The following is a 63,017-nucleotide window of genomic DNA, read 5'->3' as shown; positions in this document are numbered from 1 at the left end:
AACACAAATAGCTCTGATTCTCCTGCACCAATAAGAACAAAGCAGATTATCCCAATAAATTATTCTGTAATACTCTCTTTCTTAGTAGATTCAAATCCTTCAGAGGAACATTTCCCCCATCCTGCTTCTCTAAACGGGTAGAGTGTACATGGTCTCTAAATCTAGAATTCCTAGCTTCAGTAATGGTTGGTGTTCTCCAGGACAGTACTCTCACAGAGAGAGCAGAGCTGGGATGAGTAGGTCTGTGATGGGTCCCTAACGTTACATACCTGGATCTGGCTGGTCACAGGGCAAATTCCCAATTTTTTGGAGGCAACCCCACTTAGAGAGTTTAATTGATTCTAACACTTGTCCTGCCCAAGGGACTCAGCTACTACTGGTAGATCATTTCAAAATCTGGATAAATTTCTTCTGGGTCTTGGGCTATATATGTGGGGTACTGTCTTTGCCCTAAAGTTGGCAGCTGCATGAGAATTCAGTGTACTAGTAAGTGGGCTGGTCCCCTGACTACATTCTCCAGCTCTGTCTTCTTTATCCTCGGAGTGGTTGTCCTTTACCTTACCACCATGGCTCTTCCAGATCCTTCTCGGCCTTTGAGAACACCCAGGTGTTGTGGGTTCTCTTCATGGATGTTGCCTACCATGAAATGGCCATCTTTTCTACATGGAAGGTGAAAAGAGAGCACTTATTCTTTGTGCCTGTCTTTGAAAGGTACCCCCTCCAGGGCTGAGGAGTACACTTTCTAGTCTTCTTCCTGCTTTCTTCCTCCCCAGCTAACCAAGTCACTCTGTATTTGCTCTAGGCAATCCTTAGTGTAAATTAAGGGTTGAATTTATTGACATGGTGAAATCACTTGGGAATTGGGATTTAATGTGATGGTTTAAGTGTTTAGGAGAGGCAATAATAGTTGTTTCTAAAATTCCTCTTTTCTACTGTGAATTTTAAAATGTAACTTTGATTTAGTGATTTTTTTTCCAATGGCATATTACAAATACTGTTATTTCATAGGTCATCTTTATTTGTGTGGTACATTTTATCATTAGAGTAAAAAGCCATAGTTGTCCCATTTGTGTCTCTGCATGCCCTCATGCCCCTGATGTTTTAAAAATGAAACAAAAAATAAAATAAAAATAAAAGTAGGCTTACCATAAAATAAAACAAAGCCCAATAATAATTATCATTGCATTCTAACATACATGATGATAGTTTTGGTGGTGATTGCAGATAGAATTAAAAGCTACCTCAAATTATTATGGACATTGTACCCTTTTATTAGTCTCTAATAATGCCAGAAAAAAATTCTAGTTCTTGAGAAGTTGTCTGAATGAGTGGTTTTCACAATTTCTTTTTGTCCAGAATCCACATGAAGAAATAATACTTTAAAAATGAGTATATGTTTGTATGTTCATTGACACTTAACACAAATGAAACAAAAATCTCAGAAAATCATGCTTGCCTTAGCGTGTGATAGCCTCCTATATTTTCTATTTGATTTCGTTCTGTTGCATTGAAAGAATAGATGGTATTGATCTACATTGATTTTACTGATTGATGATCATGACTCATAGTTAAAAAATATTTTAACTGCTAAAGATAGAGTGAGACCAATCTTAATCCATTTTAAAAGAGAAAATTATTCTTTAAGCCCTATGAGTTGGTGGAGTTTATTTAAGACTTGGCTTTGATATGATATTACTTTCACTTTCAGAAACCTCTTCTTGTCCAAACACATTATAACAACATATCATAAAGTAGGTTCTAAGTTCTTATAAGTACAATGCCTTGGTAAATGTCATCCTTTACCTTTTTATAGGTAGAGAAAGTGTCTCTAATTATAGAGGTTACAGTTTGCTGTGTTAAATGGAATTTGTGAAAGTATCATGTATCATAATTCCTAATTCAAACTCTTTCTCATGCATACGTCCTACAATATTTTCTTACATACCTTCTGCCTCTCCCTGTTAGGCTAAGATCTTAGTTTAGTTTGCATAGTTAGTGTCTCAGGGACTGACCAACTGACTTTGCTTGGAATGTCTTCTTTACCTATTTTATTCAATGTGCTATATAATATGTGCAAATAATATGTACAGCTCAGACTTCACAGGTCAGTGAGACTCCAATTCTGGCTGAGGCACTCAGTTTCAATCAGTTATGTAGGAAAACTAATAACAATGAATAGCAACAGTTAATTGAAGTGGTGAGCAGGGGAATTCAGTGGGCACTTTTCTTTTGAGTCATGTTAGTAGGTGAATATTACGCTGTTTTTCATGTAAATATATTCTAAGCCAGGTGGGAACTTTGTGACTTACAACTAGAAAGCTAAATTGTAAATAGAAAGCCCTTGGTAATAACACTTAGGGAGAAACTCGATATTAATAAAAATATTGCACATTTCAAAGAAAAGATTATTCCCAATTATGAACACGTTTATTGAAATCTGTGACATAAAGATTTTTAATTTACACAAGGACTTACTACATTTGTGAGGAAACTAAAACAAGGCACTTTCCAGCAAATGTTGTGAATGGAGGACAAAATACCTTCTGAAAATATTTCTAAGATTAGATGAGTTATTCTGGGTTCATTAATCCTTTTTGGTAATTTTGCAACCTACAGTGATAATATCAAACATTGTAAGAAAATACAAGATAGAAATATAAATTTCTTGAGCATTTGATGTTTTTGTGATTTATGTATGAGACATTACACAGCTTAAGAATACACACACTTTGTATGAGACTATCTCATAAGGGAAAGGCTTTTTAACAAGGATTGTTTTATATTTATATCAGCTATAAAAGTGAATCAGCTACAAAAATACACACACCATGTGTAAGGCTCTAGGGCAGATATAGTGGGAGAAACAAAGAAGTAAAAAAGATGAGTGTAGCACTAAAGAAATCTATAATGTAGGTGACATAAGAGGTACACTATACAGTAAAGATAATAATTCCCAGCAGTGCAGAATAAAAGACAAATGAGGGATATGGATGACAAGTGCTAAAGAAGTCCAAAGAGACAAACCATTGTAGGTTACAGATTTATTATTCATGCCCTACTTTATTTCAGATAAAGGAGGTGTCTTGACTATAGTGGATTGGGGGGTGGGGCTGGAATAAGGAGAGCTTGATAAAGAAGATAAACCTGTAGCAGGGGTCTTAAAGGATGAAGAAAGAGGACAACTAAGGTAGAAGGTGTTTCAGGTGGTAAGGAAAGAGTGGAATGGGCACCAGAAGGGAGATGCATAGGACATGGCTAGGAAAAAGTAAGTGGAAAAATTTGTTTCATGTAGAAAAACAGGAAATAAAGGGAACATATTTGTGGATGGATTCTGGAGCTCTTTGAATGTTAGGCTAGGAGCTAAGACTTCATGGGTACAAATGAGCTGCTTGGGATTTTTGGCAGGGATGTAATAAGGTGAAATAGGATTTTAGGAAGATTAACCTGTGGTGCTGGATATGAGAGTGTGAGCATAGGAAAGATTGTATATAAATAAAAATGAGGGAGGATATAGTGGTATTCCAGAGGTAAGGGGAAATGGCCTGAGATGTGAATAAAGTTATTTGATGGGGTCAAAGAAGCCCCGTTTGATTTGAAAAAAAAAAAAAGGCAGTAGGAATGCAAAATAAACTGATGTGGAATATAATTCAAAGGAAGTTCTTAGTGAATGAAAGGATATGAGAATGAGGGAGTCAGTGAAGTATGACTCTGTGTTGAAACTTAAATTATAATGTACAAATAAAGATGAATATTTGTGGAAAAGGCCACACAAGTTATTTTTAGAGTATGTGTATAAGGGCCTTGGGTTCAAACAATATTTTAGAGTATATGACTTAAGTGAAGTTTCTCCACAAGGATATATTTTATTTTTTTCCTTTCTTTTACTTTCTGCTGTTTTGTTTACTTAGTTGTTTTTGATCTGGGATTTATGTATGAATCAAAAAGTTTATTGTATATGTATATAGCAACATGACTAATGAGTATTCTCTCATGCCACTGAGACAAATTCTAGAACACTAACTTGTGAGAGAGGATTGCATCTGAGTAAAGACAAGTTACTGATTAGGGAGTGAAAGTCAGAAGTGTGAGAAATACAGAGAAGTGATATTTCATACAGTTTATAGTCTTGCATAATCTATTTTGAAGCAGTGTACAATGGCATAAAGATTGGAAGCAGACTAAACGTGTAGAGAGTCTAGTTATGACTATACAATTATTTAATAAAATGTCAAAGGAGAGCTACAAACTGGAAATAGCCCAGATATTCATCAGTAGGAGAATAGAAAACAGTATTAGATTCATACATATAATGGACTACTGCTCAGCAATGAACTACTGATTCAAGCAACAATGTGGATGAATAGGAAACACGTTGTGTTGCGTGAAAGAGGCCGTACACAAAAGAGTATACTGTATGAGTCCACTTATATGAAGTTCTAGAAGAGGCAAAGTTGACTGTGGGGAAAAATCAGAATTCCTGTTACCTCTGGGAGGTGGGGTGAGGGAATAATTAGGAAAGGGCATGAGGGAACTTTCAGAGGGTGACAGTGTTCTATATCTTCATAGAGGTTTTGGGTTAATGGGTGTGTGCAATTCTCAAAAGTCATTAAATGGTATGCTTAGGATGTGTCCGTTTCACCGTATGTCATTTTTGCCTAAAAATGTAAATAAATATTGAATCTTGGTTAATGATAAGCATGCTGAAGTGTTTAGGGCTGACAAGTACTGATACCTGCAGTTTACTTTAAAATGTACCAGAAATGATGGATGGATAGATAAATACTAGATAGCTAATTATATAGATTTGTAATGAAACAAGTAGAGTAAAATATTGACTCTAAGTATATGGGTATGCACTGTATAATTCTTTCAACTGTATGTTCGAAAATGTTCGCAACAAAATACTGGGGAGAATTTAAGGAACTTTGAACACATTAGGCCTTTGGATGACTAGTATGATTTACCAATAGGGTAAGCAGTAAAACACAGTGGTTAAGATGCTGAGGCCCTGAATCAGAACTTTGAGTTTGAATCTTATTAGTTGAGTCTTTTATTAGTTTTGAGAACTTGGGAAATAGTAAGAGGTTTTTCCCTACGATCATAGTTTTATGAAGATTAAATGGGTTAACGTATATAAAATAATCAAGATGTTTGTCATATAATAAGCTTTTGATAAAAATTATTTTAAAAAGTCTAAAGAACATACAAAAAAAACACTGAAATTAAAACCATAATTTCATCGTCCTATACGAGTCAATTTTGAGAAAATATTTTGTAGCAAATGTTACATACATATGTCTATACTCACCAAAGAAAAGGATGAAAGTTAAATATTTTTAAATATTTAAATATTTTCTTTTACTTAAAAAAGAGATGGGGCTCTTGAAAGAGAAAACAAAGAAACATTTTTTCCCTTATAGAATTCATAGCTTCACTGTAATTGAACATATGTCTTGCACACCATTGCCAAGATCCTGAGTGAGGAGGCAGGAAAACAACACTGAGTCAGGGTTACTACCCACAAGGAGTTTACGATTTACTATTTAATGTTTCAGTGATGCTTACAGCCTAAACACTGAACCAAGAAAATAGGCTCAAATGTGCTTTGAAATGCTTACTTACATTACATTTTAAATAGTAGAACCTAGACAAGAGATAGATGAGTCTCTGTAATAGCACTGGCCAATAGAACTTTTCAGTGATGATGAAAATATTCTGTGTCTGTGCTGTCCAATAATGGCAGCCACTGGTCACATGTGGCTACTGAGCACTCGACACGTGACTAGTGCAAATGAGGAACTACATTTTTAATTTAATTTAAATTTAGGTACATGTGGCTAGTGACAACCATCTTGGACAGTGCATCTCCAGACTGTGTTTCTTAAACTATCCAAGGAAAAGGACCAGTTATTTTAAATTTCAAATCTGTTATGAGTTCATATTTTTGTAAAATGCAATAAAAATTACTACAAAGATGAAATGAGAAAAAAAAACCACAAAGACGTAAAATACCACCTCGTTTTTTTAATACTAGATTCCACAGACATAAAATTACTCTGTCGAAATTGCTGTAAAAGTTTGTAAATACTCTCAACTTCTCTACTGTGTATCATCGTGTACCAATCAATGACAAATAGTTTTCAGACTGTTGATGGTCATGGCCCACACTTACAGCTAGATGTAAGTCTCTTTTTGCCTAGTGTGCCTAAGAATAATTTCCTAAAACCAACTCTTTGTTCAAATTACTGGTACAGTTAATTTTTTTACATATTTAAGTAGGATTCAATAATGTGGTTACCGATGTGACAGTTAACATTCTTTACAACGAGTCTTGTCCAGGACAGCTGTATATTGACAGTGCAATGAGGTCAACTTCAGAGTGGACTGAGAAGGCTTATTTGATTCAGTGAAGCCATTTTTGTAGGTGGAAAAATCCTTCCTTCTGTAAAGTTCAGCCTGACGTTTACAGCAGCCAAATTTGCTCAGCAACAGAAAGAAATCCCTTCGGAATGCCTTTGTGAAAATTGCATACAGAAATGGATTGGCACAAGAATTGACAGGGTAAAAAAGAACCAGTAAAACTTTAGAGTTGGTTACTGTAATAAGGGGTACTTTGAAGGCAGCTGAGATGGCAAAGAAAGAGATAGGCGCCATGCAGGTGAAATCGGTGAAGATGAGGATGGCCATTTTCTTAGCAATCTTTGTGTCTTTGTTGGTAGCCATCAGCCGTGGATTTTGAACTGCAAAATAAATTTTAATGTAGCAAGCACAAATGATGACGAAGGCCATGACGTTGAGTATCAGAATGGTTAATATGTAGACTTGTGAGAGACTGGTTTCCACATCCATGGGGAGGCAAATGCTGACCTTCATGTAATTGCTGACACCCACAAGGGGCAACATGGCAATTAGAGTAGAAAAGACCCATCCTCCAAGCATAATTGGAATGGCGTGTCTTAATCGTAGCTTCTGGTCCAGCTGAATAGCATAGGTGATGGTGTGCCATCTTTCTAGTGTAATGACTGTGAGGGTATAGACAGAAAGTTCACTTGCAAATACAGTGAAAAAGCCAGCAGCGCTACACCCACTTCCCGTCTGCCAGTCTATGGCATGATTATAATACTGCCCTTTGGTTTGGGAATCAACTGAGGCAATGAGCAGCAGATAGAGCCCCATGCAAAAGTCTGCAAAGGAGAGATTACACATAAGAAAACGGGGCACTGTCAGTTTATAACGACTGGTCAGGAGAACAAAGAGGACAGTCATGTTTCCCATGATGGCTAGGATATTAATCAACCAAATCAGGACCCTAAGGAAGTCATAGCCCATAATATCTTCACAAGGATTAAAAGCATCTGGTTCCGGAGCACATCGGAGTGTCTTGGGTGAGCAGAAACCATAGTCATAATCCCAGCCACTCAGTTCGCTCTCAGCAAAGATGGCAGAATAACTGTAAGAAGAATAGTTAGGCTCAATGTAAAGAGATTTTCCATGATTCTAATTAGTTTTTTAAAAATTCAACCATCCTTAGTGTTTTTTTAAAGCCTAGGAAACTAAAGGAAACAAAGCCACAACAGTCTCAATCTTAACGTTTATTTGTTAAATTAGCTGAGAACTCTGAATTGATGTAGGAGTTTTTTAAGAAGGGAATACAAAATCATTTAGACTCTTTTATATATGGATTTTATACACTGATGCAAAGACTTAATGAAGCTGTTTACAGAGCATGATTTTCTTTGGAAACAAATTTAGAGACACAATATATGCTTGTTAAATCAAAAAGAATTCTTTCTTGGCATTTTCTTAGCTATTTATCTCATTTAGTTGCCAACCAAAATGCTATCAAGCTGTCTGTGGTCGGACACAAGTGGGATTGGAAGGCTCACGCTGAAGATAGTCGGCTGCTGGTGGACTTGCTTGCACTTAAGTCCCTGCTAGCCAAATAGCCCCGTTGAGAAACAGAAACCAAGGATAGATGACTAGAAACAGAAGCAGAGGAAGAATGTCGTGTGGACAATAAGAAGAAATGGTGAAAACTGATACTCCTTAGGGATATAAATCAAATTCAGAGAGCAGACTGAAGAGGGACTCTGTCCCTGGTGAAGGACAATTCCAACCCCACTGCTACTGTGTGAGTTCAGGTTTTCACCCTCTCTTAGGTCCAGTTACGTTTGATTTCTTCCTGTCATCCTTCCTCCAATTTTAGCCATCTTCCAGTCCATTGGTACATTCCTCCTGGAACAGCCTTTCATAAGCACAAATCTGTGAGTTCAAACTTTCCCTAGGTTCTCGCTGGCTATGGGATAAAATCCAGACTCGTGATGACCTCCACGTCTCTCCCCGATCTGGGTTCTGCCTCCTTTAATGGTCTCGTCTCCAGGAAGCAGTAGTGCTCCACAATTCAGAACATGGGCCCTGGAGGAAGGCCACCTGGGTTCTAGTCTTTACAGGCTGTGTAAACCAGGAGAGTTACTTAACAGCTTCGTGTCTCAAGTTCTTCATTTGCCAAATAGGGATAATTATACCATCCTTGGTAGGGTTGTGCAAGGATTAAATGCATCCACACATGTAGAATGTTTAGAATAATGTCTGATGTGTATTAAGTGCTCAGTGAATGTTAGGGGTTCTTATAATTATCTTGCAAATCCCCTGTGCGACCTTTCTTTCGGTCACATGACATGACTTGTGGTTCTCAGAGTAAGTTCTAATGTTTCATCCCTCAGTCCTAGTACGTATGCATTATTTCTTTTTTCTTTCCTCATCTCGCTGGTGAATTCCTCCTCATCTTTAAAGATACGCTCCTCTGTGACCGTCTTTCTTGATTCAACCATTCCAAGAAGTTTATTACTCCTTCCCTGTGCCATGGCTGCACTTAAGTACTAATGTAATTATCAAACCATATTGCCGTTGTGCGTGTATATCTTAAATAGTTTATTAGCTCCTTGAAGGCAGGGGCTAGGTTTTATTTCTTTCTGAAATCTCAGTGCCTTTGGCTCAGTACTTTGGCTCAGAGTGATCATTCAATAAATGTTTGTGGGATGAATAAACCAGAGTGATTCTGGCTCTGAGAGGAACTGAGGGGATATAGGGACAGGGACTGTATATAGTATGTTTGTAGGCCCAATGCATTCTCTCTTTGCCCACCGTTTGCTACTATAATCCTGGGAGCTGGAGAATGGGGCATAATTTTTTCTTCTGCAGGGCCATTATAAATAAGGATTTCACCTGAAGGTTCCTAACACGTTAAATGAGTATTTTTCTCCACTCTCAACACTTAGCTTCTCATGCACTCTCTAAGGAAGTGTGTATCTAATTCAGTGAGTGGATGAAATGATGTATTTGAGCAATACAATTACTGAAGCGAAAGAACACAGATTAAAAAAAAAGAAGAAAAAGATATCTATGACCTGGGACTCCAAAAAGGTGCTAGAATATCATAGAAACCCATTTGGAACTAGAGAAGCACTATTGCTATGTGCAGAAGACTGCAAAGGAACCTCACCTGTTTTATTTAATAATAAAATATTTAATAATGTAAGTAGCACATTTGTTTGTCTTCATCTCATGCACATCAATATAATTACCTATTTTTTAATTTTTTAAAGAGCTATGGTGGTTATAAAGAACGATTAAAGAAGATAGGTTATTTCTTAGCATTAGAAAGGTCCTTAAGGACTATCTCAGTGAACCCCTCATTTTATTGGTAAGGAAACCACGATTAAAGGAGGTAATGACCTGCCTGAGATTCCTCAGCACTAGGCTCTAGTGGCAGCAGTAGGTTGTCATACCCATCGTCCGAGGTCCTTTCCTCTATTTCACCATCTCTCAATCGGTGTTTTTCGAAGTGTGGTCCTTAAGGCACTTCCAGCGGAATCCCCAGGGTGTTTGCAAAATGTAGATGCCTGGCTTTACTTCAAATCCTGAATCAAACTGTCTAGGGACAGAGCCCAGGAATCTACATTTTAAGCAAGGTCCCTGGATGATTCCAAAATAATAGCCTTTATTAAACCAGGTGAAAACTTTCCAACAATCACTGCCTTCATTTCCCTTATTCCTTTCCCCTTATCAAAACCAATTCAGCTGCTAAAAGCACTAATTCAAAAGCTTCTGAAAATTCTGCCATGATTTCGGAATAAATTGTGTCAAACATATTAAGAGGTCAAACATATTTCCTCTCCCACTCTCCTGGTCCTTTGCCTTTTCTTTCTATGCGCTGTTGGGCATATGTCTAGCAGTTTCCTACTTGGTTATTTGTCTTCAGACCAGATATCCACATGCTGCTACTTACCTTTGTGTCCTGGGATGGCTCCTGAGGGCAGCAGCATGCTTAGTGACAAAACCCAGCACAGAACTGTCGTTAGTACTGACGGCTTATGCAGGGAATGTGAATGGACATACAGGCTTAGCAATACTGAGTCAGGAGGAGGGGAAGCAGTAGCACCCCTACTTCAGTCACAATGAACAAAGAAAGGAGAAAATACCAGCACTTAAGAGAGTCATAGCAGTACAGGACACCATGATATCTTGGGGAGAGCAGGCTAGGCGGAGGGGCTGGCTCTAGAATTTCTCAACTCTAGGGATTTAGGAATAGCAGTCTGTTGGGAAGCGGAGGAAGGGGATTTATCATAAATGTTTTTACAGGAAGCACACTCTTCTTACTTAGATTGTGTATTAATTTCAGGTAGTTTGGGGGATGCTGAAGATGAGGGGACTTGTTTGAAGGTAGTGTTAGCCTAACAATCATGAGATTGTATGCTCATTTGGGAAGGCTTATGGTGAGGGCTAGTGAGGATCATTGAGAGTGAGCTACAGTCTCCACGCCCCCAAATCACCCCTTGGTGCTACCGTTGTATCCAGAAGTGGTTTCCTGATGATGACAGAAAAGCCATATGGTTGCAAAAGAGTTATGTGGATGGTGACTGATGGAGAGAATATCAAAAGAGAAGAGTGGGAAGGGTGAGGAAAGGGGACACTGGAGACTAGATGGTGAAAGACCTAATTAAAAGAAAAAGAAAAGAAGGATTCAGAGCATAATATTTATAATGTACCCTAGATCCTGTCACATTCTTCAACAACTCCCTTCACTGTCATAGCACTAAAAGCCAAATGATATGTCTGCTGTCCCTTACCGATGAGGACAAAAGTCTCGGAAAAGATAAGTGCTGTCCAGGGATACCCAGTGTTACAGGAACACCACAGCCAAGGATTCATATCTAGCTCTGAGGAGCAAAGAAGCTCAGGGCCCTTTCATCATACTTCCCTACTGCTGGCCTCTGTGTAACTTGTAGACTGATGTGTGGGGTGGGGGGAAGAGAAAAGAAAAAAGATGTAGAAGAGGGAATGGAGATTGGCAAGGTATCTTAGAAGGGCACTGGCTTTGCAGCCTGAAGGACACATGGGGGGAATAATGAAACTTCGAAATCACAGGAAATGTGGCATGGGGACCCTGGGGTTATACTTTGAGGCACGCTCTTTTACATTTGAAGGTGTGGGAAATGCCAAGGCAGCCAGGAAAAATGTTTAAAAAATCAGTAGAATGGAAACATTGCTCCCATCCAGTGTATGTTAGTGATAGCGGTAAGGCGCAGTAATTTTATGTTCCAGAGCAGAGTGGTCAAGGTGGTGGTAAGTCTCTTTGAAGGAAGTAGCTCCTTCTAGAAGTTGTGTCTACCATCCATCAGTTAATCTTTGTAGACTGCTGACCATGTGACTAGTGAAAATTCCTGCAAACGAAGCTGTCATTCAAACAAGCGCTTAGTGACATCAAAATACTTGTAAATAGAATTTTAATTTCTGAGGAGAATTTAATTGTAGAATGAACATGTAGGTACTTTTTAAGAGAGTTTTTTTTTTTTATCCAGTTGAACGAGATACCTGATCAACTGGATGCCACTTACACGGAAATTTCCCATTTTAAAGCTATTAAAAATGCTTTGCAAATATCCCCCTAACCAAGACTTTTATCAAAAGAAAATTGTGGGCACTGATAATAATAATAAGGGGCACACAGAATGAGATATGGCTTCCTGAGTTTCTTTGCATGCAAATACTTACAGTGTTTCATTATTTGGTTTCCTTGCTGTGCTTTCACATTGTTTGGAAAAGTTTTCAAAAATGGAAAAGGAAAAATTCTGCCTGAAGGAGAAGAGGTGGGAAAAAAAAGCAGTTGAGCTTTTGGTCTTTAAATCTGATCATGTCTATTTATACTTTATTCATCCAAATTCTTTACCTATTGCACCAGCTTCGTGTTCTGCACCATTGTCCTAACTGAAACACTTCCTGGGGAGAGAGTAAAGACTTCTGAATTGTCATTAGAGTACTTCCAGCTTAGAAAAATGCTTCTGAATGCTAAGTGTTTTGTGTGGGCTCTAGAGATGAGAAGACTTAAATTTGTCACATTGAATCACGGAGTTTTCAATGCTCATTAAAATCTACCTTTGTGATATGTTATGGTTTGCTCCTCTCCACTCTCCTCACCACATTGACCTTGACGAACAAATAACCCTTCCGAGTTCATGGCTTTGAATTGTAACTGGGGATTTCTTTTGTAAGGATTTGAAGATACTGGACCTGACATCATTATGTGAATTTTCTGCTTTTTTTAGTTATGTGCAGGAGTATATGTGGGTGATCCTTATTCCTTCATCTTTCCGTTTAAGAAGTGTAGCCAATAGAAAGGGGGATGAGGGGAATGGCAAAGAATTAAAAGAAGGCCTGTACTTCCATTTCCTAAAGTGAAACCAAAGGGAGGAACAAGGGAAAAGTGGATGAAGAAATAGAAAAAAAGACAGTAGGCTGTGAGAACATCAACCTTTCCTAAGGAGGAAGGAGAAATGAGACAATCCAAACTAGACATTTCTATATATTATTCTTCCCCAGTGTTAACAAGACAATTCTTTATAGGAAAAACTTTGTTTAAAAGCAGGAAGGTGGAGAATATATCAGAACTATTTGACCTGCTGGACTCACTTTAAAAAATTAATCAGCTTGTTTTGGGTGAGGATTATAAATTCTCAAATTTGGATCAAATTGTGTGTGTGAGACAGAGAGAGCAAGAGAGCGAGAGAGCGAGAGCGAGAGAGCGAGAGAGCGAGAGAGCGAGAGAGCGAGAGAGAGAGAGAGAGAGAGAGAGAGAGACAGAGAGAGAGAGAGAGAGAGAGAGACGCTGGCTCTAATCTGACACGTAGAGAATCTGTGTGAACAAGTCTGCAGTTAACATGGAATGTGGTTGTTCTTGGCCTTCAGATAATAGCACTGGGTTCCATCTACTCTATTTTTTAAAAATTTTAATCACAAATACCAAGGAGGTTTTTGGGGCCACGTGCCCAGGCAGCTGTTAGCATTATCCAGACTCAGCAGCTGCAGGGCGAGCGGTGACTCAGAGTTTGCACTAATATTCCGCTGGCCCCGCTTCAGGCTCTCCATCCTCATTAGCAGCCAAGGTTTCGAGCTTTTGGTCTAGGGAAGGAGTCAGTCAGACCTTGTAATCCCAACCTCTCTGTGACTGCATTCCCATTACACTTTGATACTGGCCCACGGTTGTCTAATCCCATCCTCCCCTTTTTACCTCGTCTTTCATCTAATGGAATAAAAACCCCTGAACTAAAGTTTTTACATGTCAGTAATTCCAGGGGGGATGTGACTGTTTTGCCACAAAAGTGGTGTTCAGAATCAGCTTCATCATAAACCAGTGTCTGTATTGTGTTTCTAGTTGGTCTCTCACCAGCTTTGCTTACTTCCGACCCATCCTCCATCCTGCGGCCAGAGTGATATTTTACAAAAGCAACTCTGGGTGCTTTTGCTTTGAATTCTTCACTGGTTTCCCATCCTCTAAACAACTTGGCCTGGCACTCAGAGCCCATCGTGGACCACCTCTCCCTGGTTTCCTCTCCTCACTCATCTTCCTCCACGTACCCAGAAGTCTTCTTGTGCTAGTTTTTCTGAATGACTTTTATCCGACTGTCTCTTGCCTTTGTGCCTTCACAGGAACTATTTTGTATTTTTGGCATGCTTCCCCCCACACCTGTCTAGCCAACTCCTACTTGTTCTTCAAGGCTCAGCAGAAGTCACTTCCTCAGAAAGCCTTCCATAAGCCTTTCTGTCATTTAGAAACTCTTCCTCTATGCTCCCAGAGCTCTCCGGCTCTCAGCTCTAGAATAACATTGCTGTATTGTACATAAGCATTGGCTCTCTTGTATGTTAGTCCCACACAGCTGTTCACGTCTCTATGAGGCTTGGGATGAGCCCTTATTCATCTATATGTATCTGCAGACTTTTGCACAGTGTTTGGAACATGGCAAATGCTCAATTAATGTTCTTTGAAGCTCAGTTAATGGTTCATGGCTCTCTAACTACAGTGAGTGGTTTGTCTTCTGGTTACCTCCAAAGGTTCAGATACAAAAAAACATCAAGTGTTGGTGAGGATGTGGAGAAAAGGGAACGCTTGTGCACTGTAGGTGGGATTGTAAATTGGTGCAGCCACTATAGGAAACAGTGCGGAGATTCCTATAAAAATTAAAAATAGAACCACCTTATGATCCAGCAATTCCACTTTTGGAATTGCAACGTTATTTACAATAGTCAAGATATAGAAGCAACCTATATGTCCATTGATAGATGAATAGATAAAGAAGACGTGACACACACACACACACACACACACACACACAATGGAATCTTACTCAGCGATAAAAAGAATGAAATCTTGCCCATTGTGACAACATGGATGGACCTAGAGGACATTATGCTAAGTGAAATAAGTCAGACAGAGAAAGACAAATACCATATAATCTCACTTATATGTGGAATGTAAAAAAACAAATGAACAAACAAAACAAAACAGAAACACACCCATATATAGAGAGAACAAGCTGATGGTTGCTGGAGGGGAGAGAGTGGAGAGATGGGCAAAAAAGGTGAAGGGGAAGAAGAGGTACAAATTTCCAGTTATAAAATAAACAAGCCACAAGAAAGTCGTGTGCAGCACAGGGACTATAGGCCATAATATCATAATAACTTTGCAAGTTGACAGATGGTTATGAGACTTAGCATGGTGATCACATCGTAAGATATATAAATGTCGAATCACTATGTTGTACACCTGAAACTAATATCATATGTCAACTTTAATGATAAAAAATAAGTCTCAGATAGAACTACACATACCTATACAAGGCATAAAGTAGGTGTCCAATAATACATGCTGGTTGATTAATTACAAATAAGTTGATTCCAAACAATGACTGCAACATTCTAGTATCACTCTCTCAATGCCTCATCTAGTTAATTGATTGAGAATATCTTTTTAGGCTGCATAGTATCCCTTTAGGACAATGTTTTTCCAATGGGTAGTAGGTCATGAAAACAATAGAGTATATCAAGACTAGCATTAAAAACAAAGAAACAAACAAACATGAAATAGAGTAAAATAGACAAGAAAATATCAGTGTATCGCATGTAAAAAGTTAAGTAGTACTTTTATTTCAGTTACATGTGTGATGTGTACTGAGTTGCAATGTAAAAATGGTGTTTCTTACTATGCATCTCAGTCAAAAAAAAAAAAAAACACCACTTGGAAAACAGTGCTTTAAGGAAAGAATGAAATCCTGCACACTCTGCCATTCCGTTCTGGATTAAAGTGAATCAGTTGAATCAGTAAATTGCCCCTCACTGGACACAATCTAGCCAGGAGCTTTTGCCCTTCTTGTTTCCACACTAAGTTAATCCTTAAGGATCTAGGATTCTGTTCTGAAACGTAAGGTGGTCTTCTACAGGAAGAGAAATAGCTAAAACAAAACCAAAAACCTTCTGTAGTGCTTTGTGTCTGTTTTTTATTTTTTAATTAAATATTCAGACGTTAGGTAAAATTTACCCTCTTGAAGTCACTTCCTTTACTGCATAAAAATTATGCTTTCTGATAAGAATTAGAACTAACTGATCTTCAAGATGCCAGTTTTGTACTCCATTTTGCAGCTGCTATCATAGTCTAATTTAAGGCTATGATTCAATTAGCCTAGAATAGGGTATGAAGGTCTTCTAGCTGCAGGCTGAATTGACTCTTTGGAATTGGCTTTCAGAAGGAAACAGGATGGTTCATTTTCTTGTCTATCTGGGGGTGACCCTGTGGGTAAGGAGTTGGTCTAGAAGGAGGGGACAGGAGGGGCAGGGAACCGTGGACCAGTTTACTATTTGATATCTGGGGTTTCTGCCACAGCTTGGCAGGCTTACCTTTTGTTTTTTACTTACTCTTTTGCTGGCAAGTTTCTGAAAGCACAGCAGTGGCTGGGATAAGTCAATGTGGCATCCAGGAGATTGGTAAATTGTTCTCTCGATGGCAATTTTTTTAGAGAATAGGATGATGTGGCTATCAGTGTCTGAATGGACTCCAGCCCATAGCTAGGCAGAGCCTGCAGTTTGGTGGAAGAAATATCCCTGAAAAATAAAAGGGACAAAGGCTTTTTATTTAGTTATTTGGTACATTTGATTTATAGAATGAAAACCTCCTCTAAACAACAGTCTCCTTCTAGATTCTGGGGAATCTTTTCTCTATCTTGCCTTTCCTCTAATTTTCCATTTCATGCTCATTAAGATCTAAATTCAAAAAAGCTATGCTGTGTTTTCTCCCTCGTACGGATCCCATTATTCTTTTCAAGGTTGAGTATAACTCCTTGTACCTGCCATACATTCATTAGCATTCCTCTCTCTCTCCTCTCCTGATTCCTTTCTCCCTCGCTTTCCCTCCCTCTACCGCTTTCCACTTAGCAGAAGTGAAATAACTGCCTGCTTTGTGAGACAGCAGGCACACGCCGTGACATCAGTTTTAGTGCTCTACCCCAGGAGGAAATACTCAGGGCTTCAGGTGAGGCTTGGTCTTTGATTGATCAAGCCCCGCGGGGTAGGTTTTCATGCAGCACAGGCTGGTCACGCTCTTAAGAGCTGCAGTGTGCTGTTGGCCATCGTGTCCCCGGGAAGCAGAATGCACGTTCTCTAAAGGCAAACTGCATTCATCAGTCCGAAAAGCAAACTCGGCTATGCCAGCAGAGCTGTGTTGCAAATTCAGGGTTTGGAAACAAGGGTTCCTGAACTCCTTGGTGTTTCTCGACTTGAGGCAATGTCCGAGAAAACTCCAAGCAAGTTAGATGTGAGGAAGAAGAGCAGTCAGTGGGAATTTAAAAATTCTGCCCATTTTCAAAGTGGCTGCGGCTGGTGCCCCATGAAACACTTCCAGCAGCGCAGCCCACCCCTCCGCCCCCCAGCAAACTGCCCCAATATTTAGTGCTCAGCACATGGGAGGGGAGCAATAGGTGGTTGATAGACGGATAAACTGGACAACTTTTCCCACATGTCCTTACACTGAACTCCCATAACTGAGGGACCTTGGCTCCCCTTCTGGCACCCTCGGAGAGCCTGATACACAGCAACTCAGCCCTGCCCAGCCAAGTGCCAGGGCAAGTCAGACCTCTGGCCTCGAATGCCATGAGTGAATGCCAGGTGGGCAGCCAACCCCCTCTGCCAGCACACGAGGCAGCCGTCCATATTTAGGGTTATAGGTAGAACCGTGTCTCCCCAGATTCATATGTTGAAGTTCCAAACCCCAGTGCCTCAGAATGTGACCTCATATGGAAATAGGGTCTTTCCAGGCGTGATCTAAGATGAGCTCATTCGGTGTCCTTATAAAAAGAGGGATAATTGGATGGACACACACACACACACACACACACACACACACACACGCACGCACACATAATGTTATGTGGAGATTGGAGCTATATTGCCACAATAAGAATGAACTACCAGGAACAAGAAGAAAGGCCTGAAACAGCTCTTTTCCTCACCGTTCTCAGAAGGAACCAACCCTGCTGACACCTTGCTTTAGACTTCTAGGCTCCTAAACTGAGAGACAGTAAATTTCTATTGTTTGAGGCCCCTTGCCCCCAGTTTGTGGAGCTTTGTTATGGCAGCGCTTTCACATGCGGAGGCCGATGTCCCTCAAACCAGGCTGGGGACCACGTGGCTGGACACCCTATGCTGGCCTGTTGGGGCGCGCTGGGTGGTGGGGGCAGCACTGCTGTACTCACAAGATGCTAGGCCCCGCGGCCCCGCAGAAGGCTCCATGGTGCATCTTCTCCAGGCGGGCATTTTCCTTTAGCTCCCTGTGGGGAAGCACAGCGTCCTCAGGAGAGTGTGCACCTCCTGTGTCACCAGCCACCGCTGTGTACACACACGTTTGGACTAGTCCAGGGGTGTCCAAACTTTTTTCAACGGTTTTCACCAAGGGCCACATGCGGTAAAATACACAAACAGCCGGGCCACTCACTCGAGGTGAAGCACGTATTGCCTCACCTGGTTTATTTAAGTTTATTTATTATTAAACTAAATATATTTTTGGAATTTGCTGCGGGCCAATTAACAGTGGATTGCGGGCCACAGTTGGCCTGCAGGCCGCAATTTGGACACCCCTGGACTAGTCTTTGCATGATGCTCAGGGTCAGAGGGCCCGGGGGTGTGTGCTGTAGGCAAAGTGGGAAGAGAACATGCTAGTGCTCCGTGACATTGTGAAGTTGCTGGAGTGTGTGCGTGGCCCCACCTTTCCTCTGTGATTTCCCCCCTACTTCTTGGAGCCCTTTGTCCTACAGCTTAAAGTACTCACCCCTCCTGTCCGGGAGTTATGGAAATTTACTATCAGACAGCTGGGCCAGGATGAAACTGCGGCTCCAGTGTTCAAGGCTGAAGGGGGGAAGAGCAGCCCGCCCTGCATCAAGGCTCTCAGCTGTCCTGACCTTGGAGGTCTCAGGGTCTGTTTCTAGTGATAGCCTAAGGTTCGCAAATGCTCCACTTAGAAAGAAAATGTAGGGTCCATTCAAAGTTACCCCTCTCCTCATGTTAATTGCACTCCTTTTCAGATATACGTTTCTCGTTTCTCAGTGGGTGAGAAAGGGGAGGAAGTAAAGCCCATGTACACAACTGTCCCATACCCTGGGTGCCCCGTAGGTCTGTGCTAAGTATGTGATTATCGCCAGGTATGGGGGTTGTGGAAACAAAAGGGCTGAGCGCTGCTGCTCTTAAGGCCATGACAGAAGCCCAAAGCTCTAGGCAGTGGCTACCTGTGGGCTTCTGCTCCCTTTAGCTCAGAGCAGCGTAGGGTGAGCTGCTCAGGAACAGCTCAGCCACCCTGCAGAGCAGCCCCCTGTCTGGGCCCTGACTCTGGTGTTTCCAAGCACAGGCCTTTCTCTGGATGGACAAGGAACTGGGAGAGGGCTCAGGCTTGCCTGCCTTCTTTTCAGCACGTTCTTCCTATAAGAGAAGGGGGGTGGGTGACTCAAAGAACATTCTGGAAACCCTGGACAGTAGGCACCGTATACATCCATTGTTGGTGTGATGATTTTGAGCATGGGGACAAGTTTCTTCTGCACCACGGTTAGTGTTACCTGGCAAAAGAGACGCACCAACACCCACGCCCTCTCCCCAGAAGGATGCCTGGGTAATTACCTGACTCATCTCATAGCATTACAGCTTCTTCAGTGTTTTTCAGCCTGTATCCATATCACGCCTGCTGTTTAAAAACTGCAAAAGCTCCTGCATCTCCTTCCCTGGGTGGCTGTTTTCCACGTGCTTCTACAGAGCATTTTCCTTGGAATCCCTCAGCCCTTTCATCAGAAAGCACCCGTCACACTCACATCCTCCACCCCCCGGGTGCATTTCCACTTTCAAAGAGATGAGCTTGTCAGAGTCAATCGCTGTTTAAAATCTAAATCTAAAGAAATTTTCCTTCCCGAGCCTCCATGGCTCTTCTCCCTGATTTGGTTTGTTTTAATTATGTTCAGTTATGGTCATCAATTATGGCAACTGAGCTCTGTGAGCAAATAATCCTCATGTTAGCCAGGTCAAATTAACTTTTCAAATTCTTGACAGCATTTTGCATGTTTTGTTAACACTCAGGTCTTTCTGTAGCCTGATACCCCTGCCTTATGTAACTTGGTCACACATAAATCAAATTTGTCGACCACGTTTTCTCAGGAGTCACTTTTGGGAACTCTCCCAAGTGACATGGTCCTCCGGGTGTGAGAAGCACAGGCAGCACGATGACAGAGCCCCAAACTGCACCCCAAACTTTCCTAACTGTGGTGCTATGGGAATGATCGGGACTCTCGGACCCCTAGAGGTGTCTGAGGACAACATTTTGGTGCTGCTTCTCTGCACTTGTCCTGCCTTGGTAAGGAGTGTGTTTGAGAACTTTGCAGTGCTTTGGTGTCATTGTTCTGAATAGCTCTGGACAGACCTATTTTACGAGGAAGGTATCAAGACGTTGGGTTGAATGTAGAGTTTGGAAATTTGGCTTGACATTTCTGAAAACCTCCTTCTCCTTCCCTGCTTAAATCCTTCAGAGGGTCTCCTTGCCCTTTGAAGAAAATTCAGACTTCTTTCCTTGGCCCCTCAGTCCTGTGTGATTCATTCCTGCTCTACCTCCAAGATTATCTTGCACCCGTCTTCCCCTGGCTGAGGACCCTACAGCCACCCTGGCCACCTCTCAATTCCTGGAGCTTTTCTTTTCTTTCCCAACTCAGGACCTTTGCACATGCTGCTCCTTCTTTTTGTGACACACTTCCCCTCACTATTGTCATGGTGAGCTCCTTGTCATCTTTTCAGTTCAGCCTAAGCAGCCTATTTTCTGGGAGGCTATTCCGAGCACCTGACCTAATGTCAGTCACCCCCCTGTGCCCCTGCAGATCTCAGTGATGGGTTGTTCCCTTCACATATCACTACCTGTAGGTACATATCACTACCTGCAAGAAATTTATTTACTTATTTGCCTTTTTGTCTGTCTCTTCACTAGAACAGAAATTGAAGAGGGCAGGGACTGTTTCTACTCTACCCATTTAATATAGTGCCTAATATATCAGTGATGCTTAATAAATATTTATTGAATGAATAAATGAATGAAATTGATTTGTGGTCTTGGTTTCCTCTTTCTTGCAATAATGAGGTGTGGGGATGTAGAATTTTGACCAACTGGACTTTGCGAAGTCCCTGCCCATTTGGCATCTCTGAAGCAGCTGAGACGCGGCTGACCAAGGTCTCCCTCCCCTCCACCCCTGGAAGTCCTATTTTTCCCTGATGTCCCAAGGATGTCCACTGCTGGGTTTCCTTCTACTTCCCTTTGCTTTTGCTCTGGCTTCTAGTTCTCATTTCTTGTTTCTCCCCGATTTTATATCCAGTCCTCTTATTTTTCCTCCTTGTCCAGGTGACCCCAGTCACAGAGGACTTCAGCTGCTCCCTCTGTTCGGTCTCTAGCTCTGAGTTGCCCTTTCCAGTTCTTTGTCCTGCCTGCTAACAGATGACCTTCTTTAAGCACCCCCTTACACTAGGCGTCCCATCCAAGAACTTTCAACAGCGTTTCATTTTCCGTAGAAAAGAGTCCAGATTCTTTACTCTGGCATCTAAGGCCCTTACTGCTTTGTCCCTAACCCACAACTACAAGTTCCTAGAAGGTACTATTTGTTGGTCTATGAACACATCTTATGTTTCCTCCACTGGGCCATTTGTTCTTCGTGTTGTCCTCTGCCCAGAATGCATTTTCCTTCTGTCTTTGCCTAAATTGGGCCTTGCTTGAAGTCTACCTCTCTTACAAAAAGCTTTCTCTGATTTCCTTCTCTCCTTTTGAATTCCCAGAGGACTTTCCCTCTCACAGGGCAGGCGTCATGCTTTGTCTTCCTAGTTACTACTTAGTGTACAGTTTCTGTACCATTTGGAGATGCTTTTCCTAGGCTGTAAACAAGCTCCTGTGGGGCAAACACCAGGGATTGTTCACGTTCATTTCCCCCCAGAATACAGTGTGATCCTTCAACCACAGTGGATGTTTGGGAAACACTAGTTGACTGGACGATGGAATGAAGCACCTGAGAGTACCGTGCTGGGAGAGGATATGCCTCTGATTTCAATTTGGCCGAAACAGATTCGGTTGGTGAGAGTACACCCTTCATTAAATTCAAGTCAACGAGAAAATGAGGGAAAATTTACTCCATGACAGGGAGCACAACTTTTAAAAAGCTACCATTTCTTGAGTACTTCGTAGGTGCCAGACCCATGCTAACAGCATAAAAAATGTAATTGTATTTAATTATTACTTACTCATTCACAATTCATTAACTACATAATGTCATAAAAATAAATGAGCACCTACTCAGTGCCAATCACTGAGGACACAAAAAAGACCTTTTCGTTTTGGTGGGGGTGTCCTCAAATCAAGCCTATCACTGGCTCCATTTTATGACTGAGAACACTGTTGCTTAGAAAGGTTAAATCACTTCCTCAAGGTAGCTGAGCAATCGTGGGATTGGAGATAGAGTCCCAGTCAGTGACTCTTAGATCTGCTCTCTTAGCCACAAAGCTGTATAGCATGGTGTCAGTATAATGGGGTCTTACGTTAATATCTATAGTTAAAATAAATCATATGTTGTACATATACATTTATGCCACTCAACTTCAGACTGGCATCATTAGCATCTCCTGGGAGCTTGTTAAAATTACAAATTCTCGGTCCCTGCCCTAGTCCCACGAAATCAAAAACTCTGGGGGTGGGGACCGGGAATCTGTTTTAACCATCTCCATGTTATGCTTCTATACATGACCTATGTATTATTAAAACCCTTTCATTTGTTTGTGTTCCTTAATTTTGGCTTTAGCTGAGCTTCTCACGTGCTCTTAGTTTTTATTATACACAACTGTAGTGTGATCATTACTTCACCTTGTATCTGTTATGGTTCAAACAGCCCTTGCTCCGGATGCTTTGTGAATGAACCACTCTTCTAGAAAAGGAGCCATAGAAAGAGAGGTTGAGAATAATGAAGGAAACAGTCAAGATGCTCCCCTTGAATTAAAGGCTATTGATGCTGGGACTGGGATAGGCTGTTGTGAAAATGCAAGGCTTCTCTCCCCTGTGGAAAGGGAGCAACCTACCCACCCCACCCCCACCCCAGCAGTAGGGAGAGGGGCCTGTGAGTGGGTCTGTTGTGGCTGCTTAACTGCTAAATGGTGTTGCTCGATTTCTCGGCAGTGGGGGCAAGGGGAGGAATTTCTTTGCTGGAATCCTCTGCCTCTAACACACCCTCACCCTGAGCAAGGGGGCTAGCGAGGGAGGCTGTGAGATGGACGAGCCTAAAGTAGGGTGTTGAATATTTCAGCAAACTGTCAACTTTAATGTATCCAGGCTGCATCTCTCTTTGAAATCAGGGTGCTCTGGGGTTTCCAGCCAGCCAGTTGCCTAGTAACATGCATGAAACACTGAGGACTAGCCACTTGAAAGTTTATTTTTGTCCTGAGTTAGTTGCTGAAGATTGAATGTGATCTGGTAGCCAGAGTAATATTTCATTTTTATTCATGAGCTGGGGAAATAAGCATACTTACAGGGAAATCAGTGTCGTCCCGTTGAACGCATGACTTTGTATGTCTTCAAATCCATTTCCATATAATTTGCTGAAGAGGGAAGAGAGAAGATTTAGGAATGAAAGAAACACAGTTTGGAATTACACGTTCTTCCTCCTATGACGTTTATTACTAAGATAGTTACTGGCATTCACAATATCTAGTTCCGTTTCTCCAACATTTTAGATTCTATGGGCCTGGTAAAATGAGGCTATTCTTTTTGCTCCAGTTTGCCCCCACCTCCACCATTACCACCACCACCAATTTTAAGTGTTTATTAAGGACCCGATACTTGAGCGGCCATTCTACATATATTCTATGCTTTAACCTTTGTCATCATTTCCATTATCCTGATAAGAAACCGAAGCCTCAGTGCTGTTGTGTAGCTTGCTGAAGGTCAAAGAAAGCAGTGGCAGAACTGGGACTTGAGGCCAGAGCTGTCTGATTAACACTCAGATCTTGCTCTGGTTCTACAGGCCTGTGGGAGCATGAGGGCTTTCTGGGTTGCTGAAAGCTGAGGACAGAGCAAGGCGCCCGTATTGAGTTAGCTCTTTTTTTTCTTGGATGAATATATGCTTTTGGTGATGCCATATTTGGCTCCACAACCAAGAAGATTTCAAAATCTGTAAACAGTTTTTTAAGACCCATTAGTGGATAGTGAAATCAATTTAGTTGGGTGCAGTGAGCATTAAAACAAAATGAAATAGAAGTGATTAGAACGGAATGAAAAATATGAGAGTATGTTGGATGTAATTAGGGTAGTACTGTTTATGACAGTTTGTTTCACAATTTTTGTATGTTATATACATATAAGTATAAGCATGTATATATATATATATATATATATATATATATATATATATATATATACACGCACAGGTGACAAAAAATGTATGCTGTTTTAAGAAAGGAAAAAACTGTATTAAAATTGTAATGCTCAATATATACTGATAACAAAAGATGAATACAAGTCGTGTATTTACATTTCTTTGGCATTGTGGGGACAGAGCCAGGAGTGCAGTTTCCAGGCTCTCGGCCTCATGTGGAAAGGTGCTCACTCGTGTAGTAAATGGCCATCAACTGTGGCTAGTTGGCTGTCAGCTTTAACCAGTGAGCCATTGGCCAATAATATAACTGCCGTGGCTACGCTAGCAGAAAATGGGGGCTAGCAAGAAGATGGTGGCTGAGCTAGCAAGCAACGGAGTGTGGCGGAGTGTATATTGCGGATTCTGTGGCTCCTGCTTCCTGTGTCTCCAACCAGCCACCAACGAGACTATAGTGATATGACTCCCCTATCTATGGCTCCGTGGGTGTTCCTTTTTGGCCTCGCCATATCCTGCGTTCTTATGTGGGGAGCAGGACCAGAGGCCCCGCAGGCTTCCCCACATGACAGGCATCCTCTGTATTTATATCTGCCTAGAATAAGACATAAGAGGCTCCTTAGTTGCTGGGAAATGTTAGAGTCAGAAAGATACTTGTTGAGATTCAAATGGCACCTCTTCATTTTGCAAAGAAAGAAATAGGGTAAGAGAGGAAAGTGACTTGTCTAAAGCCCACAGTAGGCAAAAATGTGACCAGAATACACGACCGTGGCTACTTCTAGCACATCAATTTTGCTGGTTGTTTTCACTTTTCTTCCCTGAGATTTCCACACGGCCCCCTTTCCCTCCTCCTGCAGGGCTGTGTTTTGATGTATTTAAACTACTCTCCTCCCCGCTCCCAGCATCCCAGCATTCCCCCTCCCCCTTCTCTGATTTGTTTTTCCTCTGTTGCTTTATCACTGTCTGACCCATGATTGTATTATACTTGTTCATTGTCTATCTTCCCCGGCACAATGTAAGCTTCATGGGAGCGAGGATTTTAAACTGTTCTGTTTATTGCAGAATGCTTTGCATCTAGAACAGTGACTGGCATCTGGGATGATGACAATAAATATGTGTTAAATGAATTAGATGAATAAGTGAATCTATGGAGATGAATTTCTTACTATAAATCATAGTCAAACGAGTTTGAAAGCCATAGTCTTAAATAGAAATATTTGTATAAGTTCTTCATTAACAATGATGTAAGATTCAAGTAAAGAAGGGCTGTGGTAAAATATAAAATTCAACTCCTGTATCTGGCAAGACCGTAGCTTCCCTTTACAGGGTTGCTGGCAGCGGAATGGCCATGTCAGGAAGAGACTGGTGGGTGTGACTTGAGAAACACTTCAGACGCATTCTCCACCTGTTCCTGCTTCACACAGCTGTTGTCTGAAAGGTTTCCCTAGTCTTCGTTAAATAAAGCAAGGATGGAATGTCATCCTGTGGTGTATGTGTATGTGTGTAGTGTGTATGTGTGTAACATGTTTGTATGTATGGTGTATGTGTGCACGTGGTTTCCTTCCATCAATTCAAGCACACCTGAGACAAAGCAGCCTATAAATACATAGAAGTGGGACTCAAGTTGAAGCCTGCTATTCGAACACTGAGATTCACAAAATACTGAGATTACAAAATCATTCATAAATTCTTATTAGATTGAGTTCAGAAAGAGCAGGGGAGCATCTTTGATTCATTCCATAAAACCCCAGGTGTCTTCGAATGCCCGCTGCCCTGCTCGGTCATTAGGCTGGTGCAGCAGCAGCCTTGCCCCTCAGCAGGAGGATGAGCCTTCCTTGACTTGCCCTGATTTCCTGTGCTTTCTTCTAGAACTCTTCTGAGTTTAAAGTTTCACACACTAGCTCTTAACTGTCTTCTGTAATGGACGATTGGGTGCCATTTTGTAAGACCTGTTGTCTTACATAATTTTACACAAGCTTCTTGCCTCCTTAGCACTCAATCCCACTGGGATTTAAAAAATTTTTACACATAGAACATTATTCTTTGGCAGTATCTTGTCATGGGTGGGGGTAGCAAATTCCTTTATAGCAATGTCTTTTAGATGAAGGAATCATACCTGTCTTTTCTCTGAACCTCTTTGAAATTGGATTTCTTGAAGCGTAGGCCAGTGTTTGTCAAAGCATTTGCCACCATCTACTGAATCAGAATCACCTGGAGCTGCTTGCCAAAACCATAGACTCAGACCTGCTGACCAGGTACACTGCTGACCTATGGAGTCAGACTGATAGTAAGGTCTAGGAACAGACTCTTTGATAACAAGCTTGCTCAGGGAGCCTTGGAAGTGCCACTTTGGGACCCTCTGCCCTAGGGGGATGCAGCTCTCCTCATTTCCACAGTGCAAATCTGATGGTCTGTTGGTCAGAATTGAGTCCAGAGACTAGTCCCCTCATTGCTTTCTAAGTGATGAAGCTACTTGTGTAGGTGATCAAGAAAGAGTAGCCCCTGCTCTGATTTTGGTGGAGCAAATCTGCAGCAGTTGTCTGGATGCCATTCCCCATCACTACTAGGTGCTGCCCTGATCCTAGTTTTGATACATGTTAGGATTTTGTACTTTTTGGTAGGGCTTACAGTACCAGTGCTCTAAGTGCCACCTTGTAGTGAAGTCTGCAAGCCCCGAGCCCAGCTGCCTGGGCTTGAATCCCAAACTGCTACTTATGAACTGACGTACTTTGGGCAAATTACTTAAACCTCTTCGTGTCTCAATTTCCTAATCTGAAAACTGGGACGATAATAATAACATTGACCTCAAAGGCTGTTGTGAGGATGAAAACAGTAAACATAATGTTAAACACTTAGAAATATTAATAGGTTCTGGGACATAGTAAATGCTTAATTTGTTGTTCCTATTATTCTTATTCTATTTGGCAGTGGCCTTTAGCTCTCTGACCAGAACAGAGAGAAACAATCTCTCTTCCCATGCTCTGGACAGAATTTCTATGAAATGCAGCCACCTGTTTAAACGAACTTTACTGGGGTTATCAGGGCCTTTCTATTTCTGGGTGGAGCAGGTCGGTTCTGTGACCTGAGCTGCCTCAAATGTAGTCACTCACCAAAAGCCCTCAGCCACCCTCGGTCTCTATTGGTATCACTGACATTTGTGCATTTGGACTTTTTTTTTTTTTTTGATAGCCTGGGTCCTTCTTGTGCCACCTTCCCAAGGAACATGGCTCACTGTTTCTTTTTCAGCTGCTGCTCTTCATCTCTGTTCGTACCAGACTCACACAATAGAATGCACTGTATTGTTTAGATTAAAAGAGTAGCATCCTTACTCCGGAGAAATTACAAATGCAAGTGGGAGACCTCATGTTGTCAGGCGTGCACAATGCGTTTTGCCCTTTAAAATATCTGGAGAGTCACTTCAAATAACTTTTTTCCAAAACACCATGGTGTCAGAATTAAATAAGAAGGGCTTCTTTTGCTTTGAGGATGTTGTCACAGGTACAGAAAAGTATTTCCCTCTCCTCTTCTCTATTACAATAGTTGCACCTTATTTTAAAGCATTGTCTATGTTCTCTATTCAAATACCAGTCATTGTGATTCAGACAGAGAGAATGGCACCTTTTTATTCCAAATAAGATTCAGGCTTTAGAACTTAACCACGGATGATACTCTAATTCTGAATGCTGCCTTATAACAAACTCCAAATATTCCTGGGGCTCTAAAAGCATTTCTTGGGTTATATTAACATTCTGCCATAGTTCCCTCTTGGATCATGTAGCCACCTACTTTTTGGATGATTTCAAAGAAGAAAGCTTAATTTATGTGAACAGATCCTCAGGGTCTCAGAAAATGGCCCCCATTGCTGAAGGGCAAAGCATACTATTTTAGAATATATACCCTGTGGTGGTATGTCTATAAGCAAATTTTTAACAAACAGCTATACAAACACCATCCTAAAGAAGAGGGATCCTAAATTCACTACTGTCTTCTCCGTGTGTTACTTTGCTGCAGTCCTTTTATATCTGAATAATTCCTCCGTATAAAGACACCTCTCTAGTGGATGCCCTGGCAGTGGTTGTGTGGACAACTGTCGCTGGTCACTATCCTATGCTGCCTTCACTCTAGTTGTGGATGTTCATTAGGATTCCCCCATTTCTGTGGGGCTCAAGTCTCTAAGGCAAGGGGTCCCTCTCTCTGATTTGGGTATACCTCCTGCTTTTCTGCAGCACTGGAGTTTTTATGTCAACTTATATGACTTGACCATATGTAATAATAAAAAGGTGACAGGCATCCAAGAGAATGATGACAGCAATGGATTATAATATGTTGAATACAATTTTTGACTATTACATGTTCCATAGTAATCCTTAACAAGAGAAAGGGTGTGAGAGAGGGGAAAAGAATAAAAAAGGAAACTTTGTTACAGAAGAGTGCTGGCTGATAAATGTAGAGGAATGGTAGACCATAAAATTACCATTTTGTAAATCCCATTGTAACAACAATAATCATCAGATGCCAAAAGCATTGGATGAAAGGTTGTTGGCCAAGTGATAGTCACACAAATGCAAATTATCCCACCATGATTTACTTATTAACGACAAAGGGAAGTATGCATCCTTATGAAGAAGAGGTCTATTAGTTACTATCTTAACTGACTGGCCAAGGAGTGGGACAGCGTGACACGATGAGCCTCCTGGTTTGATGCCGTGGGAGAGACACAACATCTCCTTTGCAGTGTTCCTGCAGAAATGTTGACCGGAATCTAGTCATGCCAATACAGTCAGACGAATCCAGACAACTGGTCTAGGTTCCTCAAAGTAACCAGTGTCATACAGAACAGAGGAACGTGGGGGTCAGTTCTTGGGGGAGGAGGTTGGGAGGAATAGGGACATAACAAAAATGCATAAACTTTGGATTCTGAATTTTAAAAAAATCTGTAAAAGACATTTTCATTTGAATATAAACTGTAGGTTGGATTATATCCTTAAATTCATGTTGATTTTCTTAGTTGTAATCGTGTTGTAGTTATGTAGAATGTTTTGGGGAGATACATGCTGAAATATTTAGGTATGAAGCGTCAGGTCTATAAACTTCTTTTGGATGATTTGCAAAAAGGGAAATGTGTTGTATATACTTACATAGAGTATATAAGAGTATATAAGTGTATATAAGATAGAGTAGGTGTGACGAGCTGTTAACAATAGGTGAATCTAGGTAAGGTATATAGGGGAGTTCACAGTACTGTCCTTTCTATTTGTCAGTGGAAAGACAAATGAAAAGTGACTGCAATTACCAGTTAAAATTTTCAAAATAAAAATCTTTAAAATGAGATGATGGGATACAGTGTTTTCAGGATGGTCTAAGACAACTGGCTTGGTGAATGTTAGCTTTTAATTGTGGCAGTGCAGTGTAGATGATATAAGGTGATTGCATTTGCACAAGGAGGTATTAATAATCCCATCGGATACAGAGACAGGCACGTTGAGGTGACGTGACTTGACTAAGGCTGGTTACATGCAGAACCAGCACTAGAATTCAGGTTCTCTATTGCAATGCCCTGCAGTCTCTCGACTGTGGCTTATCACAGGTGCAGCCTGGAATCTTGTCATCCTTTGCCAGGCATCCTTTCTTTGACAGGTCTTAGAAAGTTATTCCTTCTCCTTGTGGAATTCAGATATGAATCAATGTTGTGTTCTTTCAGAGACTGGTATGACCAGTCATCGAGGATATTTTAAAGGTGGTGCAGCCAAATCCTGCTTACCTACGGGGGACGTTTCAAGGTGGCCACTTGAGGAGATTTAATGAAAATCCAAACTGCTATAAAGGGACATAAGAGTATAATGTACAGTTTTAGCATTAGCCCCACTGAGCTTCTCCAGCATCAAGTAAAGTGTTTTGTTTTCATTAAATGAGCTCACAGTTGGTACAGATTTGGGTAGGGGGAGGGCAGAAAAGCTTCAACAAAAAGCAAAATCTCAACAACAACTAATGAAGAGAGAAGTCTTGCTTTCATTATTTTCTAATTAGGGAGTTGAACTTTATAGCTGAGAAAATAAGGCTTTCCTCTTTAAGTATAATACCCTTTCTCCAGCGGGGTGCTCCACAGGATCCTTCACTTACAGAAGGGCCCATTCAGCTGAGAACAAGAGCCAAGCAAATGACTAATCTCTCCCCTTCCAGATGAAGGCTTGAGAGGGAGGAGGGGGATGGAAACACAATGCCTCGGAGGGCTCTCTGGGAGAGATGGATCCTCAGTCCTCATTAACTTCAGAGGTGGGGCAATTGGGCCCTGCTAGTAGGCACTATTAGCCTTAAAATCATAACTAACAAATTAATGGTCCCAAAATGAAAATACCATGAAGCTCTTGTGTTGCACATGTTGAAATGTGATGTGGGAAAAGGCATCTTTGGTTGTTCCTTGAGTTTGGTAGAGTAGCCCAGTCTTGTGAGCTTGTGGAACCCTTTGGATTATGCCTACAGTCCTTGTTGTTCTTCCCAATCTTCGGCCCTTTCATTCCTATTCTACTCTACACCATTACTGTACATTTACTTGGGAGGAGTACAAGATTATTACCTGGGAGGAGTACCGGATTATTTTTAGATTTAGGGAGTCTTGGATATTTGTGCTCTTTCAATAAAGACTACTCTGTTGGGTGGTTTCTTCTTAATATATTTTTCAGTGTTACTGCAAAGCCTTTAACCCCTTGTCCTAGCACTCAAGACCCTCTGCAATCCAGTGTCCCCTCCGCTCCTTTTTATCTAACTGTAATGTTTGTCTAAACCTATTTCCCAACCCTTGAGCAGGATGTGTACTACCAGAGAATGTGCTTCATCCTGTTTTCCTCCTTCCCACAGCCATGCTTTGGCTCATGCTATCCCCTCACTTGGATTACTCGCTCTCGTTTTCTTGATGAAGAAGACCGTGACTCTGGAGCCAGACTGTCTGGGTCTAAATCTTGACCTTGAGGAAATTGCTAAACTTCTTAGTGCCTTGGTTTCCTTATCTAAAAATGGGGCTGATAGTCCCTACCTCATAGGGTTGCTGTGAGACTTAAATGAGTTTTTAAAAAAGTACTTAAAAACAGTGCAGGCATTTAATAAATATTACCTAAATATTACACATGTTACTGATTCTGAGGTCTAACTCAGCTCCACCATGCAGCCTCCTCTGATTTCTCCAGCCCAAGAGCACTTCTCATTTCTGCATACCACACACTCTCACAGTGAATATATACTGGCTAGTATTATTCTTTTATTATTTCATATTTTCCTCATTGAGATTATGAGCTACTCAAGGGCATGGATCTTATATGTCTTTTGTGGTCTCAGTAAAGACATGAGAAGACCCCAAATCCTAAGGCCTGCAGTACCCCTCCACTCAGTGTTTGCTTTGTAAATACCCTGTTTCTGACAGGATATGATGGATAATAGTTCCAGATCCATATGTAACAGTGAGTCAGAAACACATTTATAAACATCTGGAAGAGCTGTTGTGTGAGAGAAGTGGAGGAATAGAAAAACTGTAGAAAAGTTTTCCTAGGGCCCACAGTCTCCATTCTGGTGTTCAAGAATTGCAAGTAAAGACTTTGAGTTATTTTGAAATTTTTGTTTGTTTGCTGCTCTGTATTCTTTTGATTGCAACACTTTGAGTTGGGGCTACCTTGGTCACAACTTCATAACATGAAAATTACGTGTTAGATTACACCTAGGCAAAGTAAGAACACTATACAAATGCAGTACACCATTGATACAAAGTTTTAGAATCCATTGGCATAAAAGAGAATCCTCTGAGATGGTCTCTCCTCTTGCTTCACAACTATTCCTCATTTCAGGGTCATCCGATCCATACTCTCTTTTTCTTTCTTTAAGGGCAGGCTCATTTATTGCCTCATCACGATCCTGCCATAGGCTATAACCAAGGCAGAAAGAGTGAGAGGGATATGGATGTGTGGAGCAGAACTGAATATGGGTCACTGGGCTTTGGACAGAAATGAGACATGGTGCCCACGATGCTGCTTCTGGATGGTAGATCAAAGGAAGGTGACCCATGTGAAGATGGCAGGTATCCCAGAAGGAAGTTAGGCAGGTGTGTAGTAAAGAGAATGATTTGGGTTCTCTTAGTACAATACCTCTTCATCTTTAATGTGCATGTGAATCACTTGGGATTTTGCAAACTTGCAGATTCTGAGTCAGTAGGTCTGGGATGGGCCTGAGAGTCTGCATTTTTAGCCAGCTCTCAGAAGATACTATAGATGCCAGTCCACTAACCACATTTTGAATGGAAGCCTTAGGAAAGAGCATGAAATGGATAGGGCCTTTGAGCCTGGTGCCCTGATGAGCGCTGGTTACATAAAAAGACATTTCAAGTATTAAGTGATGTACGAAATGGGCATAGATTGTGTTGCTTCAGAAACAAAGTCAGCAGATTCCCAGGGGCAGGTAAAAAATCTGAGACAGAGGGAGCGAAAGCAGTGTCCATTGATCAACTTCTCTGACTACTTGGAGAATATCCTTCCAAACTCTTCTCAATTGAAACTTGAAATTTCTATGCTGTCTTTTAACCAGGGCAGCCATTCCCCCCCCCCCCCCCAGGCTGTCTTTTCCCAGCTTCAAAGTATCCCACTGATGCAATGAACAATTTCATCGGTTGGAAATTTGGTTACTGTAAATCCTCAGGGCCCATTTGATTAATTTTAAACTGAATGGATTGGTTTGTTGTCATGTGAACATATGACCCAGCTTTGATCCCACACTACTCCTCTCACCCTTGGTATTTTAGGTCCAAAAGTATGTCATCAGCAAGTGAGGGACATGGTAAAAGATGAGAAAGAGCTCACCTTAAGTTAGAAGTGAGAACAGCAGGAGGCTGTACGGTAGGGCGTGAATGTGGAAGTTTACTCACAGTGTGATGGATTCGTTATTCATCCCTTGAAAAGCATTTCCTGGTATGGTGGTGATGTGTAAGTTATCACAAATTTCCCTTGAGGAATGAAATGAGAAATATTTATTTCCCGAATTTTAGCTGCAAATAGGAAACTGTTGTGCATAGCAATCAGCCTGGTACTTACAGAATGAAATTAAATTCAGAGGAGAGGATCTTCGTAACATCTGGAAGCTTTCGGAGGCCTGTGTTACAGATGCTCCTGTGATTCGGGCCAGGGTAGGGATGTGGGCAGACAGTAATAGTGATTGTTACTAAGGCATAAAGATGAAAACAGTAGAAAGGCATTTTGCAAATACAGAGAAGAGGGAGGCTTCAATGGTGGGTTAAATTGAAGGATATTTTATCATACAAGAATGGAACTCCTTTAGAGGAGTCCAGGCATCTGGGTTTCCCCCAACCGACTTTTAAATTCATCGGTTGTGGACTGTAGACAACTGCTATGAACTACCTGGCACCTGGTGACACAGACAGGAGGCTCTCTCTGGTTCTCTTCCTTACTTGTTGCCCCAGCTCACCCTGAATCCTCGCCCTGCCTGTGGCTGCTGACGGCAGTGTGGACTTAGACTACAGTGTATACTGGGGTGGAGGGAGGTCACTTTTGGGGATGAAAATGCTATTCAGTGAAGACAATGATTCTTAGAGAACAAGGAGCTGTAATCTTTAGATTTGGTTCTGGGATTTTCTTATATTTTTCCAAAGTGGTGAATGCTGAGATCCTTATGTGTTCTGTTGAAGGTTTGGAAAAGCAGAACACCTGGGTTAGGAATCACCCAGCCTTGGAGCTGCCAGAGGAGCTGGGCCAATGCCAGTAGCAGCTCCTATAGGGGCCCCAGAGTAAGATGACATGGAGCACCAGAGAGAAGATGTCCCTCCCTCACTTTCTGTTTTGTTTTTTTGTTTGTCTTTTTTTTTTTTTTTTGGAGGTGATGAGGGTTGTGGACTTTTCCTCCTTCAGATTTTATAAAATTTAATTAATCAGGAAGAAGAGAGAGAGGACATCTCTGTTAGAGAGATTGAAATTTTTCTATGATTTCACTGATATGTGGTATATAAACCAAAAACAAGACAAACAAATGAGAAACAAAAACTCAGAGACACAGACAATAGTTTAGTGGTTACCAGAGGGTAAGGGGGGTATGGGGAGGGAGATGAGGGTAAGGGGGATCAAATATATGGTGATGGAAGGAGAACTGACTCTGGGTGGTGAACACACCATGGGATTTATAGTTGATGTAATACAGAATTGTACACCTGAAATTATGTAATTTCATTAACAATTGTCACCCCAATAAAAAAAAAAGAAATTTTTCTGTGTGAAAAAGTGATTACTTGATCACTTGAGAAGACTCAGACTGTAGTGATAAATTTATAGATTGTATCAAATGTCAGGAATTTTGGTATTGCTGGCAAAGCAATGAATCTGCAGGGCTACAGTGTACTCATAATTCTAATTAGTGGACTTAATAAGATTTACTGGGAAATAGAAAATGATTTAGTTTATACGGCACAGTGGATACCTGAAGGCAATAGTTACAAAGTTTTCACTTAATGAATGAACAAATGAGATAAAGGAGAATGGTATTCTCAGCCAGGGATGGGCGTCAAATCAGAATTGCCTCTCCCATTTTTACCCATCCTCTGTCCACATCACCACTTCACCTTAGAGATCTGATTTATCTTTTTTAAAGATAAATTAGCTTTATCTTTATCACCACTAGCTTTCTAAATCACTGCAAAGAGGTGATAGTCTTTTCAGGTGTTTGGGACAGAGAAAATGTTGGGAACCACTTACAGGTATTTGAAAGCACCCAGCACAGGGGCTGACAAGAAGTGCTGATTAAATCAGAGGGCTGCAGGTAGACATTCAAATAATGCTAAGTATACGGCTAAAACGATTCTTCCCAACTTTTTACTTGTTTTGATTTCCATCAGATACCCATCTTTCCCACCCCAACTGCTTAAAAAGGAAAGTTCCTCACAGGTATTTTAACCGTGGGAGATTTGTAAAAGCTGCAGGCTCGATGTAGACCAGGTTTTTGGTGTTCTGGATCAGTCTGTAAACGGAGAGAGAAAAACAGGCCGCGGTTACTAACGGTGTATTGTTTGGAATGTGTGAGGCCACGGTCACCAGAGAATGCTTGCTGAAAATGGCATCAACAAAATCAAGTGCTTGAGAGGAGCTCCTGAGACCCCGGGGATGGAAACAGCATGGTGAGGGCTCGTTGGCTATTTCCAGGAAGTTCTGCTCTTAACCGCCTGCCAAGGCAGGTGCCTCCTAACTGGAAGTCTCTTCCACCCCCCAAACTTCCTCTCCCCCGTCAAGGTCCCCAGGCAGCATCAATGTCCTGGGCTCCTGGCCAAGTAGGTGTTGCCCTACCATGGAGCCTGCACATGGGAGGTGACAGGAGATTCTACTCCCAGGAGAGATGAGGACATTAGCTACTCGCCCTTGTAGACAAAATTGTTCTCTTCCTATTTGACGGGCAGCCACAGTGACCAATTATCCAGATGTGCACCCAGTCTATGGAACAGCGAGGGCAGAGTCCAGGGCCTTGATTTTGGGAATTTTATGCGTATCCTGTAGATAATTCATTGTGTGATGATGCCCAGTCTCCTAACTTCCCTGAGCTAGTGTTCCCTTCTGTCATATTGGAATAATAATATACTCTTCCTACTTCACAGGTTGGTAGGTAGTGAGTAATAGAGTATGTAGAGAATATGTACAAGGCAGGGCTTTGCAAAGTATAAAAGTACAGCCGTAACATTACAGTGGTGTTATTGTCCCTTTCCCTAGTTCTGCCAGTGACTTGACCCTTTGAGAAGTAGCCACAATTGCCAACTCCTGTCTACTCTGGATTCAGTAAAAGGTCAGTAAACGCCTTTGTTTTGTGTGTTTTTTTTAGACCCATTTAACAACTACCTGAGGAAATGATACGCACTCTTATTCTGTAGAGAAAATATAGTGCATTGGTGAGGTGGACAACCTTTGGAGTCAGCTTGGTTTTACATCCAGGTTTTACTAATTGTATGATGTTGGCTATATCACTTAAAGCTTAGTTTTCTGATAGGGTGGTTTTTAAGAAATAAATGTGTGTGTTTGGCTCAAGGAAGGCTTCAACAAATGTTAATTATTATCATCGTTGATGAAATCAGGAGGTTGAATGATTTGTCTCTAGTCACACAGCTGAGAAGTAGCAGAGCTGGGAGGTTAACCCATTTTTTTCTGGCTCCAAGTCTAGGGCTCATTTCACTGTACTGTAGTTACCGACCATTGGTGCCTATTTCTATCTTTTATGTTCCTTTGATCCTTAGAGGTGAGTGGTGTTTTGTTGTAATTATTTTTACAGCAACTGAGTCAAGCAATTGTGGGCTGTGTAAGGCGTTATGTAGGTGGGATGGAAGGGACTTTCATCTCTTAAAGATCTTTTGGGGTTTGAACTTTGACCACTCATCCATCCATTCCTTCATTCAACAAACATTTATGGAGCCCCTCCATGTGCCAGGCACCATCTAAGAGCTGGGAAAACAGCTGTGAACGAAGCAAAGAGAACCCACACGGAGCTGACATCCTAGTCTCAGGTACTTCCTTGGGAAAAGTCCACGAACTTTCCCTTAGAGAACTTTTTCTTTCTGTTGAGAAATATTGCTTTGCACCATGGGAAGCTTTATCTTCGGCTGCTCTTGTGGTTCTCAGTGTAAGTTGTGCTCCAGCATCACGTGGAAAGTCCGTTAAAGCTGGAGACTTCTAGGTCTGGGATAAAGACTATCATCTTTAATGAAAGCCCCTTGCCCCCCACAAAATTCTACTTCACAGCCAAGTCCAGACTATACCTTTTATACTTAAATACCCATTGTTTTGGATTTCCCCGTATACCTTTGGTGAATTAGCTTCACTTCCCTGGCCACACTGTCATCTCCTGAGAGAGATTCATGTTTCTACTTCCTCTGTAGACCATCAGCACATGCCCCTTGGTTGTACATACTTATAAGTTAATTGTTCTCCTTAGATAATTGGACCATTCATAGGGAGGCCTTAGGGTAGAGTGGAAAATGCACAAGCTTTGAAGAAAGACAGGGTGGTGTTGAATCCCAGCCCTGCCGTTGTCTAAGGAGCCACATTGGTCAAGTTACCGACCTCTTTTGAGTCGCCATTCCTTCCCCTGAGAAAAAGGGATATTTATTCCACTTTACAAGGTCACTGAGAGGATTAAATGACACAAGTCAGAGGAAATAAAGGCCATGAACAAACGCTCAAAAACTATTTGTTGCTGACATCCTTAGCTTTCTAAAACTCCTGTGTAGGCAGAGTTTGTATGTGCTCAGGTTTGGGCCAAACAAGAGGCATGGTTTAGGAGCCAGATGACCTGAGTTGTGGTCCCAGCTGACTTGCTGTGTGATATCAGGCACGTCAGTTAACCTCTTTGGGACACAAGTTTATCCTCTGAAAACTGAGTCAAGCCAGTCTTCTCTCATCCTTTATGTAAATCGGAGGAAAAGGATAGTTTGGAAAGGACAATTTTAAAGAATCAATTCTAAGAAATCCTAATAATGACAACACACCCAACATATACATTCTCAGCATAGGGCTTTTACGTGGTAGGTATCAAGAACCCTTTACTGAATGAATGAGTATGCTCAAACAGCCCCCAATGAACTAATCCATGATCTCTAAGCTTCTTTCCAAATTTTCCCACCACCCCAGGGTACTTCATACCCTCCCTTCCATAAGGTAAGAGCTACTTGGCAGGACTCCACAGTGTCAATTTTAATTTCCAACTTTGTGTTGTGATGTTTCAGAGTTTATACAGCTCTCAGGGAGAAGCAGTTGTCACCATGGCAACCTCCAGGCCACTGCAGAGCGAGAGATTAGTGCCTGCCCAGAACTAGTAATTGCTGTAGTCTTTCCTCTTGGATTCCTAGCAGTGGATGCTTGAATACAAATACTGAGTGGGCTCCAGCCAGTGAGAGTAATAGTGCACGGCAATAAACGATCTGTTAGCTGATGCTTACATTTCAGACAAATTGAGGAGGTTGTCAAAGGCATTAGCTTCTATCTTTTCCAGGGAATCACTCTGAGAGATTTCACTAGAGGAGAGAGAGGGAGAAAAAAACAAATGAAGAATAAATGTGAAAGAAATGACTGTGGCTGCGTCATAATAGGCTGTGTATATGGCCCAGCAACTGGGGGCTCCACTGTGCCCTTTTCCAAAAAAACGGGGATGCCTTAAGCTGTCCTCACATCATAAAGTGCCAATGTCTCCCTTTAGGAGCACTACAACCCAGGTGCAATCGAAATGCAAGTTTCAGTAACCCCTGTTCATGTGAAAGGTTTTTCTTTTTTTTTTTTTTCCTTGTTTAGTCAGATTTTTAGAAGTGGACAGTCCCTTTCAGAAAATCTAGTCACATTCCCTTGTTTTACAGCTTTGAAAACTGAGGTTGGTTTAAGAGGAGAGGCACCTAGTGCTTATAGGAAGGTTTTAGGACCAAGATCAGGATATCTGGGTTCCCAGCTCCATCACTCTAGTGAGGTTTTAATTTGGTTTGAATTCATTGTTTCATAACCCTCCCCCTTGCCCCAAATCCTGTTCTGAGGCAATTGCACCGTGGTCAACTCCTGCACATAGTGTCTTTCTTGGGTTGTTACTGTCTATTTCTTTTAGTGTTTTTCTCACTCTCTTAGCGAATTAAGGACAAGGAGTATGTCCTATTCACTTCTGAATTCCTGGTGGCCTCATAATCCTGGCACATTAAGTATGAATGAATGAAATTAATGAATGAACTGATTATTTTAAAAAAGACACAAAAGTAAAGGAACCATTTTTGCCATATTACCACCCCCAAGCATGTAGATAATGCTAGTGTTACCCGAAAATCCCAACGTAAGCTACCATTTGCTGCCAGCTGAGAAAAAAGTCTCAAATTTACAAATTGTACATTCGCTTGTTTCTAAGGTTAACTTTCCGCTGAAGCCTTTATACTTGATGAGAGCTTTAGCCCACAGCAAGACCTAGCCTAAGGCAGTTAATGTCTTTTATGAACAACACAGTAATGATCAGTCCTGGGCTGATTCATCTTATTTCCACCTAATGGTTTGCTTATTTAACTGTGGCTGCTTTTCTCACTAGGAGGTCTTAATGCTTTAGAAGTTCTCAAAACTCAACATTCAAATTTGAGAGCAGAAGAATAAGGGTTAGGTTCAAACAAAATGACATTTCTATAACCTGCAGGGATTTCTTATAATATGCACTAATTGTTAAGGAATTATTTTTAATATTCTCATTGCTTGCTAATATCCTAAAGAGCAGTCAGAGGTTCCTCAGGTTGCTTTGACAGCCCAATGGATTGTAAAGATCAGAGATGCTCTCTGGAAACTAAAAGGCCCCTTACGTCCTTTGACTCAGACTAATATTAAGGAGGATGCTGGAATCCTGGAGGCCTGAGAAAGACCCCTTTTTGGGATCTTGGACCGCAGAAGCTGAGACCCAGGGACAAAGGGCTAAAGTTACATCTGACAAAAACGTGAGATCACACTGCCTTATCAGGCTGCTTTATACTCTGATAAATGCTTTTTATCAATAAGGCTATAAATATTGTGTTTTTGTCAAATGCTTATTATATTTTAGATACAAAGATTATCTTCTCATGCACAATAAACTTTCAACACATTTTCTTCTATGTGGTTGTTACCTGAAAATGTGACATGAGGGAATAACTGCTCTAGCAGGAGAATTTTTATGATTGGAATCTATGTTTTTTTCTACTTGAGAAGTTTATCATCACTTACCAAAATGCATTCAGTTCATTGAAGCAAGGTTAATTATCTCGATTTTAATGCCTCTTGAAAATCATACCTTTCTTCAAAGGTCCCCAGATATTATTGTATTAAAAAGATTTAAGTGTTAAGGTTTCCTAAACACAGTTTCTTTCCTAGAAAAATTATCCCCTTTCAACTATGCTTTCTCTTAGAAAAAAATTTATTATTCCAATTATGAAAGTCTTTTGATATGCAGTATCTTACTTACATTTTAACGACCTCATTAAGTCCTCTGAAAGCTTGAGATGGGATTACTTTGATAGGGAGATAGGTGAGTGATCTAGAAAAGAAAAAAGGAAAGCCAAGAGTTAAAGATTTAAGATTGGGTGCCTTTTAAATTCATGGATAAAATGTGTGTGTGTGTTGTGTGTATGTGAGACTCCAGAGTTCCCAACAACTGGATTCAGGTTGAGAATTCTAACTTGTTAGAATGTCATGACTTATTCTTGGTCTTTATCAAAGAATCAAAGAGTGTGTAATTTTGCAGTTAAGATCCTGATCTTTGGCATCAGACACACCTGGGTTCAAATCCCCACTCTCTCACTACCTGGCTCTGTGACCCTGAGCATGTTATTTAAGTCCTGTGTTTCAGTTTCTTCACCTGTAAAATTCAAATAATTTCTATTTCACAGGGTTGTTATGATGATTAATGAAGATAACGCATGTAAAGAACAGGGCTTGGCACCAAGAACATTGTAAATACATAGTTCTGGAGTGGCCCTGTAGGCTGGGTTGGGAAGATGGAAAAGAAGTTATCTTGGGTAGAGTGGAGAAATGACTGGTGAAAATACAATTGGAAACCAAGCAGACATGAGGAGGGAAAATGGGCTAAGCACATACTCCATCCTCTTCAGGCAACCTGTTTCAGTATTATCCGATGGTTAAGTCACATGGGTAGCTCATGCCATTTTGGGAAACCCCTATAAAGCATTTCCTTCAGGCACTCGTTTATATCCAGAGGAACAATCTAAGTGTTCTTGAATTGAGATTAAAATTATGCATTATATAAGAGTTGAGAATAGAGCTATCACTCAGCAACAGCAAAACTAGAATAGGATAATGTACGCATGCTCAAGGAACCTGGGGTTAAGGTAACTCTGGAGAAAGCATCTGCCAGGCACCCTCAACCTCCAGAAGCTAACATTTATCAAGCTTCTATAGTAGTTTCAGGTTTTAGCCCAAGGACTGGCAGAGACGAGGGGAGTGGACAGGGAAACATCAGACAAGATGCGAATATCAGGAATGTGAGAACAGAGGTGGGAGATGCTGCTTTGTTTTTCTTGTGTCTCTGCAGCAGAGACCCCGTGAGCTGCCAGGAAAGAACACCTGCTCCATGAAGAGCAGATATGAATCAGTGAGATGTCTCGCAGTCCCGGGAGAGAGTTACTACTGGGGTAAGGTGCCGTGTGACTGACGCACACACACTTGTAACCTTGTTTTACCCACCCGACACTGGAGTGAGGTGGCATTCCCCATTGATAGCAGAAGAAACTGGATCACAGAGAGGTTAAATCACCTGAACAAGGTAACATGACAGCAGACTGAGTCCAAATGTTCTTTGACCTGTGCAATATTGGGCTGGAGCATGTGACTCCTAGCCTGCCCGCTCTCTTTAACCCCCAAGTTTATTGAGGAATAATTGACAAATGTAATTGTTTTATTTAATGTGTACATGATGATTTGATATACACATACATTGTGGAATGATTAACAAGAGCAAGATAATTAACACATCTTTCACCTTACATAGTTAATTTTTTTTCCTGTGAGTGTATGTGTGTGTGTGTGTGTGTGTGTGTGGGTGGGTGGGTGGGTGGTGAGAACACTTAAGATCTACTGGCAGCAGTTTTCAAGTATACAATACTGTATTATTAACTATAGATACCGTACTGTACATTAGATCCTCAGAACTTATAACGGAAAGTTTGTATCCTTTGACCTATATCTCTCTATTTCTTCTCCCCCCAGCCCTTGGCAACCATTCCATTTTCTGTTTCTATGAAATCGGCTTAAATGTTTTTTGTTTTAGATTCCACATATAAGTGATAAATACCATACATTATTTACCTTCCTCGGTCTGGCTTATTTTACTCAGCATAATGCCCTCCAGGTTCATTCCAAGCTGTCACAAATGGCAAGATTTCCTTCTTTTTTACGACTAAAAATATTCCTGTGTGCGTGTTTGTGTGTCACATTTTCTTTATCCATTCATCTGTTGAAGGACATTTAGATTGTTTCCATATCTTGGCTATTACGAATAATGCTGCACTTAACTAGGGAATGCAGATATCTCTTCGAGATAGTGGTTTCATTTCCTTCGGATATATACCCAGGTAACCCTCTCTCCCTCTCTCTCTCAGTGAGCGTGGTGGAGGGACCACCTTGCTTCTCTTGAGAGAAGGCATGTCACACTCTTGCTATTGCTTCGCAATGCAGCTTATGAGCAGTTCCTCTCTAGGGGCTGATGCAAAGAAGTTTCATTTCAGGAAAACACTTTCACTGAGTAGTCTCTTAGAGCTGGTACAACCTTGAGGAAGTGATCCAAACTTGGTCTTCTGAATCTATTCCTGAAGACAGCCCCACAAAGCACATCGTTCAATACTCAAACTTATTTACCGGGGCATCCGAGAGGAACAGGGACAGTGGGGGAGAAATCTTCTTACGATGGCATGTTTGCTTCCTATATTTCTTCTGGAATCATGTCTGCTTGGCTTACTGATTAAAAACACAGTTTTATAGCTCTCTGCACTGCCGAGTCAATAAATTTCCAGAAGAGAAAGCTGTATTCTACTTTACCCCATGCAACATCAATAAAACTGACAGCCAAATTCTGATTCCAGAATCTTTATTGCTGGGGATAATGCAGTGCAGAACATATTTTGGAGAGTGTTTACATAAAAGCTTAAGCTGAACCCTTCAGAGCCCTTTATTCATGCAAATGGAGAGCAGAAGCTGGAACCTCTCAGGCAGGCAGCCTCCTCCTCCACTAGGGAGCACGGTGTGGCTCTCAGGAGAGCAGTTTGGCTCCTATTGGACCAGGTTGGTTGTTGGAGCTTTTGATTGATGTAGGGATGAAGGATGAGGCGCAAAGGTCGGACAGAAGAGAGAGAAGCTGTAGACCATGCGCTGGCTATCCCCAAAGACTACGGAACAGCCCTGGTGCAAGATGAAATTTTGCACCTGATGTTGAGCGCAGAGCAGGAAAGGCAGAGTGAGAGTTCCCACTGGGATCAAAGAGCCACTGAGCGAACAACAGGGGGCTTTGTAGGTGTGGCTAGGGCAAGAGGGAGGCCTGGGGGCCAGAGAATGGGGAGAGGGCAGGAGCAGCAAGCTTTGCACAGCAGATGTGTTCTCATGAAGCAAGGTGGCGAATGTGGTTCTATGAATCCAAATGGTTTTTTCCACTGGCTTATATTTGTATTATAGAGATGTCATGTCTTAGCTTCTGATGTGTCTTCAATTGGCAGCAGATCCTAAGCAGTCAGGTGTCTGTCTCCTGTATTTAAACTTATTCACATGGCCCACGGTTTGTTCATAATCACTTGAATGTCCTCCCTTTGAAGGTGCTTTCTTCTTTGATGGATGCATCTGTGATTCTTTCCACGGAGCCAGAAACTTTTGGCAATGTACAGGATTGTCTCAATTACCCCTGCTATTCTACTCCTGCATACATCCCAGAGATATTCTCACTCTGATCCTTAAGGGAAACTGCAAGGATTTTCTGCACGGCATTGTGGCATCGGGTGGGTTGGAGACAACCTGGGTGTCCACTGCTGAGCGACGGGCTGACAAAATGTGGACAATACACACTGAACCAATTGGTCAGTTATTAGAAGTAAGGGTTTAAAGGCACAGAGAGCAGCATCGTAGATCTTAGAATCATGGTGCTAAGAGAAACAAGGAAGAAATTAATTATATATATGTATACACACACACACATATATACATATATATAATTAATATATATATGTATATATATATATAAAATGCTACTTGCAGAATTAAAACACATGTATACCAAACATTAGACATTTTAAAAGAAGACATATCAACATACATTAGTTTGGTTGCCTACGATGAGTCGAAAGAAAGTAGAAGGGGATAAAATAAATAACTAAAAACAGAGAGACATTGGGACTTTGAATTGATAATGTTGATGATAATGTTACTTGAATGACAAAATATGACCAACTTAACCCTCTGTTCCTAAGAGACAAATGGATAAGCAAAGAAGTGCTATTTTGATGTATTGAGTTCTCCCTTTCTTCCTTTCCCTCCCTCCTTCCTCCTTTTCTTCCTTTCATTTTTTGAAGTTAGGCCTATGTGTATTCCAAGAATTTTGTGAATTTCAGGAACTCTTGTGGAAAGGTCTAGTTGGTCTCATGTGACACAGAGCAGAAGCCAAGGGGAACCCAGGGGAAAAAAGGCCAACGGCAAGGACACTTCAGCGGCTCAGCTGTCCAGGGACAAGAAAGGGCCTGAAAGCTATGCATAAAACAAAGAAAAAGAAAACAGGGACAGAGCCTTTTCTGTCTCAGACCAAGAGGGTGACACTCCCAAATTGTGCGCCACAGGGGGTTGGTAAAGAAGCAGCATTGGTGGGCGAATGTGTGGTTGAACTCGCAGGGTGGAGAGTTCTCTCTGCCTCTAGAAAAGTGAGTTGAGATGGCTGTGGAACCAAGTGGCTGCTTCCATTTATTATATTTTCACAGTCCTTTTCACAGTTTTTAAGCTTTGATTTCTAAATGAATGGATGACGTAGCACAGGTGCCACATGGATTACGGCCATCTCACCTTGCCCAAGTGCCTTGGCCACAGGTGTTGAAACAAATAGTTACTTTAGATGACAAAGGCTGCCTTAGTTTCATCATTTCTGGAACCTCCATCTACTCGTGAAGACAAGAGTCCAACAAATGAAGACATACCCAGTAATGAAGTTACCAAATAGATCAATGCATTTAACAGCACAAAGATTTAAAATCATTTGGAAAACTCCAGACATTTGCATGATCAAAAGGTACTTCAGTCCTCAACCTTTCTACGTGTGGGGTAAGGTTGAAGCAGGAGCAGTCTCTACCCCTTGGGATTGGGATGAAGCACTCCCCCAAGTTCTGGGACCTTGTAATTGGTGATGACTCTCGTGATGCCCTGGGTCTCTCTACATTGTCTACACTGAGCGCAACACTATTTGGGGCAGGAGGGCACCTGCAGTGCCTCGAGTTACCCTTGCTTCCCCCCAAACCATGTTGGTGTTTGTTTTTGTCTTGCTTCCTTATCCTATAGCCTGCCTGGTCACCCCAGTGTCCATGTGGGAGTGGAGCCCCTGCCCTGCCTTTTTCTCAGAAAAATCCAGATCCCAATCTCTGTATCTCTGCCCCTTCGAGGACACTACTGACCCAGAACAGTTCCTAGTTACTGTCTGGTTAGGATCCACGAAGTATCTCTCACTGCTGGGTTCTAAGGCACAGATGGGGCTACCCTGTGCTGGGGCTACCCAGTGCAGTTGGGTTAGTTGCTGTCGTGGGCTGCCAAAATCACCATTTGGTAATGAGGCACTAATTCCCTCAGTTGCTGGGAGAGTGGATGGCTACAACTCTCAACTAGTTTGCTCTCCTGGAATAATCCTCAGCCTAAGATTGCCACCTCATCTAAGATCACATCTTCTCTCCTGGGCAGTCCTCATCCAATGACAGGCCAGTGCGGAGAAGAAAGGCCCGACCTCTTTATCTTAAGGAGGGACTGCTCAGAAAGGCCTTCCCACCTCAGAGCTCCTTTCCATCAACTCTTTCATCTGGGCAGGCCCCTGACCCAGTCCCCTTTCCAGCCAACACCAGTTGCCAAGCACCAGTGCACCCTGTGGCAGAGCCCAGAACCAGAGGCTCTGCTTACAGACAAGCAAATAGCGTCCAGATGAACCCAATCACCTTGAAGAGGACGGTACCACATTATCAGGGGTCCCTAGTTGTTCCTATAGTTTCTAGAGTACTCAAGGGTGGGCCTCGAGGCCTCTTCTTTCCTCTTCCGAGTTAAATAACACAGATGAGGTTCAAAGAAACCCATCTGCGCAGCTCACTGGCTTGTTAATGAACCCTTAAAATAATGTTACCTAGAGAGCTTCAGATTCAGGAGGGGCTCTGTTCCCCTTTGAGGAAACCAGATTTGGAATCCCTACTTACACCAAAACCTATCAATTGGGAGACATTTGCGTTATCAAAAGGTTCTTTGTTCTACAGAAGGGTTCCATGAAAGATTCCTTTAAATGGCAAACTCCCTAGGTGAATGGAAAATATGGTTCAATTGACACATTTTCTCCTTTTAAAGACGGGGTCCATTGGGTAAAGCCAATGACAATTGTAAGTTCCACACCTGCTCTTGGTTTTTAAGAGCTTGGAGTACACAGGTAGTTTCCAGGGCAGGACCACCTTCTTAAACCCATAGGCTAAGCAGGATTACAGGGAGAGCCGAGAAAGAGATCTGGCCTCAACCTCAAGTCTAGAAGCCTGGGTGGGACCTTTGGTCACCTTGTTGGAGATTTTACCTCTCTTTCCGCCCAGCATGGCAGAAGTGAAATATTTTTATTCACTTCCCTCTAATTGTTTAGAAAAGCCATCTATATTATTGACCTAAAAAAGCTACAAACATCCATCCATCTTTCACAGACGATTAGTTTATTGCTAGTGCTACACTCCCTGAATTTTAAAACACTACAAAATCAAAGGGACAGAAAAAGAGAGAAATAGGAGATGGTCAAAGCTTTTTTGTTGTTGTTGTTGCCTTAATGAACTTGTTGAAATGGGCGGGAGAGTATTACTTTATTTACATTCAGAAGAATGTTAATGTTTTTGTATTTATTACACAGGATCTTGTTCTACATTTAACAGAGACTTAAGAATTGCTGTGTTCTTTGTGAAGCTGCTCAGTAATGACAATAAACTCGCTTTCGTCTTGGAATGAAATAGATGGCTTTCCCTTTTCCGAATGATTTTAAATCTTTGTGCTGTTCAATGCTTTGATGTATTTGGTAACTTCATTACTGGGTATGTCTTCATTTGCTAGTCTCTTGTCTGCAGCATTTACCTAGAGGGAGCTGAGAGTTCGATGGTAACTGAAATATGAAGTAAATATAAATGGACATCCGATATGTTAAGTTTTACATCAGAAAATTTTGGAATGAGCCTTAACCAGACATCCAGGTAGTTTTGACTATTGCTTGACTAGTCCTTTAAGCACTTACTGTATTAGGCAGTCAGAGGGAAAGGGCTGCTTGCAGGGGGTTTGGTCCAACCTTTCACTTCACAGATGAAGAATCTTAAGTTTGAAAAAGTGAAATGACTTCCCTGAAACCACACGGCAATTCACTGGCAGATCTGGACTGGATCATGGGTCACTTCATGAGTGGATCATGGGTGTCCACTCATCACACTACACCAGTTGTCTTCCTTTAGGGGTTTGTTCTGCTGCTGCATAATCCTCGGGTTCTCAGGTAAAAGCCTAACTGTCTGATGCAGGCACCAGCTTCTTGAGGGCACGTGCTCATGGTCTTCAACTTCAAAGATGCAGCTCAAATTACTGTTCCTTCATGAAGCTTCTGAGCCTGCCAGAGTGGTTTTTCTTTCTCTCCTTGGTTCTCCTCAGTGCTTAATGACTACAGAACTTTTTGAAACTCTACTGTTATCTGAAATTTTACCAGGTATCCTGTATTCCATGAAATATCCAGTCTCTGGTGGATTCTGCCTTCACACATCTCTTGCTTCCATTCCCTGTATCTCTTTCCCACTGCCACTCTTCTGGGCCATTCTTTTCTCTGCCTCAACGATTCTGTGATCCCTGAATTGGTTTTTCCTGACTATCCTGGCTTTCCCCTGCTTGGTCTAGATTACTCTTCCTGCCAACATCGACCATATTCCTCTTAAACTCAGATATCTTCTGTGCCTGCTCTTGGCCTGTTTACTTATCTACAAATGTCTCAGCCTTGTATTCAAGGCCCTGCAAATAAAGGCTCAAACTTCATTTGCCAGTCCTGTTACCCACTGCTCCCCTCCTATGACTAGGATACTAAAAGTGTGCTGTCCAGTACCACAGCCACTAGCCACATATGGCCACTGGGCGCTTGAATTAGGGTCCAAATTGAGATGTCTTGTAAGTGTACAATACATACCAGCTGCTGAAGACTTGGCAAGAGAAAGAATATCAGGTGTCTCAGTAATTTTAGTATATGTGCTGCTGAAGCGAGCACTGTGTCTCAGTAATTTTTACATGGATTACATGGTGACAGACTGTTTTGTACATATGGGATTAAATATTTTATTAAAATTAATGTCACCTTTTGGAACCCTAGTGCACTGTTGGTGGGATTGCAGATTGGTGCAGCCACTACGGAAAACAGTATGGAGATATCTCAGAAATCTGAAAATGGAACTACCCTATGATCCAGTAATTCTACTCCTAGGCATCTACCCGGAGAAATCCAAAACTCCAATTCAAAAATCTGTATGCACTCTTATGTTTATTGCAGCACTATACACAATAGCCAAGACATGGAAACAACCGAAATGCCCATCGGTAGATGACTGGATTAAGAAACTGTGGTACATTTACACAATGGAGTATTACGCAGCCATGAAGAAGAAAGAAATCTTACCATTTGCAACAACATGGATGGATCTAGAGAACATTATGTTAAGTGAAATAAGTCAGAAAGAGAAAGACAAGTACCATATGATCTCACTTATATGCGGAATCTAAAGAAAAGAATAAGTGAATGAACTAATCAGAAACAGTTTTGGGGACAAAGAGGAAAAACTGAGAGTTGTTAGATGGGCGGGGGGGTGGGGATAAAGGGGAAGGTAAAGGGATTAGGAAACAGTTGGTAAACACAAGAGGGCCTCAAAGTTTTTGAAAATTAATTTGGAGAACGTAATCAATAATGTTGTAAAGATTTTGTAGGGTATCTGATGGACACATGTCCCATTTGGGAGACCACCTCAGGGATACTGTAGATGCCTGGTCATGGCACTGCACACCAGAAGCTAAACAATAATGAATGCCAACTATAATTTTATGTATATAATGTGATGGCTCGGTGCGAGGTCGGAGGGATAGTGGATGGGGGGAGGGGGCCCACAGTGTGAGGGATATAAATGATGAACGTCTAAGTATTACCTTGTCTTGTACACCTGAAACTAATAAATAAATAAATTTAAAAAAATTAAGTGAGTAATTCAAAAAAGAAAAAAAAAAAGATGAACCAGCAAACATTTGTTTACCAAATATTTGCTTCTCTATCTCCATATGAATTGACTTCCTCCCCTTTGAAAATCCAAATTACAATTTCTCTTTTCTCTTTAGCTCAAGGTGACATACAAGCCTTAACTGCCAGAACTGTCCTCGGTCCTATATTCTTATGGAACCCCTGTATGTACATATCTAATAAATTTGTTTATTTTGTCCTGTTAAAAAAAATTAATGTCACCTTTCAAGAACTTTTAAAATGTGGCCACTAAAAAAATAAGAATTGCACATGTGCCTCACATGATATGCCTACTGGACAGGGCCTGTTTGGGCAAATCAGACTGTGGTGTCTCCTGACTTGCCTCACGCTTTTCTGCCTTCATTCACACTGTCTTTACCATCTGGCATCCCACACTTCTCTTCTGGCCTCATTCTGCCCTTGGTTAAAGGTTTAGCTCAGGCGCCACATACTTTGAGGAATGTGTCTTCATCACCACTTGCATGTGCTTTCTGTCTGGAAGCAGAACAGTGGGGTGTGAAGAGTGTCGTTCCTGGAGCCAGGCTGCCTGAGTGCAAATCATCACTTCATTCCACGTCTACAAAATGGTGATGATACCAACTACCCCAGGGATTAGTGAGAGTAAATAAGAAAATGTTTATATAATGCTGCTACAGCATCTTGCACAAGATAAGAGCTCAAGAAGTGCTTTTAATTCATAGCTGCTCACTGGGAAACATTCAAGCTCCCCCACTTATGCCTAATGACAACTCGACTTCCTTGTCGGGGGTAGGTTCAGTACTTTGGAGTGGACTCTTCTGTTTGTCAAAGGTCATCCTTCTGCTGATAAAACTGTGACTTGTCCCTGACTCTTGACTATCTGTTGATTATACATAGGACAACTGAGAGGAAGGGCAAACACTCCCACTTGGCACCTTTCTTTTTGGTTCTGGTATTTCTTATAGGTCTCACCCAATAGCTTTCAAAGACATGATGAAGAACAACCTTGCATTAAATATTTCAACTCCAGGGAGCCCCTCTGCAAGGTTCACATTTGCTCATCGATTCTAAACAGTCCAGTCAGTTGGAAATCTCCCCTCAGAAAGTGCAGTTTCAGGGACTGCCCTCCAAGACAGCCTGAGCACCTGAGAAGCTGTGAAGTGTGTATGAATTACAGTGTGAACAAAGATGGTCAAGGAGATTCCTGGATAATGGATTTTCCAAGTCATTTGTGCTATAACTAAATTAAAAATATAAAGCCTTGGAGGAAAATGGTAAATACGTTAAAGCCCTTACTCAAACCCATTTAAAGTTTTCTAAAGACACAAAGCAAAATGATGCAATCTTTACCCCTTAAAGCAGAATTCTTCTAGCAATAATATAACATGACAAGAATAACTCTGGTAAATAAAACTGCATGTTGAATTCTCCCCAGGGAATGTCTGCATCATCTGTAATGATTTCTCAAAAGTATTTTTTAGGAGCAGAGAATATTATGTTGTCAGGGCACTGACATTGCAGATATGCTTCAGGAAGCTCCTTCATTACAAGCGTCTGTTTCCAGACACTTAAAAACTTTTTTATTTTGTTTCTAGTGAGTCTGTAAAAGCTGGTTACAACTGATATACCACATACTTTTAATTAATCTGAGGATGGGTTTGAAGTGCCGGAAATTACTGGCATGTATGTGTGCCTTCTGGTAGACACCAATTTGTGTGGTTGCCTGGCTCAGAAATTTCCTTTCTCTGGAAGCATCTTATTGGCTGTGCTCCTATGTTTCTATCTTGGGGGTGGGGCAGGGGGAGGCTATCAGATTCTTTCTCTTGGGAATTTAAAACTTGTAATAGACACACACAAGGCATCTTTGGAGCTGATTCATTGTAAAGGTGGAATCTAGAGAGAAATTCCCTGACCTCTTGCTGCTAAAATGTCAGATTCTCTCTGGATCTTGCCCGTATCTTTCTACCTCCTCATTCTTCTAGTAAGTTCATCTCTTACGATTAAGTTTGTCAGAGTTGATTTCTGATGCTTGCAAATGATAAAAGGCTTAGAGCCCCACCCAAGGTTTCCAGTGGAAGTGGTCCACTGTCCTGTTGATGTTCCATAACACAGACAGGCTATGTGCTGGTGGTCAGTGAGAGAGAAGACTTTCAATACTGATTTCCCAGAAGCTTTTCTAAGCTGGTGTCAAAAGCCAGGACTTTGGGAGCTTATGGGATAACTGCGTTAGCCCGGCTAGCCCTATAGAGAGTAGGGCTTAAAGAAATACAGCTCAAATACCTCTGCCAGGGTTTCTTTGTTACTGTGGCAAGAAGGGATGGCTCCCTTCTCTGAACTCCTACCAGACTTTGTTTACAACCTTTATCTGGCTTTTGTCACCGTCCACTTTTCCTTGCAGTCATCTGAGAACTGGCGCACTCTCTCCTATAGTCTGAAGACTGTCACTGGACTCTGCTCATTGACCTTTCCATTTCAGTATGTAGTTCCTGAGTGGTCAACAAGTCTGACCTGAAGGTTGTCTGTGTGTCCAGCCTGAAGCTTAGGGATGGAGAATGGGGAAAGGAAAGTATGCCAAATGGGCTTGGATGCTCTCGCTGGGCAGGTAGGAGTGACCCAACTGAATGATAGAAAAAAGCCTATAATCAGGTGTAAGGTGTTTGAGAGGCAGCTCGGCCTGAGGTAAAAGAACAGCATATGAGAATATTGAGCTCTGCTATTTTGGGATTCTGACTTACCTTCCAGCTTGAGAAGATCTAGTGGGTCATTTTCTCTAACACCTCCCAGAAACAAACCTATGCCATTAGGTTTGTCCCTTGGATGATGGATGTTAACTGTTCAACCTCACACGCATATATGGGCGATGGGTTTTCAGTCTTCTCTGAATCGTTAGATTGTTACGTTAATACTTCGCAGTTATGTGAAATCTTTATTTCTGATTACTTTTGGTTCTGCTGTCTTCTTCACCTTCACCACAGTCAGCCCCACTCAGGGACAGGAACCATCGCATGCCTTTTAAAGACAGCACAGAGGTGTTATCACTAGCTTGAACCCACAGTGCAAATTGGGGAAAGGGGACCTGGTGCTAGAACCCGGGGCTGCCTGGTCTTTGTCCTGCTGTGCAGTTCAGATAATTTGGGAACTGTGTTAGTGCTGGACCCTCCCCTGTTGTACCAGGGCCATCCCATCCCTGTGGGCTCAGAAATGCTATCTGTTGCTCAGAAATGCTGTTGCTCATGAGGTAGAATTAGAAACCCAGAAGTCACCTCATTTCATCAGAGTCAAGGACAAATTTAATAGCAGCAAGGGATAAAGCCTTCGTTCTGAATGTTTAGTTTTAGTTATAAATTGGATGGTTCTGATTTGGCTCAGGTGGTATTACAGAGCTTGGTTCAGGGCCACACAGAGAGCAGTTGTGAGTGGTTTGCTGGCTGGGAGGTGGTTTCATCTCCTAGTGAGGCAGAAGCGGGGAGTAAATGAAGACCGTATAGAGAAGCTGCTAGAAGCTGTCCACTAAGTCAGAGAACCCACCTGCCTGGTGGGTGGGATTATTTTAATTCCCTTCTTAAGAAAAAATAGCTGGTGGAAAATTTGCTAAAATCTGCATTAAATGTGATTTTTCACACACCGAAGGGGGCTGCCAGAACAGAACACATATGCTCCCATGGAGCCAGCCCTCGCGGGGCTGGAAGTGAGCAGCAGGGCCTCTCTCCACCACCATGACTCAACTGGCTTCAACATTCCTTGTGTGAGATCAGAGATACATGTGGCCAAGACACCGTCTGGCGCAGCTACCCTGGGACAATATATTTTGGAAAGAAGGCTTTTAGGCCTCATTTCAAGACATGAAAAGAAGACAAATTGAGGGGCTTAGAAAGAAGATAAAGGTGAGGAGAAGAGCAGAACTAGAGCCTTGAATTAACTGACACTGATTTTGAAACTAAAAAAAAAAAAAAAAAAAAAAAAAAAAAAAGAAGAAGAAGAAGGCAAAAAACCCAAGGAATTATTATTGCTCTCCAAGGGGTTCGCAGGGTCCAGTGCCAAAGGGATCTTTTGGCTCTACATTTCCACTGAGATTTTGGGAACTCTGTTGCTGGCTTTTTAGTGTCCCGCTAGGGGCCATCATTCACTTTTCCCCAAAGGATGATTTTTAAACTAATAAAATCTGGTTCTTGCAAAGCTTCCCCCAATGAGCCTGTTTTTAGGCACAGCCGGGTTTAAGAACTGCATTGAAGGTGTGGCTGGGGGAGCTCAGTCAGAACTGAAGTCAAGATCAGTCATTGCCTGGGGCCAGTGCTTTCTTTGTAGGGGCAAGGGACAGGGAGGTAGGATATGAGCTTTCTAATTTCTGAGAGCTCTTTTGGTCTGGCCAGCTTTAGGGAAGCTGCGGCTAGGGCCCAGCTGTCCTACTTACAAGGTCTTGGTGGGTTTCCCTCTGTCCTGTGGGCTCCTGTGTAGTGTTCTGGACCAGGAACCCATCAGTCTCGATTCAGGCTGCTTTGTGGTTGGTTTTGTTTGTTTTAATGGATCCTGGGCTGGGGATTGATTTTTTTTGCTTTCTGATGAGTGAATTAAAATAAAGAGACACTAAAAATTAAAACAATCTGGATGGGGCATATTCATATAGGTAAGCTTCCAGTCTTACTTCTCTGAAACTGATATGGCCAGTTCACAGGACAGAGTGGGGGGAGGTCTACAAAATCTGGGACCTGGATGTTGGTTGACATAACAAAGAGATCTCCCTCTACAACCCACAGTACACCCTTAATCTCCATTCTCTAGATTTTTAACATAACATTTAGATGTGGTACATGCTAAGATATGTGTCCTTTTGGCATTGGTTCATCGTTCCTTTCAGCTGTAAACTCAGTTTGATCACCATGTATGTCGCTCAGTAAAAATTTTAATCAAACTACCTGAGAAATTCTGGGAATCCTGAGTTGAATAAGACTTCTTCAAGTGGTTTTCACTTTCGCATAATGATTCAAATCCAAGGGCAGGGGGTATGGATTTTACCCTCAGGGGGCATTTGGCAAATGTCTCCAGGTAGTTTTGGTTGTCACAATTTGGGAGGGCAGTGCTGTTGGCATCTAGTGGGAAGAGGCCAGGGATGCTGTTGAGCATCCCACAGGGTACAAAGCAGCCCCCACAACAAATGATTATCTGACCTGAAATGTCAATTGTGCTGAGGTTGAGAAATCCTGCTATAGCAGAAGAGGTACATACTGTGGTGGCCTATATGCAAAAATATATGTAAGTACAGGGTCTCAAAGCAAGTGTGTGTGTCTGGGAGGGAGGGGACATTGGGGAAAGATTCATGGGGAAGTGACTACAAATCATGATTTTTACTTACTGGCTTTGTAACTGTTCAAGAATGACTTTGATTGAAAGTTTATTAAGAACAACACAGTGGGCATTTTTTTTTTCTTTCTGCACAACCCTCTGGGTAATTTAATCAACTATTTTTGATGACTTTATATCTTTCCTTAAAAAAAATTCCACCAGAGAGCCTGGGAGAGGCATAAAAAGAGAAGAATACATTCAACCTTATTCTGTGCTTCTTTAGTCTACTATAACCTGTGGATTCTTCTTCCCTTCTCTCTTTCAAGGTTCAGCCTCATGACCCCTGGCCCCTGAAGTCTTCCTCTGGAGATTTCAGTTTGTGGTGAGTGGTCTACTCTACGCTCTGATTTCCTTCAAGCCTCGTTGCCTCTCTCCCTATGTACCCCAGTCTCCTGGGTATGTTTCCACCTATCCTGTGGGCTCCTCAAGGTCACGAACCATGCCCCCCTCCTGTACATCCCTCCACAACATTGAACCCTGTTCTGGACCCAGATTCCCACTGAAGTTGGAAGAAGGATAAAGACATACAGGAAAGATGTCAGGATACTAACATATTCCTGTGACATTGGCTCATGGATGCAGCACATTTTCTTCTTCCACCATCTCTGGATCGTGTCTTATAATAAAGTCTAAAAGTTTAATCTCTGTTCAGTAGAAACAACATGCAAAAAATAAATTGCCATAATTATTATTAGCGTTTTTCTTACTGATTTTTCTGAAGCTGTTTCCATATCAAGCAGATCAACCTTTCTGTTGTCATAGAGACAAAGATCTTTTTATAACCATGGGCAAGGTGAGACTTTTTTTTTTTCCTCTCCCTTCCAGTTGTCTGGAACTAATAAGAAAAGGGAAATAAATTTTTAAAATCAATTTTTTTCCATTACTCTGTTATTTCTCAATTAAAAGGAGTGAAAATGTGGGAGGCTACTTTTTGTATCACTTTGTAGATTTTAAATACCTAAGATTTAATAAAATATGGGAGAGGAGGAAAGATATGAACAATTGAAGGATGCCATTTTCAAAATTTGCAAGCAGTGGACTTGTCAGTGATAAGTAATTATAATACAACCCATGGTCCTTCTTTATTTCTTTTCAACCAGATAGTTGGAGGTCTTAAAAGACAGGACTGCCAGGGCCTAAAATGATTAAAACGTAAGCCAGTATCTACTGAGGGGCTAATGATGAATTCTAAGCTTTTCTTGGGACTCGCCTCCTCCAACCCCCAGAACCATGAGTATTGCTCTTCTCTCTGCTGAGTCAACCTCTGTGGATAACTTGGTGCGAGAGCATATCCCTCTTCTTCTGGAACCCTCATCTCATAATTTCTGTTCTTCGCTTTTTGTGAACTCCTGATAACTTGTTATCCACAGCATTTGTCTGTCTTGTAATGACCATTTACATTTCATTCATTCATCGTTAAGAAAAGAGGATTTTAGCATGAACCAGTTCTCTTTTCCTGTCCTTCGCATCAGTGTTGAATTACACCTTTACCCAACTGCCTTCTTCCCCCAGGACTCAGAAGTCTCCCTATTTTTTCTAAGATGAACCCTTGCCCTGTGATCTGACACTGATGCTCTCCCCCGCCCACATTGAGGTCCTACTCCATCAAGTATGATTCCTTCCCAACCCTCGTATCGTCAGTGTATGTCCTTCTGCGTGGATTCCTTCCCTTATTCCTCTTTGAAGAAAAAAAAACAGTGAAACTTTTCTTAATCCTGTTTATTTTCTATATGTCTCAGAGTTTGATGTTTTAATTTGAATTCAGCTGCCTTTTGCAATAAATAGGTATTGTGTATGTGTGTGGGGGGAGGGGATGGTCTGGGATGGAGGAGGGAAGTATATGGCACAAGGAAGTTTAAAACATACTTCTTCCTTTCCAGAAGGTTATATCCTCCTTGGAGAGCAATACCTTGGTTTTCAAACCTTAGCGTGCATCAGAATAACCTGGGGAGTTTGTTAAAACATAGATTGCTGGACCACACCCTCAGAGGTTCTGATTCAGTGGATGGGGCTGAGGCCTGAGAGTGTGCATTTCTAACATTTCCCAGGAGACGCTCATGCTGCTGCTCTGGGACCACACTTGGAGGAACATTGCCTTAAAGTAACTACCCTCCTGTTCCTCCTCATGCATTTCTCTTGTCATGTGGAAGTTGAAGTCACCGTATCCTGCTGAAAACGGTATTCTGTTTGGACCTTTGTCAGCTTCCCTTCCATAGGGCCATCACTGGAAGGATGAGGTGGTCTCTCAATTGTCTGATCCTCAGGAAGGCCAACCTTGAGAGGGTCAGCATGTGTGTTGACCTAAGGGGTCTAAATGTCTAGGAGAAGATGCTCCGGGTGTGGGTGCCAAGATAGTGCACGTGAAAGGAGGAAGTCAGGGGTTCTGCAGGGTCCCACAGGGGTGGCAGAGCGCGTCGGGGCCCGGACAGCCAGCTCCTCTTTGGGAGCAGGTGGAGCCAGCTTCAGCGTACTGGCAGTACTTACATTGTGCCTCCACCCCCAGACCTAGTCAGCACTATAAAATCTTTTTGAGGGACTCTAGTTGTCTCTAAACTGCACTGTGGGGCAATAAGAGCATTTGTTTTGTTTTGTTCTTTCACTTCAGTCTTCTCCAGGAAAGGGGTACCCTCCTGAGGCCACCATGGGTGTGACAGCAGGAATTATTGAGAGATCTCAGTGAAAAGCTGAATCTGAAAGGAGTTGGGACTTGGTCCACCCATTCCTACCTCTCACCAGGGCGTTCTCCACTAAGTGCCAACTTTGGAGAAGCTGGGAAAATTATGTATCTAAAGGAAGGGGTAATTTTCTTACTAGGAAAGCACATATAAAATGATAATTAACAGGTGAAGTGCTGTCTTTGCTACTCAAGAGCCGTGGGACGTTGGGTAGGTTATTCCATCTCTTTGGATCTCAGTATCTTGTAATCTGTATGATGAGTACCAGGCAAGTAAGAAAGGCTGTTAGTGGCACAGTCATTCATAAGAGCAAGATGAGAGGCTTCTCACAGAAGGGCAAGGGACTTGGAAGGCAGTTTCCATGGGTTTGTTGATCGATTGAAGCAAATACTGTCAGCATGGTCCTCACCTTCAGGGAATTGAACTGACAAGATAATTAACGGAAACTAATTAATATAAACTCCACAACCTTTAAACTGTATCTGTCCACCATAAATATTCCCTGAAGGCCACTAAGTCTTCCAGGGGAGAAGTTCAGCGCCTAAGGAGGGAGGAGAGTCCCTCTGTGAGGCGGGCCTCTGACAGACACTGAGGGCCCAAAGAAATTAGGGGAAGGTGTCTTTTCCTCCCCTTAGCATGGAATTCCATCACCTCTAGAACATAAGCAAGACCCCTACCAGCCTGGTGCCATTCGGATACTTTTATAGTACTACACTCCGTTTTCTTCCTTTTCTCTTTTAAGCACTTTATTGAAATGTAATTCATATAGCATAAAATTCACCCTTTTAAAGTTTATAATGCAGATTTTAGAATATTCATAGAGTTGTGCGACCACCACCACAATCTAAGTTTAGATAATTTTTGTCACCCCAAAAAGTCACACTGATTAGCAGTCACCAGGCCTTCACCCCAACCTGGCAGCTACTAATCTACTTTTTGCCTATCCAGACATTTCATATGAATAGAATTATGTTATGTGTGGTACCTTTTTCTAAACTGAAGAAGGGAGACGTACGTGGTGACATTGATGCACTAACACTAAAGTCCCCCTTCTCCTCTTCTCCTCATCATTTCAGCAAACACCTGCCTGCTGATGTATACAGTCCCTTAAATACTTCTGTGAGTGTGGAGGTGGCGGCGATGTGCCAGAGGTGGGTACAAGGCCTTCCGCTGATTAGGCGACCAGACAGAAATGCAAGTCCGTCTGGGACAGGGGTGGGCACTGGTTGGGGGAGGCGGCTCCCCAGCAGCTCCTGTTGAGTGACAAGGTCATCCCTGGCTACAGGGCCTAACACTCCGTTTCTAGAGGACCACAGGATGTCAGAGCCCACAGTAACTTTCACCAACCTGCCCGACTCAAGGCTCACAGACCACACAAGACTTCTCTGGGCAGAGACAGCTGCTGACAGAAGCATCGCACCCTGGCCCCTCCTGCAGTGGCAGGGTGCCAGACCTTCTTTCCCCTGTGGCTCTGGGCAGTTCCACACCCCTTGCTGCGGCCCCAAAGGAGAAAGGGTGGACCTGGGGCCCACTAGAGGCTGGAGGATGCGCCAGCAGGTGGGGCCCAAATCCACGGTTCCGCACGGGGTGGTATTGGAAAGACAGCCCCCACGCTTTGGCTTCTCCTCACCCTAAAACGTGGTAGAGATTGAAAGGGGCGAAGCGTCTTTTCCCAAGCTTCCCGGTAAAGGGGACCAGAGTAGGGAGGAAAGGTGACCCGGAGCGAGGGAGGATCCCGGGTCGGAGGCACGGAGTACTCACAGTCGGGTGAGGCCGGCCCGCGGGCCAGGGCAGCGCAGGGCGCCGTCCGGAGGGCAGCTGCAGGGCTCGGGGCACTGCGCCCCCGGCAGCGCCCGTGGCAGTATCGGTGGCAGCAGCAGCAGTAGCCCCAGCAGAGGACTCAGCGCCGGGGACCGCCACCCCATGGCCAGAGAGCCTGAGTGCGGGCTGCCGCGCTGGGCGGGTGCCTTGGACAGCTCCGGAGTGTGGCCCGCGGCCCTCTCCCCGCCCCTTGGCCCGTTCTCCCACCCCCGCCCGCGCCGCCTGCCCCTGTTCTCCCCCCCACGGGCCTGAAACTCTGCCTTGACATGGGACAGTGTGACCCCATCACTTCCTTTCTGCTGCTTTTCCTGGACTGCCCTGTCCCCTACATCTGCAAATAGCCCTCGTTCTAGGAGGTAGAGTGTGGTAATGGTGCATGCTTTGGGAAAGGAGTGGGGAGTTCTGAATTGTCCTGGCTCTGCTGTAACTGTGAGTGTGAAGTGGAATGAGTTGTGTCACTTAACTGAACCTCCTTTATTACATCTGTGGGTAGAGCAGACGGAGACTCGCCATACGCACGCCAGAAGGGATGAAAGAGCCCAGCTCAGAAGCTTCTCCTTGCCTTCATTCTCAGCCCTAAATCCTTTCTTTCTTCCCCCCTCATCTCACTCCACACCACAAATCATCTCTGTTCTCCCAACTTCCCCAGTGATCTCTCTGTATTCTCCTGGTAGTAACCGCCTCCTTCCTTATGTTATAGCGATTTGAGTCTGTTCTATCAGACTGTATAGATCGTGAGGTCCTAGAGAACAAAATCCAGTTCAGATTTATTTTTGTATTCCTTCTGGTGTCTGCATGCTAAGTCCTCAATAAGGATTTGTGGAATGAATGAAACTTCTATAATAGTCAGCAGGTACCCCAATGGGAGGCCCAGTATAGACTAGATCTGTGACGGGTGCTCTCCCTCACATCACGTCTGAGCTTTACAATAGGTGTTACAGTAGGTGTTACAACCAGAAAAATGATGTCCTCGGAGGTTACATAACATCCTCTAAGTCACACAGTTTCTAAATAGCAGAAACCTGTTTGAACTCGTGTCTGTCACCCACTTTCTCTCACCAATGTAAAAAATTACTATATATTCTGCATACCAAGGACTTGGAAAGAGACAAAATTTTATGGTAAGCCTAGGGGTACAAAATTCCCCCTGTTTAATTTCATCATCAAAACACTTTTTCATCCCTCCTTCCAAGGACTCTGGAAATACTAGAAGTCTTTCTGGAAGAGGTGGACTTTGAGAGCTGGGAAGGTGCATAGGACTTTCCAGACAGGAAGTAAAAGCAGATTTCTTTTTTTTCTAGTTTGTAGCCAATTATTAAAGACAGACTAGCTTAGTTACCAGTCTCTAGTCTCTTGGAGTCTCTTGCCCAAGGAAGGTAGCTTTTCTTTTTTTAATTATTAAAAAAAAAAAAATCATCTGGCTTTGCTAGATGACAGCATTGTGCTTGATGGCATGAAAAACAAAGCTTATGACCATCTGATTGTCTTTCTTCTCTGGATCCCTGTCTCCAACTGCTTACCTGATTGCTTTTTACACGCTCATCTTCTGCATTTACTGTTCCCCTGACCTGGAATGATTTTCTCTTCCTTTTCTATATTCCATGAGGTAATTCCCTTGTTGTGTTTCAAAACTCAGCCCAATGTCATTTCCACTGTAAAGCCTTCTCTTACTTGTCATAGCTGAGTAGTGTGGCCATAGCACCTGATGCATAGTCAGTAATATAACACACTGTAATTATGGCTTTAATTTTGCTTTCTCCTGTCCACTCCTTTTACTATTGCTAGTGTATGTCATAGCTTCTAGCTGTTAGTAGGGGCTCAGCATATATCGTTGAATAACAGAATGAATACATGAAACCCATGTGGAGACCTATAACAGAGACTCAGTAAATCATCTGAGAAGAACTTAACCTTGCTTGATTTATTCTCAGCCACTCTGGAGAGGTATTGAATAATTACCCCTGACTACTTTGGGGACACAGTTTCTCTCCTGTTTTAACGTTGTCAGATTTTGATAGGGAAGTTGGGGTAGCAGTGAGCTTATCAAACGTTTCCACCATGAATTGCAGGACAGAAGGAATGAATAGCTCAAGGTGACCGAGTGGCGTTTATTTCAAGTCTTATATTTTATGAGGACTTTTCTTTTTACTCCATTGCCTATCTGTTATATAAAAAAGAATGCTTTCCCCCCCTTCCCACCCTTGAAGAACCATTTGATTCTGTGCTTGGGTATCCTTGGGGACTACTTAAACTCCAGTAGCAGAAGGACTGGGAAGTCACAACACCTGGATTTTCCTTCTTGTTCTGTCATCAGCCATGTGGCTTGGTCTTTGATTTCCTCATTTGTAGGAGGAGGGGTTGGAGTTCACAATCCCTAAGGCTCTGCTAGCTCTAAAATGCAAGGCCTTGGTGGGCAGCTCCTATTATAGTGCTGGTGGAAGGAGTTGGATTGTGTATATTGACTTCTTATTGCTTGTATTAAATTGGAAATAAAGTCCTATTTATGAATAAGTGAAGTTGTTCATTGAAAGAAACTCATAACTGTAAAGAGTTTTTATAATTTTTTTCTATCTCATTAATTTCAGTTGGATCTTAATTATCACATTGGTTCTTGCAATATATAACAAAATCACATTGAATTGTTTGTTATTATCACCATGGAATCTACCTGTCCTACTCATTAATATGTAACCTATTTAGAGTGAATATTTTTAAATCTGAAGAATTTCTATGTCATATAACTATACTTGTAGTTACTTTTGTCACAGAACTTCAAAAGAGCATGACCCAGAAAGATTGCTAATTATATTTTACTGACAAACTAAAGTTCATGGAAGTCACAAGAAGTTTATCCTACCTTAGAGATATAAAAACATCTGACACTACAACTCAGAAATCCTAATAGAACTCTCCATAAGTCTAGAATAGGGCTTCCCATGTTTTAAGGTGCAGAGATATCATTTGGGAAGCTTAAAAACAAAGATTTCTGGACACTCTCCCTGAAGAGATTTTGATTCAGTTGATATATAGTGGGGTCCAGGAGTCTGCATTTTAACAAGGCCTCCATGCAATTTCGATGCATGGGATTCCCAGAGCACAATTTGTGAAACACTAAAATGGAAATTCTAGAATTAAATTTGCCTAAAAGAAGACAAAGCTCATGAATCCTTACTAAGGACTTATGGGTGAAATCTAAGAATTTTGATCCATTGTTAAAGAAATCTGGTGTGTGTAAGCACACACAGATAATACTGTGTATATGTGTGTAAAATTGCTCAATTGGTTGTAATACTGAGGTTTTTTTTTGTTTAAGTAGCAATCAGCTTACTTATTTTAATTTTTTTTGGGGGGGGCAAGAATGAGCAGTTTCACAAGATGATGGATTCTATTTTCCTTTAGCCTCACTAAATCAAAACTCAGTAGCACTTGATATCACAATAAGATATTGGAGTTGGAGAAAGCAAATTAATGAAGAAACCTCAAGTAGAGTAGGTAAGATTTTCTGATTCTTGAACACATACCTTGTTAGTACCATAACTAAGTGTTTCTTCCCTTGTAAAAGCAGTGATTTTACCTTTCCCTCAGAAGAAAAGGTGAATGTACGGCAGAGGAAGGAAAAATGTGTAAGAAAAGAAAAACACAGTTACACCTGTGAGCTTTCCACCTTGCCACCTGGAACAAAAAAAACCCCAACAAAAACCGAAAAACGAAAACAAACAAAAAACCCAACAAAGCAAAGAAAACAACAAAGATGACCCCAGAAAGTTACACTCCGAAATTTCATGTTCAGCTTCTCTGCTGCTTGCTTGGAAATTTCATCTTCTGTTTCCTTGTATACATGGTGTGAAATCAGAGATGTGATCAGCGGTGCTCCTCCAGTGCTGCTCTGAGGTTCCTCTGGGCCTTAGGAGGAGCTAACTCAAAGCTGCAGGCTGATGGACACCTGGGCCTC

The 63,017-nt window shown here is 41.9% G+C and overlaps 1 protein-coding gene across 1 annotated transcript; it reads right to left on the bottom strand.

Moving 5' to 3' along the window:
- Positions 1-6,309: 6,309 nt before the first annotated feature.
- LHCGR (luteinizing hormone/choriogonadotropin receptor) lies at positions 6,310-59,169 on the bottom strand (the record flags this gene model as incomplete). The annotated part of the gene is made up of 11 exons (XM_081068672.1): positions 6,310-7,450; positions 12,055-12,135; positions 16,246-16,431; positions 18,078-18,152; positions 23,404-23,472; positions 33,145-33,222; positions 33,311-33,385; positions 35,166-35,240; positions 38,197-38,271; positions 40,209-40,280; positions 59,006-59,169. 11 exons carry the CDS (start codon positions 59,167-59,169, stop codon positions 6,310-6,312), a joined length of 2,091 nt encoding a protein of 696 aa, XP_080924798.1.
- Positions 59,170-63,017: the final 3,848 nt, after the last annotated feature.

The sequence above is a fragment of the Rhinolophus hipposideros genome (genome assembly GCF_964194185.1).
Source record: "Rhinolophus hipposideros genome assembly, chromosome: 12".
Lineage (NCBI taxonomy): Eukaryota > Metazoa > Chordata > Mammalia > Chiroptera > Rhinolophidae > Rhinolophus > Rhinolophus hipposideros.
Note: the sequence above shows the minus strand (reverse complement) of the source record. Positions and strands in the feature narration are given on the sequence as shown.